At 36.8% G+C, this 72,089-nt stretch overlaps 1 protein-coding gene across 1 annotated transcript; it reads left to right on the forward strand.

The window, feature by feature from the left end:
• The first annotated feature begins 13,825 nt into the window (after positions 1 to 13,825).
• PTEN (phosphatase and tensin homolog) lies at positions 13,826 to 31,537 on the forward strand. The gene is made up of 5 exons (XM_061162116.1): positions 13,826 to 14,273; positions 17,786 to 17,927; positions 23,106 to 23,272; positions 25,619 to 25,843; positions 28,070 to 31,537. Exons 2-5 carry the CDS (start codon positions 17,885 to 17,887, stop codon positions 28,253 to 28,255), a joined length of 621 nt encoding a protein of 206 aa, XP_061018099.1. The 5' UTR covers positions 13,826 to 14,273; positions 17,786 to 17,884; the 3' UTR covers positions 28,256 to 31,537.
• The last annotated feature ends 40,552 nt before the right edge of the window (positions 31,538 to 72,089 follow it).

Raw genomic sequence — 72,089 nt, forward strand, 5'->3', positions numbered from 1 at the left:
GTTGAGTTTGCCATACCGTTAAGAGAAAATTTCAGATGTTTAAAAATTTGGGGATTTTGCAGTGGTGGTTTAAAAGGCTTTATTTGTTTTAAAGTGCTAACCTGGTTTGACTAGTGGTTGGAGTTACCAGGATGCTGCTGACTACAAACTTTAATGTATGGAATCCCTTTCTGAGCCTGTAAGTGTGGCCTGTTAATCATGAGTCAGCCAGTGCGAGATAGCAAATGTGTGACTACTGGTAAAAAGACAAATTTTAGCATGCTGTAAATATGCTAAGTCAATGTTTTTCTCTATTGATTTAACTTACTACCTTTTCATTACTCTCAGACTTTAATTAAAATTTACAACCTGAGAGATTATTGAAAAAGATGACCTTTGGCTTATCTACCAAGGGAAGGATCAGGTTTAAAATAACTGAGTAAATGTTGTGTTTGAGTAGATTAGCATCATTCACTTTCATTCTTTGCTTTAAATTTGCCCCTACTTTTTTTTTTAACTGTTTTAACATACATCTTTTATAATAGTTTGAGAAAACTATGTATGCTTAACTATAAGGCAAAGATAAAATTGAAACTAGTTAGTTATTTACACATACTTGTGAGATAAAAAAAAGTCCTTTAGCATGTATAATATTCATAAAGGAAATGGTGAAGGTGTGGATGCAGGTGAATTTGCCCTGTTTTATATTAGTGACATTACAAGTTTTGTAACCAAATGTATAAGCTCTGATTGTACACTTAGCATTTTAAACCTAGATTTCCTTAATTGTAAACTGTGGATTAAAGGATGGTACCTACTTCATAGGATTCTTAGGATTAAAAGAAGTAGTTAAGATATTTAACATAATGCCTGGTACATTATAAAGGTTCAGAAAATATTTTTTTACTGTTATGCTTTTTTTCCTCAAGTGCACAGGATAATTTTAAATCAAATTAAAATTTTTCTTTTAGATGTGCTGAAAGACATTATGATACCGCCAAATTTAATTGCAGAGGTAAGTATAGGTACCCTTACTATGTTAGGTAACTTGAAGCCAACAGTCTAAATTTTACTGTCATACCAATAATGAATAATCTCAAGTATTAAGTGATATATTTATCTTAAAGATGGTCTTAGAAAATTTGAAATTAATTTTGCTGTTGTGTTTTTGGAAACAAGTGTCATGTAAATGAGGGAGACTAAACTGAATTAACTGAAAACTGGGAGAAATTTATAGACTAACAGAATAAAGAAAGGGTTATATCTGTGATTTGAGGCATTTGACGTAATAGTAAGAGATTACAGGGAGAAAGGAGAATGACTTAATTCTGTAATGGAACACGACCTGCACAGTGGAAAAAGGGTATAATGAAATGTAGATAAAAGGAGCCTGATAGATGAGAGCAAGAACTGCTTTAAGTGAGTTTTTCTCCAGGTGTAGCATATTTTATCTCAGAGTCCACAAAAACTTTCATTTGTGTTTGTGGCACTCTTAGAACGACTAGAGACCGGGAACGTTGCGAAGCTAATGTATTTGCTATTGTTCCTTCCTAAATATTTAGGACAGACTTTCAAACAGTTGGTTTAAGAATTCAGAAGTGCTAATAACTGAGAGCTAGGGTAGATTTATTACTAAGAATGTTTCATTTTTAGTGGATTTTTGCTATTTACTGGTCAAAGAGTATTTTAATCGAGCCTTATCCACCTTTGGATAGACATTTAACAGGTTTTCCTGGATATTTTTGTATGCCACTGGGGAAATGAAGATAAATGGTGGCTCAGCTAGGCAGATGACTAAATCAAAGCTGTCCTGAGACTCCCTGTAGTAGTAGTCACTGTCTGAAGAGCTGTTCTGTCATACCAGAGGCTTAATTGAGTGTATCTGTGTCACATTATGAATGATTTGGTTGAAGATATAAAAGACATACTTTTCACATATATAAATGACACAGAGGATAATTAGTTGAATGTTGTCAGGATTTTTATAGAGTGGAACCTAGGCAGAGACCAATAAGATAAAATTTAAGTGTTGTATTTAAAGTCTTATTTCTAAGAAAAAATTTTTTTAAAACCTCAACCCCAACTATGGGGAACAGAGAAGTTTTGAGTTCTTATAACTTATGTGAAAAGTCCTAAAACTTTGCTTGATAAACTTTGCTACAGTTGTATACATTATAAAAAAAATTTTTTTTAGAGTCCTTTGTAAATGTCTTTAGAGTTGTGTGTATGCAACAGTTACATTTTCAAGACCATCTTTAAAACCACATGCTTGGCCTTTCTGTTAAATAAAGCATAAAATGCAGTCTTTTGCACTGTTGATTTATTAGTGTTATGTACTTTCTTTGGAATACATACTTTGTGATAATGCCGTGTTATAGATATTACAGTTCCTTCTGCTAGAAAATGTATTGCGAGTCCTGATAAGAGGCTATGTGACGTTTCATTGTGAGTTTACCTCTTCCTCTGTTATGCTGTGACCTCTGATATGTTGCTCCTCCATTACCTCCATCATGAAGTGAGGAAAACAATACTTGACTTACCTTTCTAATGGATAAATTTGAGTTAATGAGAGATTATTTTCTGTTCAAAAATTAGAAAATTACCAGACAATAAATTCTTTTTCTTTCCGGTTCGGATATTTTTAAACTATTTGTATGCAACATTTCTAAAGTTAACCTACTTGTAATAAGCAATTCAAGTGAAATTATTTTCTTATTCTGAGGTCATTTTTTTATCACAGTTGCACAGTATCCCTTTGAAGACCATAATCCACCACAGTTAGAACTTATCAAGCCCTTTTGTGAAGATCTTGACCAATGGCTAAGTGAGGATGACAATCATGTTGCAGCGATTCACTGTAAAGCTGGAAAGGGACGAACTGGTGTAATGATTTGTGCATATTTGTTACATCGGGGCAAATTTTTAAAGGCACAAGAGGCCCTAGATTTCTACGGGGAAGTAAGGACCAGAGACAAAAAGGTAAGTTATCTTTGATTTTTTTTTTTCTTCTGTCTTCTTAGATTTGAGAATTTATTGGAAAATAAATTTTTACAAAGATAGTTGGTAACCCTTATTTTCCTTCCTCTAAACATTTAAGTCAGTATGCTACCTTAACTTTCATACGAGCAAATGGCAGATTCATTCAGTTTTTCTGTTCATGCCTGCATTTTCATATCATGCTAGCAGATCTTACCTATTAACAGGATTGCAAAGTTTGGTCTCATGAAATCTTTACAAAGCATTTTAAAAAGTAGCACATTGATCAAAAGTAAGATTTATATTTCTGAAACCTGCTTGAAAATATAATGTTTTTGGATAATAACTTGGATGCCATTACTTAGTAAAGTGTGATCTTTACTTTTATAATACATAAAGATTGTTTTTTGATTTGAATATTTGTAAGTGAAATTATAATTAAGATTAGTCAAAGGTTCTTATTCAGAAAACTAAAGGCTGCTAAAAATCATTGACAAATTTGTGTAATACGTATGAAAGCAAAAAGCAAACTCTTGGGAGAATTTTTACAGTGATTTTCAAGGAATTTATTTCTTTAGATAGTAAGTATGACAAAACATGTTTACATTTCTTTCAAAGGGAGTTTGTACATTTCTGTCTCCAAGAAAGAAAAAAAACCAAACTACTTCAGATAGATAGGGAAAAGAGAGCTCTATTGAGGAAGACCTCTGAACTTTATATGAAAATTTATTATAGTTTTAATAATTGTTACAACGAGGAGGGCTTTCTTCAAGTTTAAACTAGTTCCTTTTTAATTTAACTTCAAAACAGAAACATAGGTGGTCGTAACCTATCATTTTCAGCTGGATAGTTGCATTGATTTTGTTCCTTTACTTCTTCCTCACTTGTTTTATTTGTTGTTACTTTTTTGAATTATATTTAAAGATACCAAAGCATGGTTTATTGATGATAGTTTGCAAAATTGAATCTTACTGTTAATGCATGATTTGGTGAATATTGATTATAATAACTTGCTGTACATTTCTGTATACTGCGTGTACCGTGGAATGATAGCACTAAAATGAATTCCAGAGCGGAGGACCCTGAGATGTTTATTTTGGTTCATTCTTTCTTCATGTAGAGGGAAACAGCTGCTTTTACTGATTGAAAGTATAGAAGGTAAATTTTTCTGTACTTAAGTGAGTAAATGTAGGACAGCACAAGGGAAAGAGACTGAATGAGAAGAAAAGCTAGAGAGATGGGTCAAATTAAAGTACAGTCACCGAAGCAGTGGTAGAAATTTAAAACAGGGTTGATGAGCACCACACATTTCGGTCTTTGAAAAGAAAGAAGGTAAAAAGAATTTAAAAATAGAAAACTTTTGTAATGTGAAGCCAGAACTAGCTTTCAGGTCAGTTCAGTCACTCAGTCGTGTCTGACTCTTTGCGAACCAGTGGATCGCAGCATGCGAGGCTTCCCTGTCTATATCCAACTCCTGGAGTTTACCCAAACTCATGTCCATTGAGTCGGTGATGCCATCCAGCCATCTCTCTGTCGTCCCCTTCTTCTCCTGCCCTCAATCTTTCCCAGCATTAGGGTCTTTTCCAGTGAGTCAGCTCTTCGCATCAGGTGGCTAAAGGATTGGAGTTTAGCTTCAACATCAGTCCTTCCAGTGAACACCCAGGACTGATCTCCTTGCTGTCCAAGGGACTCTCAAGAGTCTTCTCCAACACCACAGTTCAAAAGCATCAATTCTTCGGCGCTCAGCTTTCTTTATAGTCCAGCTCTCACATCCATACATGACTACTGGAAAAACCATGACCTTGACTAGATGGACTTTTGTTGGCAAAGTAATGTCTCTGCTTTTTAATATGCTATCTAGGTTGGGCATAGCTTTTCTTCCAAGGAGCAAGCGTCTTTTAATTTCATGGCTGCAGTCACCATCTGCAGTGATTTTGGAGCCCAAAAAATAAAGTCAGTCACTGTTTCCCCATCTATTTGCCATGAAGTGATGGGATCAGATGCCATGATCTTAGTTTTATGAATGTTGAGCTTTAAGCCAACTTCTTCACTCTCCTCTTTCACTTTCATCAAGAAGCTCTTCAGTTCTTCTTCACTTTCTGCCATAAGGGTGGTGTCATCTGCCTATCAGGTTATTGATATTTTTCCCGGCAATCTTTATTCCAGCTTGTGCTTCATAGAACTAGCTTTAAGTTAGGGACTTTTAAACTATTTACATTATATACCTTTTTAAAATTATGAAAAAAAAAAACCTAAATATTCCCGAATTATGTTTCACTTTTTTATGCCAGAATCAGTGGCCACTGCTTGAGAGTAATGAATAAATCCGAGTGGTACAGATTAAGCAAAATTAAACTTTGGTTTTTCTGCTCAGTAGTAAATTTCGTGAAAGAGTCCTACTATTTAGTCTTTAAATAACACATTGAAACTATGCCATTGTCTTTGACTTGGCAATTTTTATGTCATTTTTGATATCCAGTTAGCTTTGACTTTGTTCTTGGTGAAAACAAATGCTCAGAACCCTATCTCATGAAAGAGTAAACTGGAATCTTTTTTTTTTTTTTTTTTTTAGGTAGGCTTGTGTTAGCAAATAAGAATTCTCTAAAACTCTTCAGATAAATTCATGTTGCGTCATTTTCTTTGCCATCTAGTTATTGAGATCATTTTTGGCAAGATCCTGCATGTGTTAGGAAGGAAAGGATTATGACTCCACAGTTTTGTTTCAATATTGAAGAGTTAAATTGTGTTAATGAATTCGTATATTATGCAGGTAAAAGTCTAGCTATAGTATTTGTCTTCCTAAAGCCAGTGAACTTAATGTGTAGCAAAGAATTGCATAGATGCTACCACTTCTTGACAAAAACGTCTTAAGAATCCTTTATTTAAAGTCCTGACTTTCCTGAATTTGGCAACTCTCTCAACAGTAGATTTTTTTTGTGACAAATCCTCTTGCACAGTCTATGATTCAAAACTTGGCTTTTGTGAAGCAGTAGGATACTTTCACAACAGTAGATAAGCTTTCTCTTGGGATTAATGGTAGAGTCTTACACATCAATGCATTCTGGTGAACACAGGATGGAGTCACAGTGACAGGTAGAGCTTCTGATTTTGCCAGAGCCGTAAAACCATATGTTTTGCTAGGCATTAAGGTGTACTCTATGTCTACAGAATAATGAGATTGCTTCAGAAGCCTTTTTCTGCGCCAAGAAACTTCACCGTTTTGAAAATGTCAATGTCCTCTGAAGTTTCCAAAAAGGACTCCAAATCAGGAGTTATTGTTTGTGTCACCATGCATGTATTTGATGAAAACTAGTAGCTGGCTAAGCTGAGACATCATATGCTGAAGAGAAGTGGCATCTCCAGTCCTTTCATGACCTGCTTCATACTTTTCAGGTTTTTTTTTGGAATGGGAAAAATTGTTTGATAGAGGTACTACAACAGTCTTACTTTTTCTGTTGCAAACTACAAGTATGACCTCATCTAATGGTTAGAAATAATATATATATAATAATATATTTTTAACTTTTAAAAATGTGTCTTTCATCATAAGAAAACTTAGTGGAAAATAAAAATAAGAGAGCTTAGAAAAATAAACTTTCTCTTATCATAAGAAAACTTAGTGGAGCATATTAAAGCTGATGTTATATAACTGTGGAATTTTTTTCCAGAGAAATAAGTATCTTATAATAAATATAATTAATTATCCAAAGTAGTTTTATTCTTGAAACATCTGCTAAGAGATTTATCCTCTTAGCAGTATTTTAGGTTGAGTCTATGAATTTGAATTTTTGAAATTGTGAACCACAATTATAGACGATATATATATTTTATCAGTTTTGCAGTTTGTGTAGGATTAATTTTATTAGAACTGTCTTTAATGTTCTTTTGCTTGTATCCTTAACCGTCTTGAGCTGTCAGGGAAGCCCAATTTTAACTACAGAGAACGCTAAGATACTGAAGAAAGTTATGTCCTTGTGACATTTTTATAGGAGCAAAATATTTCTTCTCCTCCTCTTCCCCTTCCCCTCCATCTTCCCTACCCTCTCTTCCATGCTGCTCCTCCCAACTCCTCCCCGTTGATTTGAAGAAAGAGGAGCTAGTTGTCCTGTTTTTGTTTTAAGATTTATAGACTTTGCAGAGACTCTCCTCAGATTAATCTAGTGCAGTCTTGCCATTTTTCTTGGTATACTTGGTACAAATTAGATGGCAGAGTGGTGGGTGCCTCTTTACCATAAAGTGTGCAGTTAGTAATACCCAAATAATACTTGAGGGTTTGATTGTTGCAGAGAAGTCGAAGTACAACTGATCACCTCTTACTTAAAAAAAGTAAGATAAGAGAGAGTAGGATAACTACTTGAGGGAAGACTCTTTTATTCAGTAATTTATAAGAAAGCAACCATGTTATTACTTTTCTAGGAATCATTTCTTTGCATATTTGGTCTTTACCTTATGAGCACATGGCAAAAAGTCTAAAATGAGCTGTTGATGGTTCCCACTCAAATAAAGCTTCTAGGATTGCTTCCCATCTAGTCTATGCCTTACCCTATTTGCATTTGTACTTACATTTCAGAATTAAAATAGATAACCATATTTATTACCAACTATGAATTGAATTAAAATGCCCTACCAATACTGGTAAGTGTGTATTTTGGAAAGATGCCCCACATTTCTGAATTCAGAGAGATAAACTTCTGTTCCATGACAAACATACCAAAAACCTCTGCTGCTCCTCTCTTTCTTTTGTCTTCTCCCTTCTAGAGTGGTGGCATTAAGTATGCATTAATACTTACTTTCTTTAACTTTTAGGAAAAAATTTTGAGGTTTTGATTTTCTTTTTGAGAAGGTTTGTTTTCAAAGCAGTTTTATTAAAGTTCTTGTGTGTTATTATCTCTATACATGAATTCATTAGCTTATCTTTAATGAAGACTTCTATCTTCTAGAAGTAATAGATACTTTATTCTGAGTGACCCCAAGAAGAGGAAATTTTCTAGTTTCTCTGAGGAATGAATTTGTGTGCTAGTATAATCAGGTTATTTTTTTCTAGTCTTATTTATTAAGTTTCCCCATATGGTAACCTAATGAAAATTTCTCATCTTTCCATTTCAGGCAAAGTAAGCTATAATTATCCTCTTTTTTGGCTTAATAAAGCTCTGACTGTAAGGTTTTTATTTTTTCTAACACAGTAATTCTCCTGGGCTAAACTGTGTTTCGCTAATACATGGTATTTAAACCTGTTATCCAATCTATATATGCATAAAGTTGTAAAATTATTATACCTTGAAGAATCTTTTGTTGTTTAGTCACTAAGTCATGTCTGACTCTTTTGCAACCTCATGGACCAGAAACCCCCAGGCTTCTCTGTCTATGGGATTTCCCAGGCAAGAATACTGGAGTGGGTTGCCATTTCCTCCTCCAGAGGATCTTACTGACCAGGGATCAAACCCTTGTCTCATGCGTTGGCAGGTGGTTTCTTTACCACTGAGCCGTGAAGAATCTTAGCAATTATGTAATTCAGAACCCATTTAATATAAATGGTAAAACAGATTTGCAAAGATCATTTTCCCCTGGTCATTTAGTCTATGTAATAACTGAAAACCATATCTCTTAACCTCAAATCCAGTATTCTTTCTACTGTACTATGTTCTCCTATCCAAGTTAGTTTTATTATTTTAATCCCCAAAGCCAAAGTAAAAATAGAAATTTTTAAAAAGGAAAAAAGAAGTGTATTTTAATAGAACCTTTTCAGTTTCAAGTCACAGAAACCCAATTCAAAATAGCTTAAACATAAGGAGACATTTATTGGCTTTTATAAACCTAGAAACTCTGACCTGGATCTAGATGTTTAACATATGTCAGAAATCTGTCTCTCACCTCTCTTTTTTCATCTTTCTATACATTTATTTTAGGCAGACTCTTCACAAGTAATGGCAAGGTAGTAGCTCTGGGTTAACGTGCTGTCTAGTTTAGCAACTGCAGTGGGACGAGAGCTACAATTCAAGCAAAAATTTCTAGATTAGGTTCTAGTTTACCTGAATTAGGGTATGTATCGATCCTTAACCAGACATTCTGGCCAGAGGCTTGGGGCATATATCCAAAGCTGAAGACTAGGCCCCACGTCTTTCTCCCCCCATGTCACAGGGAGAGAGAGAGAGCATCCCAAAGGGGAGAGGATGCTACACAGAGAGCAATGTTGCTCTCTTCCCATTGCAGTTGCCAAAGTAGACAGCATATAAACCTGGAGCTACACAAAGAAAAAAATAGCAGTTTTCTATTTCATATTATTCTCAAGGATTCTGTGGTTAATGTACCACTGTTCAGCACACTGTTTATAATTAGTTTCATAGAACTGAAGCACAGTAATACTCTAAACTTTGGAAGTTTTTTTGTCAGTGGGAAAAACAAGAGCTCTGAGAGGTTGTGATGTCTTTCAGTTTGCATAGCTAGTATGCATACTGTTAGAAAACCCAGGACATAGGAGTGAAAAAAATTAGACTCTTACTTAGGTTCAGATCTTGTTTTTGAACAAAACAAAAACAAAAGTGATTATGTACATTAGGACTGTTTTCTTATCCTTAAAATAGAAGAGATCTATCTTGTAAAGTGGTTGTAGTTTTAGGGATATATGTAAAATGTCTGGCATGTAGCTTAATATACAATAACTTGTGTCCATGGGGTTGCACAGAGTCGGACACAACTGAGCATCTGAACATACACTATTATATGATGTCATTGTAATAATCACCATTCTTAAGAGCCATATTTCTCCCTTTTTTGAATTACTTTCCTGTAATAATCTTACTGTGATCACTCTGAAACATGGGTTTCCAAATTTTTAAGCAAACAGTGTCATGTTAAAACATTTACATTGTTTCTGAGTTTAGATGTGCTAGTGAGTAGTTTACTGAGGAAGAAAATTACCTTTTAAACTGAGGAATCTAGATTGTAAATTCATCTTGAAGAAGATGATATAAGAGGGTTGATGCACAGCAAAATGGGTAAAACTGGACCAAGAATACCATTTTATATTAACACAGAGCACACTCCACAATGCAGACTTAGCAATGATGGAGTGTTAAACATAACATCACAATATATTAAGTGAAAACTGTAAGAAATTAGAAGAATTGATAGCAGTGCTAGTAGAAATCTTTTTAACGTACTTTAAGATCGTACGTGTGTGCTCCTTTCCTCAGTCATGTCCGAGTCTTTGTAACCCCGGGTACTGCAGCCCACCAGGCTCCTCTATCCATGGGGTACTCCAGGTAAGAATACTGGAGTGCCATTGCTGTTTCCTCCTCTAGGGGATCTTCTGGACCCAGGGATCAAACCCGTGTCTCCTGCATTGGCAAGCAGCTTCTTTACCACTGAGCAACCTAGGAAGCCCTCACTTGAAGATCAGGAAGATACAAAATAAGAAGATATGTAGATTCCTTGAATAACATAATAAAATCCCATAAAATATATTTGTTTTCTCATTAAAAAAAGTTATCAGTACTAATAATTCATTAGGCCAGCCATAAAAATCTCACCTACAAGTAGAAATATATAAGCCCCATCCCTTTGTTATAATTCAGTAGAATGAGAAAATTTGTTAAAATGTTTAATCAGACTCAATCAACTATTTGGAAACTTAAAAACTCTTTTTTTTATTTTTTATTTTTTTCCATTTATTTTTATTCATTGGAGGCTAATTACTTTACAGTATTGTAGTGGTTTTTGCCATACATTGACATGAATCAGCCATGGATTTACGTGTGTTCCCCATCCCCATCCCACCTCCCGCCTCCCTCTCCACCCCATCCCTCTGGGTCTTCCCAGTGCACCAGCCCTGAGCACCCGTCTCATGCATCCAACCTGGGCTGGTGATCTGTTTCACCCTTGATAGTATACTTGTTTCAATGCTGTTCTTTCTGAACATCCCACCCTCGCCTTCTCCCACAGAGTCTAAAAGTCTGTTCTGTACACCTGTGTCTCTTTTTCTGTTTTGCGTATAGGGTTATCGTTACCATCTTTTTAAATTCCATATATATGCATTAGTATACTGTATTGGTCTTTATCTTTCTGGCTTACTTCACTCTGTATAATGGGCTCCAGTTTCATCCATCTCATTAGAACTGATTCAAATGAATTCTTTTTAATGGCTGAGTAATATTTCATGGTGTATATGTACCACAGCTTCCTTATCCATTCGTCTGCTGATGGGCATCTAGGTTGCTTCCATGTCCTGGCTATTATAGACAGTGCTGCGATGAACATTGGGGTGCACGTGTCTCTTTCAGATCTGGTTTCCTCGGTGTGTATGCCCAGCAGTGGGATTGCTGGGTCATATGGCAGTTCTATTTTGGAAACTTAAAAACACTTAAATAATTTTGGGTCATTGAGGAAATAGAAATTCATATTAGGTGTTATTAAGATAATAGCAAATTGGAGAGAGATAGATTAATAAAGATGAAAATATAAATTTATGAGTTAGCAAACAGTAAGCCATTTGAACTAATAAATCCAAACACTGATTGTTAAAAAATGCCATTAAAATCAATACATCTTTTTGGAAGCCAATCAAAGGAAAAAGAAAAGAGAAAACAGAAAAATCACAGGTTTGAGAAAGGAGATAGAACTACAGTGTGAAAGTGATATTAAAAATTATATTCAGATCTATGCTAATGAATTTGAAAATGTCAATGGAAAATGGACAGTTTTTTAAAATTTATTTTAATTGGAGGCTAATTACTTTACAGTATTGTGGTGGTTTTTGCCATACATTGACATGAGTCAGCCACAGGTGTACATGTGTCCCCCATCCCAAACCCCCCTCCCACCTCCCTTCCCATCCCATCCCTCTGGATTGTCGCAGTGCACTGGCTTTGAGTGCCCTGTTTCATGCTTTGAACTTGCACTGGTCATCTGTTTCACATATGGTAATATACATGTTTCAGTGCTATTCTCACAAATCATCCCACCCTTGCCTTTTCCCACAGAGTCCAAAAGTCTGTTCTTTATATCTGTGTCTCTTTCACTGTCTTGCCTATAGGGTCGTCATTACCATCTTTCTAAATTCCATATAGACGCGTTAATATACTGTATTCGTGTTTTTCTTTCTGACTTCCTCTGTATAATAGGCTCTGGTTTCATCCACATTATCAGAGCTGACTCAAATGTGTTCTTTTTAATAGCTGAGTAATATTCCATTGTGTATATGTACCGCAGCTTTATTAATAAGCATGTTATCATAAATGTTTCAAGGTGAAATGCGAAGTCTGAATAGACCATCTTAAGAGTGAAAATGTGTAGAAGTCTTTAAGAAGTAGGTACCAGATTTGTATTTCAGCCTGCTATTATAACTTGAAGCATCAAATAATTATGTTATTTAAATTGGTCCAGGTATTGGAAGGGATGTAACTTCCCAGAGGACTGCTCACATTGCCCTCCTACCTCAGTGTGATAAGGATAACATTGTTAAAACCAGAAAGCATAATACAGGGGAGGTTAAAAAGTTTGGCCAAAAGTAAGAGTATGTGGAAGGGAGTTGTGAGACATAAGAGTAGAAAATGAATTTGAACTGTATTTTTATGTTTGTTAAAAAATTATGGGCTTCCCTGGTGGCTCAGTGGTAAAGAATCTGCCTGCCAAGCAGGAGTCGCAGGTTTGATTCCTGGGTTAGGAAGATTCCCTGGACAAGGAAATGGCAACCCACTCCAGTATCCTTGCCTGGGAAATCCCATGGACAGAGGAGCCTGGGATTGTGGAAGAGTTGGACACAACGTAGTAACTAAACAACAAACATGAAGAATTATAGTGTTTGATAAATTTGTTCTTATTTGGGGAGACACTGGGAAGCCATTTAACATTTTGAATTAATTGTTTATGTGATTAATCTTATATTTTTGTCAAATTAAAAGTGTGTTTCCTTTGCTCTATGATAGTGATGGTATTAGAAGAGATTTGGCCCTCAGATGCTGGAGAAAATAGTAAGTTGAGTAATTAACAGAGGCTGGTCCATGCAAGAATATGAAAGCTTCACCTCTGATATATTGTTGTTTTTTACGCGCTTGTGAGATTTCCAGCTTGAAATGTCCAGCCATGTGAATTCTGGACTGGAAGTGAGGAGTGAAATCATATTGAGAGACACAGTTTTTGGAGTTAATGTGTAAGGTTTATAATTAAACTACTGAAGTAGATGGGGAAACAGTGGCTGACTTTATTTTTCTGGGCTCCAAAAGCACTGCAGATGGTGATTGCAGCCATGAAATTAAAAGACGCTTACTCCTTGGAAGGAAAGTTATGACCAACCTAAACAGCATATTAAAAAGCAGAGACATTACTTTGTCAACAAAAGTCCGTCTATGTCTAGTTAAGGCTATGGTTTTTTTCAGTAGTCATGTATGGATGTGAGAGTTGGACTATAAAGAAAACTGAACGCTGAAGAATTGATGCTTTTGAACTGTGATGTTGGAGAAGACTCTTGAGAGTCCTTTGGACTGCAAGGAGATCCAACCAGTCCATCCTAAAGGAGATCAGTCCTGGGTGTTCATTGGAAGGACTGATGTTGAAGCTGAAACTCCAGTCTTTTGGCCCCCTGATGTGAGAAGCAGACTCATTGGAAAAGACCCTGATGCTGGGAAAGATTGAGGGCAGGAGAAGGGGATGACAGAGGATGAGATGGTTGGATGGCATCACCGACTCAGTGGTTTGGGTGAACTCTGGGAGTTGGTGATGGACAGGGAGGCCTGGCGTGCTGTGGTTCATGGGGTCGCAAATAGACACGACTGAGCGACTGAACTGAGACTGAGACTGAAGTAGATAGGATTGATATAAAGAGGGGATAGCTGAGATCGATTTTGGGGGGACAAGAAGAGAAGAGATAGCCAATAAAGATCAGAGAAAACCTTTACAGAGTGTATCCTGTGAAAGAAGCAGGGAGTTTTCAAAATGGCAGCCAAAAAATGAGCCACAATGATAGGAAAACAGTAGAAAATGACCATTAATGACCATTAGAACTAAAAACCTTTAAGAAATCAGCCTTATGCTGACAGATTTCCAGGAGTTAAGGAGACTTCTCTTCAAGAGTTTGAAGAGAGACAAGATGCAAGTTTGAGAGGGATACAAGATTTTGGAAGAGTATATGTTTTTGGTGTTAGAGTTGTTTGCTTATTTTGGATAAAGGATGAGTTATCTGAGCTTTCTATTAGGATGGACAGGTGGAGAGAATAAAGGCCGATGCCAGAGAGGCGATAATTCATAGAACACTTGCAAAAATGGAACCAGTGTGAACATGAAGAGACACTTTTATAAAATATCAGCACTAAAAAGATTTTAAGGTGAGAGAAAATAATTCTGAGGGTGCTCACATTGGGTTACCTCAGGGTTCCCAGTAAAATGAGAACTTAGTTCTTTGATGGTGATGTTTGGGACTGGACAGAAAGAGAGGTGGATAAACAAAATGCTGAAAACATTGTAGTCAGGTGTTAATAAGTGTATACCAGGGGAAAGAGTTACTGAGTGATTCAGATTTGGATAGGTGAGGCTAAGTAAAGACTGTAGAAGTAAGCTAAGTAAAGACAGTAGAAGTAAGCCAGAAGGAATAGTGGGAGAAACACTAAACATCCTCCTGGCCTGTGAATAAAAGGGAATTGAAGCAGTGGCTGCCTTTTGAGATGATGGCCAGGAATGTGATCCTAAGTCAACCTGTAGAATGCTAAGTTTAGCTAAAATTAAAGTGGTTTTAATGTTTTACTTGAGGAAAAAAAGTTAAGAATATAAGTAATTTTCTAGGAGAATATTTTAGTGGTAGAGAGTAGAACTATATTTTGGGGATGTAGTTATAGACCAGTTTAGCTTAAAAAATAATTCAAGAATAGAATTGATTTTTATTAGTCTTAATGAAAAATGGAAAAATTTGAATATGTAATTTTTAATCTTCAAGAACTTTTAAAGGTCAGCCCTCTTTTCATATATGTAGAATTTTTGAAGATCAGTAAGTTCATTTCTTAGATTTTTTAAAAGATATATATATTTAAATTTAATCTTAATATTCAAGATGCTGTAGGTAAAACATGCACATGAATCATTGTTTTCAGTGTATGCATTCAGGATATATGATGTTTAAAGTGTTATAAATCACATTGTCAACTTAGTGTGGAAGTTTTGCTCGTTTTATTTCAAATCCTAGATTACATTGTGATTCATTGTATTGTTATTTACATTTTAGTTAGGTGCATCACACAGCCGTGAGAGACAAGAATAGAGTGAGGACATTTCAAGGGCTTATAGTACACATTTGGACCTTCCAACCTTTTTTTTTTTTTTTTTTTTTTTAAACAAAGCTAGAGTTTATTTATTATCAAATATAGAGATCTAACAAAACTAAAACTGATTTGGTGGTGCTGAACTCTTTTAGCATTTGCTTGTCTGTATCTGTAAAGCTTTTGATTTCTCCACAAGTTTTAAATATCTGTTAATTTGGGCACATTGAATTTGAGATGCTGGTGAGCTAACAGATAAGGATTGCAAAGTTAAGATACAGAAGACTAATTATACATAATTTGATAGTAAAATAATACATTTAAAATTACATTTTCCAGCATTTTTCTTTGAATTGTGTCAATAATTTTGATTCTTGTAATTACACATTAATTACTCATTCATTGCTAGCAGCTATTAGATTCATAGCATTTTTTCTCTATGCATTTGCCTTTTTGTTAAGGATTAACTGGCTTTCTAAAACCTGTATTACAGATAAACTACCAATCACTTGCTACTTGAATAAAATTAAAACTTTGAAAATCTTCTAGTTATTTCATGCACACTTATACCAAGAATGAAGATAAGGAGAAAAAAGAACATCTTTCATTCCACTAAACCCCAATAAATAACTTGACAACTTGGTTGTCTTAAAGGTTTCCATTGATTTAATTTTTTAATTTTAATTTGATTTTAATTTTTAGACTAGATTTTATAAATATACATGGTTCAAAAAAGATCCCCCCCCCATCCATCTTCTGTGTACTGTTTCCCCAAACCTGCTTTGCAATTCTATATTTTATCTTAGTGAACATGAAAAGGGTTTTTTTGGGGGTCAGGGTTAAGTGGCATTAAGTAATGTGATATAGAGAATAAGCTTAACAGTTTTTAAAATTTAATGATAGTTTTTACATTGGTATTTGTAGCAACTCTTAAAATAACACAGCTTTCATTCTGTTTGTTTAAGAAAATATGTAGAACTAAAAATACTGCAGTTCCAAAAATTATACCTCAAATATTTGGTAGAATTTCTAAAATCACTGATTTGTATTTCTATAACATTTTGTTGTTTTAGCATGGTTTTGTGTTAACTTCATTTCGTATTTAATCCCCATGAGAATCTTGTGAAGGTAGTATTATTGTCTTCATTTTCCTGAAGAAACAGAATTTGTGTTTTGACTATCAGCATTCACATCCAAGTCTCCTGATTGAATGATCTTTGTACTATAGCCATAATCTTAGATCTTTTTCCATTATTTGGTACTTTATGTATTTTTTTAATTGTAATAAAATAATACTAACCTTTATAAAAGTACTGAAATGAATACCTGTATACCTCCCATTCAACATACTTATCTTTAAACTTATATAAATGTACTTTCTACTATTCATTAGGGAAGGAAAGCATAAAAGTCCAGAGGTTTTAATACATTGGGCAATTTAGATGCCCAATCTATAAGAGAATCTATAAGAGAAATACTGCAGATTCTAGGCTGAATGTTTAAATTTTCCTGAAGTCATATTGTGTAACAGGAAAAGAAACCTTCAGTAAGTTCCCTAATACCTCATTTATTGAGCCCATTAGTGAATGCATTGCTGCACACATTAGATTTTTTTTTCTTGAGGTAAGTCAGGGTCTCCATTTAAACACCACATGAATTGTATATATTTTTAGCATTTGTATATTTGAGAGTTCCTTGGACAGCAAGGAGATCAAACCAGTCAATCCTAAAGGAAATCAACCCTGAATATTCATTAGAAGGACAGATGCTAAAGCTGAAGCTCCAGTACTTTGGCCACCTGATGTGAAGAGCTAACTCATTGGAAAAGACCCTGATGCTGGGAAAGATTGAGGGCAAGAGAAGGGGACGACAGAGGATGAGATGGTTAGATGGCCTCACCGACTCAGTGGACATGAGTTTGAACAAGCTCCAGGAGATAGTGAAAGATAGAGAAGCCTGGCATGCTTCAGTTCACGGGATCTCAAAGAGTCAGACATGACTTTGCAATTGAACAACAAGAACATACTTAACTTTTCTAAAATGTTATGTATTTCCAAGGTAACACAGTAGCTCAGGGACACCTTTAAGTACCTTTGTTATCAGATTATAGCATACATTTGTGTCAGCTACATACTCTTGTTTTTGTTGGTGTCTAAAGCCAACATCTTTTTTGCTGCTGCTATTTCTGTCTCATAAAGGCAGTATGCCTTTAGTTTGCTGATTCTGATAGGCTTTTGCCTAGAAAATAAGTATCCAGGTTTGTGAGGAATTTTGTTCTATAAATCCTTGTGGGGAACCCTATGTGTGAAGGCTTTTGACAGTTATTTTGGATATACACTGGCCTTTGCTTATTGGGTTCAAGGTTCAAAGATTGTTGTGATCATTGAATAGATGGGAGTGTTTTGATTGCATTTTAAGGGAGAAGAGTTATTATGATATTTCCTTGCTTTGATTTACTCTATTACCGAGCTAGATTTAAATGTTAGATCATTTAAGGTCAAATTTCTAATGTATATATGTTCTTCAGTGGATACAATGAAACTTTTCTTTTGACTTGGCCTTTTTGCCATTTTTTGTCTGTTCACCAGGGAGTAACTATTCCCAGTCAGAGGCGCTATGTGTATTATTATAGCTACCTGTTAAAGAATCATCTGGATTATAGACCAGTGGCACTGTTGTTTCACAAGATGATGTTTGAAACTATTCCAATGTTCAGTGGCGGAACTTGCAGTAAGTACTCTAAATTCTCATCCTTTCATTTACTGTAACACTTTTCTTAACATGTGTAGAAGTTTATAAAAAAATCTAGAAAGAAATTTACCACATTTAAACTTTGTGCAAGTTTGTATGTTTCTGAGGTGTCCAAACTGATCACTTAACTCCGCGGTTCGGCACACACTGGCACACACTGAGGAAGCTGAGACCACTGGGTGTGAAAGTCTTGGAAGCCACATTATATTTATGAAAGAAGTGTTCTGTGCCACAACACCCAAATGCAGCCTGTATTCTGAATTGGTGACTGAAAGCCTGTCCTGTCAGTGATTCAGTATGAGTAGCATTGAGATTCACCACTTCAGTGATGTTAGGGTAGGAACCAATTACTCAGTATCCTAGGAAGACCAGATATTAATAGAAATGGTGATGAGGATGTTGAAAACAATTATTAAGACATGGCAACATGCTGAGGTATATTGACTGAGTGTGGAGTACTAGAGAAAACCTAGATTTAGATCTGAGTTCCAGTGCTAAAGAGACTTCTCAAACGGCTCACCTACCAGAACTGGAGACATGGGTTTGATCCCTGGGTGCCGTCCAGATTGACTCCTTTGGAGGAGGAAATGGCACCCCTTTCCAGTATTCTTGCCCAGTGAACCCCATAGACAGAGGAGCCTGGTGGGCTACAGTCTGTGGGGTCACAAAGAGTTGGACCTAAGTGACTGAGACCCCCCCGTCTCCCCCGAGTGCTAGAGTTGTCATTAATGAGCTATGTAACCAAGGGCACATCAGCTACCTCACCTCTCTTTGTCTTTATCAATAGTATGAGGATATTTTGAAATCTGAAACTTCCTAGAAAAGTGCTAAATGAAGATCATGTCATTGATGTCTGCCTTTAATTTATCTCTCCCATCCTAACCTCTGTAAGCCTACCTCAGTCCTCCTGGTCCTTTTCTGCTTCTCTCCTATTCTTTGCCGGAGTTTTTAAGTTAGACTGATAGTAACCTTAAACCTTGACCCTGAGCAGGTGGTCATGAGAGAACACGTGGAAGTATTAATGCAGCCCTGTAGGAGAGCAGACTTGTGTGCTGCTTTTTTCTGTTACCGTTTTTTGTATTAGTTTCTGTCTTGGAAGTGATTAGTTGTATTTTCATGTTTGTGTATGTGTGTGCTCAGTTGTGTCTGACTCTCTGTGACCCCATGGACTGTAGCCCGCCATGTCTATGGGATTTTCCTGGCAAGAATACTGGAGTGAGTTGCCATTTCCTGTTCCATTTCATGTTTAAGAACTATGTTTTATTTATTTAGAATACAATTTTATAGTTTCTAGATAAGATGTAACTGTATTATTTTTCTAATACCTCTAACAGTATTTCAGTAATACTTTGCAATTTGTTGATGGTTTTATTTTTTAGCTTAAAGTTTTCTTCTTGACAGTATTTATGTAACTTAAAAGCTTTCTGACCCTGAATTAATTTATACCTAGGGAATTAATTTCTTTATGTTGTTTATTTTTGTCAGGTGTGATCACCTTCATTAGATCTTTCCTGTATTCTTAGGGCAAGTTAACTTTACTTATCAAAGACCACAAGGTCTATTAACATAGCACGTGGAAGACTTCAAAGAGACCTCATTGATGTTTTTGTCATCTCAGTACAATTTTAAAAACTGCTTAGTACAAGGTACTAGGCTGTCAAGAGGTGATTGGCATAGGAACTTAGATTTATAGCAGAGAAGGGAAAGGAAAAAAAAACAAAACTCATGCTCTTCCTATAGTGTTAGATTTCAGTGTAAGATTCAGATGGCAAGATATAAAATATTACAGAAATAAACATTTAGTTCAGTAATTTTATCTACTCTAATTTTTTTTTTCATATTGATCTCCCTAGCAAACATCTATCATTTCTTCTCTGCAGCTGTGTTCCACCTTTAAACCATGTGTGTGTATGTCTGTGTATATTGGATCTGTCAGTATTATATTTAAACTTTGCAAGTTACTACTCAGATCTGTTTAATCTTTACTAATTTTCTAGTTCTTTGTTTACACACTATGATTCAGTACTGTCTAGTAAAGCTGTAGTATAAGTAATATATTACTAAATGTGTGGTTGTACGTGTAAATTACAAATAGTATATTCAGAAAAATCAAGTTTAGCGGGGGTTGTCAAATAGTTTCATGAAGGAAGTCCAGCTCTTTATTGAACATTAGAGAAAGCATGCAATTTAGATTGGCCTTTAAAACCAAAGAAAATTACAGGCAGTAGGAAATAGCCTGAATTGAAGCACAGCAGAAGGAAATGAGCTGGACAAGAAATACAGAGACAGAGAATAGAATAGGAATGAAATGTGTGGCTCACTGTTAGAAGACTCTGAATGGGGATATCAGACTTGATTTGATAAATACTGTGATGTTAGTGATCATGCTAGAGGCTTAAGCTGTAGTTAGATACAGTTTTGTAGAAAGTAGTGATTGCATGAGGGAAGAAAAAACAGTGGAAAATTAAACAGTTGCATTACATGACTTTCTTTAAGCCAGGTATGCTTTGCTAGGGCAGTCAGATGATTAGTTTTTCTTCTGCCATTTATATCTAAATATTTTACTCTGATCAGGTGACTAAGTCACAGAAAAGGGAATCTGAGACTTGGAGACATGAATGTTGATATTTTGGTTTTAAACATATGTTTTAAATCAGGTAAAGGTGAGCTGCTTACATGAACATATTCAGTTGGTACTTGAAAGTATGGATTTGAATTTACGTGAAAGATATGTCTGATATTTTGAGAAGCATCAGGAACGAGACATGGTAGTTAAGTCTTTCATATAAATTTGGTATGGGGCTAGCTAGAATATGGGAAGGCTCAGATGGAAACAGTGTGAGGGCTGAGACAAACAGGATTCGTAATAGTTTGGGTTCAGGATGAGGAAGAGGAATCGGTGAAGACAACAAAACTTGAAAATAAAGTATCTTCTGCAAAGTTGTTGTGGGTTAACAACCTTTTTCTTATTTGATTATTGTCAATATTTCTAAATAAAGAAAAAGTTACTATCTTCTGTGTATCTAAAAGGGTTAAAAAGGTTAATAAAAGATAATCACTGTGATTTTTCTCTCATAATATATCAATATATGTACATCCAAAAAAAAAATTCTAAGTTTTGTTTCATTTCTGTTTTTTTAGAGCACAGTTGATCCTATCAAAGATATATATATGTGTGTGTGTGTATATATATATCTACATATATATACACATATATATATATCTCAGTTGTGTCATAGTCAAAAGAGCCATACTAATGTTGGACTTCTGTTAAGTTTGGTCTTATCTATCTAAAATGTGAAATTCATACTGTAAAGAAAATTGTCTTCTTTAGGGATTTGAGGGAATGTTTTTCACTTATTAAAACTTTTTAGCTTAGTTTTTTGAGGAAATATCTAAGTAACACTAATTTCGAATCATTATTTATATAATTCTAAAATTCTTGAAGGTGCACATTTTAGATGTAGTTTAATTAAAATCTGTTAATTCAGATTTCACAGTTAATTTGCTTTTTAAAGTCCTGAGATTAAGATGATCAGATTCTGAATTAGTAGAGTTTGAATTAATATGATTACAAGGCATTTTCATCCTGATTGGTTTTTATCACGGTTTTAAAATCATACTTTCTTTGTTCACTTCTTCAAGCTGGACTTCTCAGTGAAATTTTCAGTATCAAATTAAGTCTTGTAAAATTGCTTTTTGTACTTTGAATCTTCAGTCAAGGAAGTGAAAATTATTGATGGGTTGTTAATGTAAAGTTTCTCTTTTTAGAGTTCCTTTTTCTCATCAGTGTCTCACAAATCTATATTGCAGTAAACACTCATGCTTTTTATCAAGCTTACTATTTATTATGTGATTGATGATACTGCATTAAGTATTGTATAGATGAGCCAGTAGGTGTTTATTATACTGGCAAATTTATTTAGCTTGAATAAGCTTTTTGCCTTGTCCAGAGTTGTGGTCACATTGATAAAGAATGTGATACATTTTTTTCCCCCATATTTAAGGATGATGTCTTTTGGTCCTGAAAACTTTTATGTCTATATATTTATATATTTCTCATTCACTTTATGCAAGCTTATGTTTTTATTTCTTAATTATCTTGGTATGTTTTGAAACTTCAGAAACCTACTTCTTCCCTCCTCAGTTTAATTACTTTCTTTCTTAACTGCTAGGATCTTAATGTTCATAACTTGAAGCTACGTTCTGTCATCAGTGTCATTAGTATAAATGTATTTATGAGTAGATTTAAAAAAATAAAACACATAAGCCTTTCTTTTCACACTTAGCTGCCTTTTAGTTGCATTGCTAATATAAACACAATATATTTTGAGATTATTTTATTTTTATTATTTTTTTTTTTTACCACTTATTTTAAAACAGACATGGACCAAAGTCAAAATACTTGTTAATGAAAATGGAGTGTGTTTTGAAGGTTGTGCTATAATTTGTACTTGTCTGTTGCATTTCTTTGCAGACACTTCAAATCTCTTTCCTCCTGTTTCTTGTGGTGGTGGCTTTATATACCTTTAAAAATAAAATATGAATTATAGGTAAATGAAATATGGTTAATATTTTTATAATTATTGAAACTTGTGTTTATGGAATGTATTATAACTTTGTTATAGGTTATATTTTCTTCTTGTGAATGTGTAAGGATTGGTATTTTGTGGTTTTTATTCTGTGTTACAGACTTTAAAATACTGCAGCAAATACCTGTTTTAAAAGTTCCTGCTTATGCAGTTCTTAAAATTAATTTTTATGCAGTTCTTAAAATCATTTATATTAGATTTTAACATTGTAATGTTAAAGATTTGATGTTACTGTATACTGCTACAAGTTCAGTCTTGGTACTTAACTATTTATGGAATAGAAGTGACTTTATTTATTTATTTTTTTTTTAGAAGTGACTTTAGTATCAGTAATATTACCTCATATTGATGGTATTGATTATATTTTGCTGTAGTTTATTTCCACTGATTTATTTCTATCTATGTATCTAGCTGTTATTTTGTATCCATTGATTTGTTTTAGATGGGGCATTAAAGATGCAAAATTACTACTTTGTGTCTGTTGCTAATACTAATCATCAAAATAGCTTTTGACAGTTAAAGACATTTCCTGTGAAGTGATACTAGTGTGTATTTGACCATGCAGATCCTCAGTTTGTGGTCTGCCAGCTAAAGGTGAAGATATATTCCTCCAATTCAGGACCCACACGACGGGAAGACAAGTTCATGTACTTTGAGTTCCCTCAGCCGTTGCCTGTGTGTGGTGACATCAAAGTAGAGTTCTTCCACAAACAGAACAAGATGCTAAAAAAGGTTTGCTCTTTACTTTTGTTGGGAAAAATATCCAAAATAGCCATACCTTGAATAGTAACCTCAGATCTTTTGCTTAAAGCATTTAGTTGGGCAGAAATCATTCTGAAAGGAGAGACTAAAAGATGTGTTTTGTGTCCGACATCTAATAAATGATGAATAGTTTTCTACTAAATCTGTACATGCTTTGCTTACTATGGCATCATTGAGCCATTATAGTGGTAAATAGTCCTAGGAGAAGGAAAAGGCCATGTGACATTGTAATTTGAGATGAATTTTTCTTAACTTGGGTTATGCAAATAAATTCTATAAAAGTATTAAAGATTGCATATGTACCCCATTCAATCGGTTACAGTCCTTTTAGAAGAGATGATTGATTAAACCGAGAAGTAAGCATGGGTCATGAGGTTGAAAAAAAAATTTTGGTCTGTTTGTATAAATAAAATCTGTTTCCCCCATTTTGGTTAATGTTTCTTGAGACTGGGTCATTTTATATTTAGCTTCCTCAGATTTACCGAGTATTTCAATTTTTAGCTAGGCGAGGAATAAATATGAAGAGGAAGTAATAAAGAATGAAAAAATGTGGTATTTAAATATACACGTTTAAGGTTTGCATCTCACTGAGCTATGTTTAGAGAACATAGGAGCTCATTTTAAAACAAACTGTCTTGGTTTAAAATACTATGTGTGAACATTTAAGGTGAGCCTAAGGTGCAAAATATTTAGGTAGTAATGAGCAGAAACATTAGCTGTGTGCATTGTTACTGCCTCCTAAACATACCAGGTAGTAGTGGATCACTAATCTTTAGACAGTCTCCATAGTCAGATTGATTTCGTTTTCCTGAATTTTGGCTTTTTATTGTTTGTTGAGAGAAAATAAGGAAGCTTCATTTACTACAAAAATTTTGACTTCTGTTTTGCTTATCAGAAGAAATATATTTTCCTTTATCCAGAATCCAAGTAGCTGGAAAATCACAAGATGTAAAACTGATTTTTTTCACCAGAAACCCGTTTCCTATGTGTACTATATAAATAAAAGTTAAGTATATCTCCATAGCTTTGAAAATGTATTTTTCAATAATCCAAGTGGTATTAATAAATGTTTTGCAGTTAAGGTAAATTTTTTCTTTTATTCATTGTAAGACTAGCATGCATAAAAATTTTATATTTTGCTTTTAAAAATAAGCACCTGTATCACTTTTTCGATACTTTTAGGAGTGTACTAATTCTTCCAATTTACATTAACACATGTAAAATTGAAGGTTAAGTTAAATATTTATAATAATTTGTGTATCTTGAGTTACCTTACATTTATTTCCATTTTATGTGATTTTCCTTGCATGTTGTAAGAGTTTGGCCTGTTTTAAACAAAGCAGTTTTGTATAATCAGTGCATTAGCACAATCCACAGTTTTTGAAGTTTTAAGTTTTGCTAGTTTATTTTCTTTTGACTCTTAAGTGAAGTATGTGTATAGTTACTAACTTAGTAACTTTGCTAAAATAATTGAAATTAATAAAACATTTTTAAAAGACTTCTACCACATAAAACTGCTGGGCTAGGTACTGTTAAAAGATACAAAAACATTTAAGACATAAGTTCCTTAAGTTTCTTACCATCTTCCCAGGAAAATAAGCTTGAAGATAAATTAGAGTAAAAGATTTAAATTGCAGTTTAAGGTACCAGATAAGATGTCACAGGATTGTACATCATTAATTGTCAAATGATGTGTACAGGCCAGTTCCACTATTTAAGAGAGAGAACAGTTTCTATGTTGATCAAGAAAGGTTTGAAGTAGTGAATTTCTGATGTGATTTTTTTTTTTTTTTATTTACAAGACCTCGTATTAGTAAGAAGTGATTTGTTTTTTTTTAAGTGGGCATTTTGTAAGAACGAAAAGTTGAAGTTCGTAACACCCTTTGGTGCTTCATTGGAAAGTTGTACTGACATTTCAAGAGCTTTTGTTAAAGTAAATTTCGTAATAGCTTGTTGAAACACAGAGGAAGTTAAATCCATTTCTGAATTTTTTAGTATATAATATAAACTCAACACTTTAAAAGACTAACATTAGACTAGAAAAGATATTTTACTTAAGGTATTAAAGTAAGTTTATTTTAGCACTTGTGGAATTACATTTTTGGTCTAGATTTGAATTAAAGGAAACTTCCTATGGGAATTAGATGCTATAGATAGATAATCCATGGATTGCCCAGTATTAGTTTTTGTGTTTACCTTTATTCAGAATATTAAATAGCACATGGCATGATTTGTTCACTTCCTAGGACAATGTTGAATAAATTAACATTGTCTTTAAAAAGAAAATTCAAATATGTCTTTTTTTTTTTTTTAAAGGACAAAATGTTTCACTTTTGGGTAAACACATTCTTCATACCAGGACCAGAGGAAACCTCAGAAAAAGTAGAAAATGGAAGTCTATGTGATCAAGAAATTGATAGTATTTGCAGTATAGAGCGTGCAGATAATGACAAAGAATATCTAGTACTCACTTTAACAAAAAATGATCTCGACAAAGCAAATAAAGACAAGGCCAACCGATACTTTTCTCCAAATTTTAAGGTCAGTTAAAAACATATTGAGAAGTTGGTGAGTGGCTCTGTGTGTTTGTTTTATTCTAGGTATATAGCTGGTGAAAGACTTGCATGGTTAATTTTTAAATTAAGTATATTCATAGGCATTGTTTATGTAGCAGTAACCTAAAACTTTCTAATGAAATCCAGGAATGACTTGTTTGTATCAGTCTTGTTTATACTTTTTAAAGATCTGTGGTTTTTTGATGTGACCTGCAGGGAACTGTATAATTTAGCATGGGACTACTTTCTACATCTAGTCTAGCCACATTCTCTTCCTGCAGTTCACTCAGACTGGTCTCTTGTCAGTTCTTCAGTTGCCTCAGGTCTTTCCCATTCGTTTCCTTCTCCCCATAGCTCTCCACCCCTCAGCCTTTCCCTGCCCTTCACATGGCTGTCCTTCTTACATCCTAACCTTTGCTTCAATCTCATGTGCTCTGAAAGGCCTTTTCTGATCATCCTCTCCTCCTCTTCCTTTTTTTAAACTCTGCCTACCTCCTCTTGTTATGGAATTGTTTGGTTCATTTTACTTTCATCTGTATGCCACATGTGTTTGTGTACTTTTATTTATATTTCTAGATGAGAATTAAAATCAGGTTAAAAATCTGACTTGTGAATATTCCCTAATGGTGGTTTGCCATTTTTTTCTTCTCATTTCTTATTGTTCCTGATTTTTCTCTCTCCCTTTCACCACACCCTCGTCCTGTCTTTTTTAAAATTCTCTCTTCATTCCATTTTTATAACATGTAGTAAACTTAATCATATCTTATAAGTTTAAGGATATTGCTAGCAGTAATAAAAATAAAGAGGGGCTGCCTGTTTCCAGTGAAAATGGAGCTAATAAGTGCCTTTAGATCTTACATTTAAAGTGTTTTGAAGTATCTTTTAGAATTTGCAAGTTTGTTTACTTTCTTTTCTCTGTCTACATTTTCCTCAGTTACTAGCTTTTAAAGTGTGACTTCCTCTAATTTTATTTTTTTGTTTTAATGTTACAAGAGGTTTCATATTTGTTATTACAAATAAAAGCTATTGCAGTTATCAGTAAACACGTATAATACCATATAATGGTAAGTGCTTTGGAAAAATAAAGCAGAGATAGGAGTGAGAGTGGCCTTGGTGTATTTTCTAGTGGGATGGTTAGAGAAGGCCTCTCCAAGAAGTTGACTTTAATTAGAGGCCTAAGTGAAATGAATGAGTGAGCTATAAAATATCTGGGAAAAGAGGAAAGAGCAGGTGTATAAGCCCTGAGACAAGAGTGAGCTTAGTGTATTTTAGGAGTAATAGATAAGAAATCATTTTGACTAACACACATCAGTCCAAGTGTGAATACATTGACTGTGTTCTCCATAGGAAAGATGTAATGTGATTTTTGCCTTTAAAAGTTTACCCTGTCCTCTCCTTTAAAATAAAAGCTAGAGGGGGTCAAAAGTAAAAGCTAGGATACTAGTTGAAGGTAGAACTAAAAGGCTTTACTGATGGAGTGGATATTGAATGTAAGAAAAAGAAGAATCGATAATGACTCTTGGATCATGTGGGCAGGGCTGTAGATATAATAGACAGATCAAAGAATTTGATGTCATATCTAATTTAAATCCCACATCCACTGCCTACTAGATATGTAGCCTTTAGCAAGTGTCTTAGCCTTTCTGAACTATAGCTTTCTCTCTTTTAAAACAGACCTATCTTGTAGAGTTGTTTTGACAGTTATTTCAGCTCTGCTTGTAAAGGTCATTGGTTCACTATTTAGAGCACTGGATGATATTAACTTTTTTATTACTTCCTTTCAGTGAAGTTTTTAGGGTGAATGGAATCCTAGACATCATTGTTAATATTATCTGTATTAGAAAATATGTTGAATTTCAGACAGGCTGTAAGTGAAACATTCTTTAGAAATGCATCTCTTTGTGAGTTGCTGTGATTGAAAATATACTATGTGGACTATTGAAATCAGTACATTTCTTTTGTAGAATTATTTCATTAATGCCTATAGTTTATGCTTATTTAAAAAAACACATAGTATGTTAACATCCCAGTTTCTTTTCAGTGTACACCAAGAAAAAAAATGTAGGAAATCTTAAGAAGATAAGGTCATTTAAAAGGCTTTTTAAGGATTATATATGTCATAATACTTGAAAATGAATCTGATAAAGATATGTGTCTTTAAGAGTGGTCAGATTTATGGGTTTTTCATTTACACTTTCTCTTCTTTCCCTAGGTGAAGCTGTACTTCACAAAAACAGTAGAGGAGTCATCAAATCCAGAGGCTAGCAGTTCAACTTCTGTAACACCAGATGTTAGTGACAATGAACCTGATCATTATAGATATTCTGACACCACTGACTCTGATCCAGAGAATGAACCTTTTGATGAAGATCAGCATACACAAATTACAAAAGTCTGATTTTTTTTTTTTATCAAGAGGGATAAAACACCATGAAAACAAACTTGAATAAACTGAAAATGGACCTTTTTTTTTTTTTTTAATGGCAATAGGACATTGTGTCAGATTACCAGTTATAGGAACAATTCTCTTTTCCTGACCAATCTTGTTTTACCCTATACATCCACAGGGTTTTGACACTTGTTGTCCAGTTGAAAAAAGATTGTGTAGTGTCATGTATATACCTTTTTGTGTCAAAAGGACATTTAAAATTAGGATGAATAAAGATGGCACTTTCCCATTTTATTCCAGTTTTATAAAAAGTGGAGACAGACTGATGTGTATACGTAGGAATTTCTCATTTTGTGTTCTGTCACCAACTGAAGTGGCTAAAGAGCTCTGTGATACACAGGTTCACATCCTACCCCTTTGCACTTGTGGCAACAGATAAGTTTGCAGTTGGCTAAGAGGAGTTTCTAAAAGGTTTTGCTACATTCTAATGCATGTATTCAGGTTAGGGGAATGGAGGGAATGCTCAGAAAGGCATTTGTTGTGTGCTGGATTCTGGACCATATACCATCTCCAGCTATTTACACGCACCTTTCTTTAGCATGCTGCAGTTATTAATCTGGACATTTGAGGAATTGGCCGCTGTCACTGCTTGTTATTTGTGCATTTTATTTTTTTTAAGCATATTGGTGCTAGAAAAGGCAGCTAGAGGGAGTGAATCTGTATTGGGGTACAGGAATGAACCTTCCACAACATCTTAAGAGTCCACAAATGAAGGGATATAAAAGTAACGTGGTCAGAGATAAGAAACACAGCAACAATGACTTAACCATACAAATGTGGAGGCTATCAACAAAGAATGGGCTTGAAACATTATAAAAATTGACAATGATTTATTAAATATGTTTTCTCAGTTGTAATGACTGCTCCATCTCCTGTGTAATCAAGGCCAGTGCTAAAAGTCAGATGCTATTAGTACCTACATCAGTCAACAACTTATGTTATTAGTTTTCAATCATATACCTGCTGTGGATGCTTCATGTGCTGCCTACAAGCTTCTTTTTTCTCATTAAATATACAATATTTTGTAATGCTGCACAGGAAATTTCAATTTGAGATTCTACAGTAAGCGGTTTTTTTTCTTTAAAGATTTATGATGCACTTATTCAATCCAATAGATGTCAGCCGTTCCACCCTTTTGACCTTACACATTCTATTACAATGAGTTTTGCAGTTTTGCACATTTTTTAAATGTCATTAACTGTTAGGGAATTTTACTTGAATATTGAATACATATAATGTTTATATTTAAAAGGATGTTATTTGTGTTAAAAAGGAAATTAGAGTTGCAGTAAATTTTCAACACTGCACAAATAATAAGTCATTTACTTTTTCAGTAGAAATTGTCCCACATAATGCTTTTATCAATTTGCTATTGAAAGAATAGATTTTTTTAAATGTGCAGTGTTGAATCATTTCTTCATAGTGCTAGAGTTAGGATTAGGGCTTCAGTTTCACTTCTTAAATATCATATATTTGATATGCCCAGACTGCATATGATTTTAAGCAGAGTACAACTACTATTGTAAAGTTAATGTGAAGATATGAGTAAAAATAATTTTTTTCCCAGAAATTTGATATCTTTCAAATTACATCTTGACCTTGAAACGTTTGACTATCCAGCCAATTTCTTAATGGTGTAAAATCTCATTTTCAATAACTTACTGGTGCTGAAATTGTTCACTAGCTGTGGTCTGACCTAGTTAATTTACAAATACAGATTGCATGGGACCTACTAGAGCAGCATTTATAGAGTTTGATGGTAAATAGATTAGGCAGAACTTCATCTAAAATATTCTTTAGTAAATAATCTTGACATGTTTTCCATACCTCGTCAGTTTCATTCAAAAAATAAGGTTTTAAAATTTTTTAACAAAGTGGTTAGTATTTACACATTTATATTTCAACATTGATATGTAGAGAATTGATTGACTGCTCATAAGTTAAATTGGTAAAGTTAGAGACACCTATTCCTCAGCTCTCATCATTGAAATTTATCTCACCTTGTCTTTCATAAAAGCTGAAAACTGTTGACTAAAATGAAAATCAACTATTTGTGTTTTGAAGATAGTTATTAATACTGCTATTTGTTACAGTTTTGGGCACAGTATATTAAAGCATAACTTGTATTGTTCCAATATGTAACATGGAGGGCCAGGTCATAAATAATGACATTATAATGGGCTTTTGCACTGTTATTATTTTTCCTTTGGAATGTGAAGGTCTGAATGAGGGTTTTGATTTTGAATGTTTCAATGTTTTTGAGAAGCCTTGCTTACATTTTATGGTGTAGTCATTGGAAATGGAAAAATGGCATTATATATATTATATATATATATATAAATATATATTATACATACTACTCTCCTTTATTTCAGTTACCATGCCCATAGAATTTGACAAGAATTGCTATGACTGAAAGGTTTTCGAGTCCTAATTAAAACTTTATTTATGACAGTATTCATGATTAGCCTGAAATGCATTCTGTAGGTAAATCTCTCTGAGTTTCTGGAATGTTTTCTTAGACTTTTTGGATGTGCAGCCGCTTACTTGTTTGAAGTTACTTGAAGGCATCACTTTTAAGAAAGCTTACAATTGGGCCCTGTACCATCCCAAGTCCTCTGTAGCTCTTGAACATTTTTCTGCCATAATTATTAAAGGGTAGTTGAGTAAATAGCATCACCATTCTTCACTGTGGCACAGGTTATAAACTTGAGTGGAGTTTACCGGCAGCATCAAATGTTTCAGCTTTAAAAAATAAAAGTAGGGTACAAGTTACTATTTAGTTCTAGAAAATTTGTGCAATATGTTCATAACGATGGCTGTGGTTGCCACAAAGTGCCTCGTTTACCTTTAAATACTGTTAACGTGTCATGCATGCAGATGGAAGGGGTGGAACTGTGCGCTAAAGCGGGGGCTTTAACTGCAGCGTTGGGCAGAGTTGCCTTCTACCCTGCCAGTTGAGAAGTTCAATCTGTTTCCATGTAGACTATATATACCAAGAAACTTGAGTCTGTTCAGCAGCCTTACTCCGGCTCAGTCTCTTCAGATACTCTCGTGCCGTGCAGCAGTGGCTCTGTGTAAACGCTATGCACTGAGGATACACAAAATGCCGTGTGTGCAAGACATGCCTCCTCCAACCAGATGTCCACTTGTTATTGTGTTTGTTAACAGCCCTTTATCTCCTAGTGTTATAAACTCCACTTAAAGCTGATTAAAGTCTCATTCTTGTCACTGTGTGGGTGTTTTATTAAATGAGAATATTTGTCATTTAAATGGCTTAGGTTCATTGACATTTTAATGATGGGCAGCCAAATGTGATTAATACGTTTTTTTGTAAGGTTTTTTTTAACCCCCTGCTGTCCTTCAAAGCCTACAGGGGACCTTATCAGTCTGGGAGTAGAGTACCAATCTACTCATGTTTGAGAGGCATTTAGCTTTTTTAGGATCTTAGTCTAATAGTAAATTGTTTCAAGCACAATTTAAATTGCACATGTTAAATAAGATGCTAATCCCAAAATGTTCACGATTTTTGAAAAATCATGCATATATCTATATATATATTTTACTAAGTGGGGTGTCTGAAGATAATTGCCCAGAATGGATTTGATATCTCATATTTCAACTTTGTGGCTTTTCCATTCTTTGATTCTGTGATACTCCATCAACATGGAAGCTTCATCTGTTCATTGTGACTTATGCTGTTTAAAAATTGATATTCCACAATAGTCTAAAGACTTTATGTTCCTGAACTTAATCTTATTATTTCTCATATTTTTAAGAGCTCAAAGACTAAGTAAGGCATATCCTTTCGACAAAGCATAGTAAGGTAATAAGTAAAAGTGTAGCTTATACAAATGTTTTAAAAAGAAAGCAGATCATTTATGTAACAGAATTTAATGTTATTTCAAGTTTACATTTTCTCTTTTAAAAAAAGTGAATATGAAGTATGAAAAGTGTGTGTGTATACACACACATTTTCTTTTTAGATATCTTAAATATGGATGAAAACCATACTGGGGGTCTAAAATCATTCTGATTTATAAGATGATCTTGGTGATGTCTGAAAAATAGGAATTTACTGTTTGTTTTTTTTTTTTAATTGCATGTTCTCACTACCCTTAATTTGAGCTAGCTTGGTTAAGTGAATGCCATCACCATTTCCATTGAAAATTTAAAACTCACCAGTGTTTAATATGCAGGCTTCCAAAGGCTCACAACAAATCAAGACCCTTAAATTAATTTGCTGCTAATGTGAAACTTCTTATTCTTTTATTCTTGCCAGATAATTAGCCACAGATCTAAAACTTAGTCTTAAATGGCTTGAGTGTAAGTTTTGATTAGCAGTGCTGTTACTAGTTCAGAGAGGAATGTTTGTGAATGGAAATAGTGTAAATATTCAGTCCAAACTGGTATAAATACGTAAAAAACTAGCGAAAAAAGTAATAGAGAAAAACACTTAAAAACTTCTAAAGATGAGATGAAAGAGACTGATTTTCCTATGGAATGATGTATCTGTAGGAAACCTAATGATTATCAATGGTTTTTAATTTTAGAGTAAATATATTCTTTTATGATCTTGCTATTTTTCCATCTTTTAAGAGATCTTCCAAGTGTCTCAGAATATATGTAGCCACTCTGACAAATACATATGTTGGTAGCTTTAAAAGTTTGTAATGTGAAGTCAGTAAAGGACAGTAGTTTCATTGGTTGGTAATACCCCTTGGTTTTTAAGTTAGCTGTGTTGAGAACAGTTTCCCATAAAAAAATCTCCGCTTATAATCCCACCACCTGGAAACAGCCATTATTAATACTTTAGTGACTATACAATCATGTTTTTTTTCTTGTATATTCATGTATATATTTTCTTTAAATAGTGAAATTTGTACTGTGCATACTCTCAAAGCCTTTAAGCTTAGTATTTCTCTTATGGATTTGTAGAATGTTAAATTACATCAGAAAATGGACATTGATTGGATTCTTTCTAGTGCTGCAGATGCAGATGATGTGTGTACTGGAGAGCCCTTTCCAATTCAGTGGGTCAGTCATAGATGTTTAAATATTGTTGGCATCAGAATAATACATGTCTAGGTAAATAAGACAGTTACATTTATTTAGAATAGACAGGCTTAAGATTGTAGATATTTCTCTTCAAAAACTATTTCAAACATTTGCATTTTGGAATTATGTGTTAAACAGAATGTATGAAACACTATTAGTAGTTAATTTCATCATCACCTTTCTATTTCCCTTACAAGTTGGAAAAGAAGGATGAGCTTTTCACTTTTTATAATTCCCAAACAGTTGCTCAATTTAGAGTGAATTAAACACCTGCGAAAAAGAAAGTTACTGCTGGTTTATCACTTAGCTGTCTCCATATCTGTGCCCGTGAGACTTCTATCACATGAAAACCTATTTCTTGAATGGTTTGCATTTAGCTCTGGAACTTAACCATGTTTAATAATGGTGGGCTTAGGACATAAAACTTTTCTTGACAGTTAAGAATTTTGGTGAAAAAAATTTAGCTGGAGGGCAATACATAACTTATAAACCAATGTATTGATATTTTACCAACATTTTTACATATATGAAGTCAACTGCCATTTTTTAGCATTACCACATTTTAAAATAAAGCTGCATATTTTTAAATGAAATGTTTAACAAGGATTTATATTTTTCATTTTTTTAATTAAAAATAATATTTATATCTCCTTTGTTGCATGTGGATTCTCATCTGTTCTTAAAATGGTTAGAGATTTTGTTTGTGCTGAAGTGGAGCGAAGCTCATAGTCATGGCTCTAGTGTTTGAGTTTGTCAAATCTGTTTACTGTTGTGAAATTCTTAAAATGGTTAAATGTGGCTTTCTGTAGCTTATCATTTATTGGCTTTCATGTACACTTTTAGGATTTTTCTGCCTACTCTGTTGTCTAAGTGATATCCCATGTTTACAAATGCTTTTTCAGTTTCTATTTTCTTTTTCCATTATAATGCCCTAATGGGCAGTTTTTAGAAGAGAGTGTGAGAGTGTGTGTATGTGTGTAGTGAGGTCTGGGTGGCTGGGTGAACTACATGTTTGAGAGTGCTAGATTCCAGTTGTAGAGATTAAATAGTTTGATTCAGGCAACCAGTTCTCACTGGAATTTTACAGTTCATCACAATGAAAATAATCTTGACCTTGGTTGACTTTGACATTCAGTAATGAATCTTGGATATTAATGAATTTGTTGGTAGTATCTTGATACGTGCATTATTGAATTATTTTCTAAGTTGTGCATTTATCCAAAGTTGGTATGTTGGCAATGTTTATATCAAAATTCCATTTGGCTACTGATGGACATAAAAACAGAAATGCTTTCTTATGGACAGTATTTGTTTTCTTTAAAAAATTAAAAAGGTTAATTATTTTTAATACTTGGTTTTAAACTTTTTATTCAACAAATGTTTGTCAAGTCCGTAGATATTTGGATTATATTAGAGATCCAACCAACATCCTCTGGCCCTTGAGGAGTTTCTATTCTAATAGAGAAAATAGGTTTTATTAAAAGAATTATAATATTGATATGTCACTCCGTGATGATTACCACACCTTCCATATGCTCCTCTAAATTTCCACCCCCGTTAAGTTAGAAGGGGCCGTTCTGACTAATTTATTCCAGTGAGTTAGCAGTGAAAAGTGGTACGACACTTCCAAGGAAAAGCAGTGAAAATACAATCCCTTGTACAATCCTTAGGCTTCTCTATTACAGTGACCGAGGACATGATGTGTTCCAGATGGTGCAACTCTGTCAGCCTGGCTGTTGAGTGACTGTATGGAGCAAAACTTCTTCAAATTCTCCCCCTGTATTGAATGTGTTAGGTATTAGCATGAGCAAGAAGTAAACATCAGCTTACCCTGAGATTTGGGGACAATTTGTTACATTGCATCATTAATTGCAGTCTAACTTAACGCTTTGGAAGGACAAGACCCTGATGCTGGGAAAGATTGAAGTCAAAAGGAGAAGCAGGCAGCAGAGGATGAGATGGTTAGATAGCATCACCAACTTCACGGACGTGAATTTGAGCAAACTGGGAGACGGTGAAGGACGTGAGGTCCGTGCGTGCTGCAGTCCACAGGGTTGCAAAGAGTCGGGTGCGACTCAGCGACTGAAAAACAACAAAATGGGGAAGGCTTTCTTGAGCAAAGAGGGAGTTAAGAATAAAGCAAACTGGAAAAAAAAAAAAAAAAAGCAAAGCAGAAAGCTACAAAACAACATGATGCAATAAAGAAACTAAATTGTAAGTCACTCAGTTGTTATTGAGCGAGTACTCGATATGTATCAGGTACTGAAATAGATATGTGGGATACAAATGAGTGAACAATAGATCCCTGTCCATAGATCTTACATTTTAGTGAGGGATACTATCAATAGATAATGAATGATCACCACACCATTTATAAGTTAATAAATGCTGTGGGGGGAGTGGAGTGGGGAATGTGAACAGGGTAAGGAAGAGCCAAGTACACAGAAGCAGAGACTGCACTGTTGAATAGGGTAAATCCAGACAGGCCTCCCCTGAAACAGTAATTACTAATTTTCATCCTTTTAATTAGCGAGATGCACTCATTATCCTGTATAAAATTTTGTGCTCGCCTTTTACAACTATTTTGACTCTTGAGTTTTTAGGATTACTGTTGGTACATCTGAGCCTTGGCCCAAGCAGTAAAAAATTCACCTGCAATGCAGGAGACATAAGAGACACGGGTTCGATCCCTGGGTCGGGAAGATCCCCTGGAGAAGCAAATGGCAACCTACTCCAGTATTCTTGCCTGGAAAATCCCATGGACAGAGGGACGTGAATGGGCTACAGTCCATGGGGTCATGAAGAGTGGGACATTACTGAGGATGCAGGTGCTCATATTGGTATATCTAGGGAGAATTTTTAAGACTTCCACTCAAAATAGTTACAATGTTCTAAGCTATATTATTTTCTAAATTGGTTTGGCAGAATCTGTATAAATAATCTGTTTCTTTTCGTTCTCAGAGTTGCGTTCATTTTTAAATTTCTTCGAGTCTTACTAAATGTGTGTGTTTGTATTTTGGCAATATTTGATACCATTTTTCAGCAGACGTTAAAGTTCTGTTATGGCCTTAAACACTTCTGTAAAGCTGAAAGGAAATGTCACTTACGATTTATTGATAGGAAACAAGTTGTAAATTTTGAGTTACTCAAGACAAAAAAGTGAAATTTATGGCCTAGTGCTTTATATTCTTAACTCATGAGCAAAAGCCTGTGGACTGTATAATAGTGAAAGAAATGTCTTTTCACAAAGAGGGACCCCCCCTCCTACACACACACACACACACTCTTCTCTTACTCCATTCCAGAAACAAGAAGTTTAACTTTGTGATCGAAGGGAAATAGTATAATTAAACTGAGTTTATACAATAGAAATTTGCAACTATTTATTAGGACATTGTTTAACTGGTATTTGCTAGTGACCAGTTTCTTTTTCCTAGCAAGGCAGTTGCTAGGAACATAAAATTTTTAAAGAAAATGTTATCTATTAGCTTTTTTTAAAATAGGATTTTAAGTGGTTTAAAAGATTTCCTTGACAGTCTTGCTTTTTGTCTTTATTCTGAGTCCACAGCTTTTTTTTTCCTACTGCATTTTACTTTAGAAAGAATTTAAGGTAGCTGAATGGGCTTCCCTAACATGCGAACTGCCAAGTCAGTTTAGAAAATCATATTGCGTGTATCCATTGGTCTTGGCTGAAGGGTTAAACTTACTGGGAATATCTCCTGAACCTCTCATTGGAATATTTTTGTGAATTGTTCCTTTAAGCTTTGATAAATAAGTCTCCAACCTACTTTTCAAGGAAATAAGCTATGCTTTTACCATAGTGTTTATTCTTGAAATAACTGAGACTTGGGGAAAATTGAGCTAGTCATATTTTGCTATTTAATATTTCCCAGGTAAATATGATCTATCAGTTCAGTTCAGTCGCTCTGTCGTGTCCAACTCTTTGAGACCCCATGGACTGTAGCACACCAGGCTTCCCAGTCCATCACCAACTCCCGGAGCTTGCTCTAACTCGTGTCCACTGCATCAGTGATGCCGTCCAACCATATCCTCTGTTGTCCCCTTCTCCTCCTGCCCCCAATCCCTCCCAGCATCAGGGTCTTTTCCAATGAGTCAGTTCTTCGCATCAGGTCGCCAAAGTATTGGAGCTTCAGCATCAGTCCTTCCAATGAATATTCAGGACTGATTTCCTACAGGATTGACTGGTTTGATTTCCTTGCAGTCCAAGGGACTCTCAAGAGTCTTCTCCAACACCACAATTCAAAAGCATCAATTCTTCGGTCCAACTCTCATATCCATATATGACTACGGGAAAAACCATAGTTTCGACTAGGCGAACCTTTGTCGGCATGTCCCTGCTTTTTAATATACTATCTAGGTTTGTCATGACTTTTCTTCCAAGGAGCAAGTGTCTTTTAATTTCATGGCTGCAGTCACCATCTGCAGTGATTTTGGAGCCCAAGAAAATAAAGTGTGTCGCTGTTTCCACTGTTTTCCCATCTATCTGCCATGAAGTGATGGGACCAGATGCCATGATCTTAGGTTTTTGAATGTTGAGTTTTAAGCTAAGCCTTTTCACTCTCTTTCACTTTCATCAAGAGGCTCTTTAGTTCTCTTCGCTTTCAGCCTTAAGGGTGGTGTCATCTGCATATCTGAGGTTATTGATATTCCTCCCAGCAATCTTGATTCCAGCTTGTGCTTCATCCAGCCTGGCATTTCACAAGATGTGCTCTGCATATAAGTTAGATAAGGAAGGTGACAGCATATAGCCTTGATGTACTCCTGTCCCAATTTGGAATCAGTCTGTTGTTCCATGTCTGATTCTAACTGTTGCTCAATGACCTGCATACAGATTTCTCAGAAGGCCGGTCAGGTGATCTGGTATTTTCATCTCTTGAAGAATTTTCCATTTTGTTGTGATCCACACAGTCAAAGTCTTTAGCGTAGTCAGTGAACAGTATGCAAAGGCAAAAATATGACCTATAGGTACTGTGAAACTCATGCTTTCCTTTTCCATTATCATATTTTTGAAATTGAATATTTCCTAGTTTTCTAATTCTTATTATCTGTAAGGAAGAGAAATATATTTAAATTTTATGGATATAAAAATTATCAAATTTCTCAGTTTTATTCAATATTTCCATGAAGGTACATTTGGTGGGAAAACATTTTGCATGGTTATATTCAACAAGGGAACCACAAGTGTTCTTTAAGTAATTAATTGGCTATTTGTTTACTGTGTACAGCTATCACAATTGATATGAATAATGCATGGGCTTGTTATTATTAGTACTGTATATTAATGAATACTTGAAGGAGAAAATAAATCTTAGTCTTTTTATAAAATAGTAGGTGCATATAAGGTAAAATTTCCCTTTTGCCAGACCCAGCAGATATTTAATGTGTTTTAGCTGTCCTTGGAGAAGACTGAAGCCATTGTTTCTATAAAAAATCCAATAAGATTAAAACAAAAATATCACTATGAACATGATTTATTGAGGTAAATTCTTGACTAGGAGGTCCTTGAAAACCTCAAGACCTGAATGTTTTTCAGGAAAATCAAACACAGTTCTACATCAGAAAACCTGAAGACACATACTTAAAATTCATGGGAATTCTGTGATGATAGATCTGGTACCTAGAGACCAAAATAAAGGAAACACAGAGGAAGCTGAAGTAAGAAAAGAAGGGAAAGTAAGAAGTCACGCAGGGGAGAGCTCTAACTGACTGTTAGTACTGGGGGCTGGTGGAGGGATGGGAATATAAAAAATGTTCTTTTGAGTCTGCAGTATTTGCCAGACGCTGTAGTAGATATTTCACGTACTTTACCTACCCTTAAAGGTAGGTAGTTGTATTTCATTTTCTGCACTAAAACTGAAGTTCAGAGTACTTAAGTTTCCCATCTGACAACTAGTAAGTAGAACTAGATTTTAACAGGGCTGTCTCCTACCTGTTAAACAGAATCAAATTTACAAAGTGAACAAAACAAAGCCTCAACAAATAGTGGGTAATGAAGTCATGCCTATATTGTTTATTACTGACAGGAGAAAAGCAAGCTTCAGCTCAGGGTATGCCATGCAAAATAAATTGCAAAGAGAAATACTTAATTGTTCGAGCTATAAAAGAGGAAAATATATCTTGCAAACTTTTTGACAGGTATGATAGTAAGCTGTTGGCACACTTTTTCATATCAAGACACAGAATGAGAGCACTATTTGCTAGTTTATTATTAAATTGATCAACTAAACTCACATTTTATTTTTGCTTGGACCAGAATGGGGCTTCCCTGGTGGCTTAGAGGATAAAGCGTCTGCCTGCAATGTGGGAGACCTGGGTTCGATCCCTGGGTTGGGAAGATCCCCTGGAGAAGGAAATGGCAACCCACTCCAGTATTCTTGCCTGGAGAATCCCATGGACAGAGGAGCCTGATGGGCTACAGTCCATGGGGTCGCAAAGAGCTGGACACGACTGAGCGACTTCACACACACACTGGACCAGAATACCTGGACTGTTCAAAGTAACTGGTTATCAGTTAAGCAGGCCAACTAGCCATCCAACAAGGACATGTTGCATGCTTTCCATGTCCAGTTGTCATTATGGTAGTGTAGAAGTCAGAAAGCTTCCCTGGTGGCTCAGACAGTAAAGAAGCCGCATGCAACGCGAGAGACCTGGGTTTGATCCCTGGCTTGGGAAGATCCCCAGGAGGAGGGCATGGCAACCCACTCCAGTATTCTTGCCTAGAGAATCCCCATGGACAGAGGAGCCTGGCGGGCTACAGTCCGTGGGTCGCTAAGAGTTGGGCACGACTGAGCAACTGAGCACACACAGAAGTCAGAAAGGGTCATAGAGTGTTTATTTAAGAGCGGGGGAACAGATTTTAGGTAGGGGGAAGAGCAAGCTCCATGGCTTTTTGTAGGTGCAAACTTGCTTACTTAAGTGACAGTGGAGAGTGGTAGAAGAAAGCATTTGGGGAAGTAGGCAGGGAGCTTACAGATCCAGTCAAAGTGTACCAAAACCACTCAGTTCTCGCTAATGACAACCTCTGAAGCAAATGTAAAAATCAAGTACAGTACCTAAGAACCCTGAAAAGTAAACAAAAGCAAGCAGACTGTGAAGGAGTGTCAAGACTTGGAAAAGCAACTTGTATGAGGATTTCCCGTGATTTCTCTTTTCTCTTACAGCTCAGCCTTAAGGGCAGGCCTCCTGGTGGAGCTGTACATGGTTGGAGACATCCAGCTTTCTAGCCAGGGGAACCAGAAAAAAAGAGTTTCATCTGAGTCAGAGAGCATGGGGTTGGGGAGAGTGGGAAAATCTTGAAGATATCCTGAGGAAAATCCAGAGTTGGAAAACCTTCTAATTCTTTGTGTGCAGTTCCAGTGTCCTGGGCTCACTACTGAGCTGGCATGCATAGGACAGACCTAAGGCACCGTAGCAGCCTTCACAAATGAAACTAAGGTCGGAGCCCCCACTCACAAAAGGTGAGACAGAATTTGCAGTCTGAGCCTTATTGGGTTGATTGCTTAACTAAACAATCAAATAAAATGTTTCCCCATCCCCCCAAGTGCCAACAAGATCAGAGGTGGTATAAGCCAATATCCAAACTTACATAACCAGGAAGAACCAGGAATACTTTTTCTAAAGAAAAAAATGTCAAGAGAAGCTAGCCTCCAGATAACCCAGATGTTAGAATTATCAGATGTAAATGCAACTATTATAATTATACTTTAAGAGATAAACACACTTGAACTGAATGGAAAAAGTTCTCAGCAGAGAAACAAATTATGAAAAGAATCACATAGAAATCTTACAGCAAAAAGGATACCATCTGATATTAAAAATAAAAACCACTACATGGACAACAGAAAAATGGAAGTGACAGGAGTCAGCAAACTTGAAGATAATAAATGTCTGATTTTCATGCTGACTGTAAAGCCTTAAAGGTGGATGAGTGCTTGAAAAGCAAAATATATCTGATTGCAATTAGCTACAGGTGCCTTAATAAGATTAATCCAAGAACATTCATGGGACTCCCTCAGCTATATATATAAAGTTCCTGCTATTTGTCAACAACACTCAGTGAAAAATTAGCATTATCATAGGTCCAAACATGATTATGTCAATTTTATACTATAGTGTTTTATGCATGTTTAATATGTAAATGGTTCCTCTTGTGGCTCAGACTTTAAAGAATTCACCTGCAATGCAAGAGACCTGGGTTCAATCCCTGGGTCAGAAAGATCCCCTGGAGAAGAGAATGGCTATCCATTCCAGTATTCTTGCCTGGAGAACTCCATGGACAGAGGAACCTGGTGGGCTACAGTCCAGGGGGTCTCAAAGAGTTGGATGTGGCTGAGTGACTAAGCATGCATGCAATATGTAAAAACTCATTTCAAATGCTCTGTGACTTACAATGTCCAAAGTGGCATTGACAAAAATTAGTATTCTGATTAGGTCTATTGTCTTGTATACCCACAGTAAAAGTAGCTTTGAAACATGGGAGAGTCATCACCAGATACATAATGGCTAAGCTCATCCTCAGAGTCGGTACTGGGTAATCACTTTGCTCACCTGCTCATGTTAACTCTTTGGTTTCACCTTTGTAATTGGGCCTTTTCCTAGGTATGGATGTTATTACAGAGAGATCCTCAGAAAACTGACCAATCATGTAGGCATAACACATGCTTTTCAGTTTTACAACAGAAAAGATATGATGTTTAAATTTTCTAGCACCCAGAAATCTTGACAAGTTTGTAGGTTGGTTTGGAGAAAAACTGAACTGATATTGCAGTCATCTGGAAAAATGACTTCCTGATGGAGGAAGAGAATTTCAAGGCTGTAGAATACCTCCCATTATTACAGTAGCACCATATTACTTTCAACTGTTAGTATAAAACTTTGTGGTGACAATGATTATTCTGGATTAAAAAGTGTAACAAGTTTTGCCATTTAATTCTCATAAGGTAAGAAGTATGATTATATCCATCTGATACATGACAAATTGAGGTACAGAGAGGTTCAACAACTTGTTGAACATAGAAAAATTAGTAAGTAGTAGAACCAGGACTTGAATCCAGGTCAGTTTGATTGCTGACCCGAGGCCATTAATTATCATGTTATACATGCTACTTCCTATAACAACTTAAGGAAACATTTAATTTCTTTAAGAGAGCATGGTCTTCAAACTGGAATGGGTAGAACAGTAGTGTAAGGAGCACATTTCAAGTGTTTGGTTTCAGAATTCCTTTACCCTCTTAGCATTTATCGAGGATCTCAAAGAGCTTTTGTTTGTGTGCATTACCTACTGATGTTTACCGTATTAGAAACTAAAATTCAGTACTAGTTTTGGCACTACATATATTAAAAGTGGAATGATACAGAAATTAGCATGGCTTCTGCAAATTTGTGAAGCATTCCAGGATCTGGAATTAACATAGTGTTGTAGGTCAATATTGTTGTTTAGTCACTAAGCATGTCTAACTCTTTTGTGACCCCATGGACTCTCTGGCCTACCAAGCTTTTCTGTCCATGGGATTCTCCAGGCAAGAATACTGGAGTGGGTTGCCATTTCCTTCTCCAGGGGATCTTCCCAACCCAGGGATTGAACCCATCTCCTAAATTGTCAGGTAGACTTTACGACTGAGCCACATAGGAAGCCCCAATTGAGGTCCTATTCCTATGCCCACCACTGGCAGTGCATGTGTGTCCTCTGTTGATGGAGAAAGCCAGTGGATGGTAAAGAAGTAAATAAGTAAATGAGGTAGTTACAGAACCAAGTCAAATATTCTGATTGAAACAGATAGGAGATAAGACTGAGTATAACCAGGGGAGGCCTCTTTGGATGAGGTATCAGGTAAGGTCTACATGTGTAGTTCATTGTTGTTTAGTCAGTAAGTGGTGTCTGACACTTCTGCGATCCCATGGACTATAGCTTGCCAGGCTCCTTTGTCCAGGGGATTTCCCAGGGAAGAATACTCGAGTGGGTTGCCATTTCCTTCTCCAGAGGATCTTCCTGACCCAGGGATCAAACTTGCATTTCCTGCAATGGCAGGCAGTGGATTCTTTACCACTGACCCACCATGGAAGCCCAAAAAGAAAGATACTTTATAGCTAAAAAAAAAAAATGGGAATTAAAACTCAAGCCTTATTACCTGACATGTGTTTCCTAATTTAAAAAGTAACAATAAATAGACTCATTACATATTAAGATAACATTTTTGATGAAGATGATATGCTTTCCAAAACAGAAATTTAGTGATAAGGGTAGCTTTTTAAAAAACATTTTTTCATATCTTTTTTTACTTGTCTTAATAGAATGAGTTGGACTTTCATACATACTTTTGCATTTAATCTATTATGGTGTGGATTTGGTTGTAGTATGTGAGAAAAATATGGCCTCACATAGGTATATAGTTAGGAAAAGAAGTATGTTAACAGCCTTTTCAGATAATTATTAAATGGAGATAAGTGAAGTGAAAGTTGCTTAGTCGTGTCTGACTCCTTGTGACCCCACAGATTGCAGCCTGCCAAGCTCCTCTGTTCATGGAATTCTCCAGGCAAGAATACTGGAGTGGGTTGCCATGCTCTTTCCAGGGGATCTTCCCAACCCAAGGATTGAACCTGGGTCTCCTGCATTGCAGGTAGATTCTTTACTGTCTGAGCTACCAGGGTAGATATTTTTATTTGGTACTACTAACCCACCAAGTTGTAATTTCCTTAAAGTTAGGCACAATGTGGAGTTGGAAACCTTCAGTGAAATTTTTGTATTCTATATTAATGCAAACACATTGATTCATCCTATTCTTTGAATGGATCTTTTACCCATGCATGATTTTGTAACATCATACATGGATTATTTGGAAAATATTGGTTCATTGAGTTGTGTCAATCTTCCAAATGTTGACACATTTCCTTACACAATGTTAAAAAAAATCATGTTTGCTAATATCACACTGGGCTCATCAGAAAAGTCTTTAAATATTGGAAAGCTGTCAAGTTAATGGTGGCAGATACAAGTTTTAAAAAATATTAATTTTTATTCAAAAGCTTTAAATTTATTACTGACAAGAAATGTATTCATTTGTTTTGCTGAAAGGATCTCAATATTCTGCAGGGGCTGGAGGCCATGCTTTGAGGATCATTGACGTAAGAGTTTTGATTGGGAAGAGGCAAGTAAGAGGACACTTACCTAAAACAAAGCTCCAAACAAATAAATTTTCAGAGTGATGAAGGAACTTGAAAATGAGGTCTCAGAATCATTAGCAGTAATCTGTGACAAATTAGGAGAAATGGGGGAAAGTTCTGTCACATAGAAATGAGAAAAGATTGCCTTAACTCTCCAGAGGGATACATTCTGGGTAATGAAAATCAGTGTATTTAACATCGATTCCCAGAAAAAGACTATACCATACTCTGTAGCATGGAATTCAAGAATATTAGAAAATAATCCAGTGATTATCAGATGTCACGAGGGCAAATTAGATCAACTTATGATCATCTGACCCAGTGCTTTTACATGGTCTGCATCTGACAATGTTTGAATAACTACATAATGGCAGCTGAATAATAATTTCTATATGTACTGCTTGTACAATGCACAAGTCTCATTTGATTAAAAATGATTTTTACAGCACTTGCAGTATGCAAAATACCCTATTAGGCAAGGTGCAGGTCTGAAAGGCACATATGGAGGTCAACTAAGAGAGTTTTCCTTGAGAACAGAAGCCCAAGGGTATTTTCAAACATTGTAAAATGCTTGAAGTCTGCCATGTGAGAGAAAGTATTAACGGCATGGTGTTTTCCAAAGAGCACAGCCCTGGGAGTTAGAACATCTGAGTGCTCATCCTGGGTTACCCATCTCTCAGTGGATGACCTTGGGCAAGTTGCTTCAATTCTAGATCTATACTGTGTACCTCTAATACTAAAGAGGCTAAATCTCCTGAAAGAGGTGAGTTGTACTCTCTCACTCCATGGAGTATAACCAGAATTTATGAATGGAATATTCGAAGGCCAAGTTTGCCTCCCAATAAGTAAATTTCAGCTCTTTGTTGTTCAATACCATCGCCACCAGCCACATGTGGCTGTTGAGCACTTGAAATTCATTACTCATCCAAATCGAGATTTGCTCAAAGTATAAATTACATACCAGATTTTGGAGACTTAGTGTGAGAAATGGAATGTAAAATATCTCTTCAGTGATTTTTATATTGATCAAATGTTAAAATAACTTTCAGGTATACTGGGCTAAATTAATATATTATTATAAATATTTCACCTATTTAAAAAATACGTGGCTACTGGAGAACTTAAAATTACTTGGAGGTTTGCATTTTATTTCTATTGGACAGTGCCGGCCTAGCTAACAGAATTTCCAACAGCAGAATTATAGCTTGAAGAAGAGCTTGATTTTGCTTTTAACTGTACATTTGGAGATACATAAGCAGAGGCAGGGTCACGGTTTTTACAAGGGAGCCTCAAGGAAGACCCCATCTACCAGCTCTTTGTCTGTGCTGGACTTGAGAGACTTTCTCTTCTCCCATCCTCTTTGTCACCTCCCTTCCTCTCTCCAAGTGTACAACTCTTCAGTATGTAATAACTGAGTGGATGCTTAAGTGTACAAAATGTGTGTTATACTTCAGGTAAAATGGTAATAGCGTTCATGATGTGGACCAAGTCACAACACCACATTGATTCCCAGTGCCGCTGCTTCCTAGTTCTCTGAACTTACTCACCCATGCTGTGCCTCAGTTTCTTCATCTGAAAAAAAAAATGCACGTTTTTGCATTTACAGCTTTGAATACAGTATAGTAGATTTCCCTGGAAACAGGGCATGCTGCTAAACATATTTGGAAATGCTTTGCATAAATCATATCTTGTGAGAGAAAATGACACGTAACAACAAAAAGCCCTGTAAACAAGTGATTGAACATGTTCTCACTTCCTTGGCTCTCTCACCACCTGTGCAGCATGTTTTTGAAGCAATCCCACAGCACTTGTGATTCAGGCAGCTCTGTACATTGCCTGGGCACCCTTAGCAACTTGTTCTTAGGGTGGGAGTGTCATTTGTGGGGAAGTGGGAACTTCATATTCAGTAAAGACCTGTTAGGCACAAGGAGATCCAACATGTTTCTCTAATGCTGCCTTTCTCATTCAAAGCTGACCCTGATCATCCTGGCAGCATGGGAAGGGAACTTAAACAGAGTTTGGTGCAGACACCTCCTATCTGACTCTTGTTGTTCAGTCACTAAATCATGTCTCTTTTGACCTCATGAACTATAGCACACCAGGCTCCTCTGTCCTCTCAGAGTTTGCTCAATTCATGTCCATTGAATCAGTGATGCTGTCTAACCATCTCACCCTCCACTGCCCTCTTCTCATTTTGCCTTCAATTCTTCCTAGCATCAGGCTCTTTTCCAATGAGTCTGACTCTTACAATTCTAAAATACAGAGCAAGATGGTGAGTAGCAATTATTTTTGTAACTCAGCTACTTGGCAATCCTATTATACTTTGCCATCCAGCTTTATTATACTCTGCTATCCTTCCTTAGTGATCAGCGCAAAGAAATAGAGGAAAACAATAGAATGGGAAAGACTGCTGCTGCTGCTAAGTCACTTAGGTTGTGTCTGACTCTGTGCGACCCCACAGATGGCAGCCCACCAGGCTCCCCCGTCTCTGGGATTCTCCAGGCAAGAACACTGGAGTGGATTGCCATTTCCTTCTCTAATGCATGAAAGTGAAAAGTCAAAGAGAAGTCGCTCAGTCATGTCCAACTGTTCGCGACCCCATGGACTGCAGCCTACCAGGCTCCTCCGTCCATGGATTTTCTAGGCAAGAGTATTTGAGTGGGTTGCCATTGCCTTCTCCATGGGAAAGACTAGCGATCTCTTAAAATTAGAGATACCAAGGGAATATTTTATGCAAAGATGGGCACAACAAAGGACAGAAATGGTATGGACCTAACAGAAGCAGAAGATATTAAGAAGAGGTGACAAGAATACTTAGAAGAACTATACAAAAAGATCTTAATGACCCAGATAATCACGAGGGTGTGATCACTCACCCAGAGCCAGACATCCTGGAATGTGAAGTCAAGTGGGCCTTAGGAAACATCACTACAAACAAACCTAGTGGAGGTGATGGAATTCCAGTGGAGCTATTTCAAATCCTAAAAGATGATGCTGTGAAAGTGCTGCACTCAATATGCCAACAAATTTGGAAAACTCAACAATGGCCACAGGACTGGAAAAAGTCAGTTTTCATTCCAATCCCAAAGGAAGGCAATGCCAAAGAATGTTCAAACTACCGCACAATTGCACTCATCTCACATGTTAGCAAAGTAATGGTCAAAATTCTCCAAGCCAGGCTTCAACAGTACATGAACCGTGAAATTCTCCATGTTCAAGCTGGATTTAGAAAAGGCAGAGGAACCAGAGATCAAATTGCCAACATCCTTTGGATCATTGAAAAAGTGAGAGAGTTCCAGAAAAAACATCTATTTCTGCTTTATTGATTATGCCAAATCATAATTATGGGATCTTTGTGTGGATCACAACAAACTGGAAAATTCTGAAAGAGATGGGAATACCAGACCATCTTACCTCCTGAGAAATCTGTATGCAGGTCAAGAAGCAAGTTAGAACTGGACATGGAACAACAGACTGGTTCCAAATCGAGAAAGGAGTATGTCAGGGCTGTATATTGTCACCCTGCTTATTTAACTTATATGCAGAGTACATCATGAGAAACGCTGGACTGGATGAAGCACAAGCTGGAATCAAATTGCTGGGAGAAATATCAATAACCTCAAATATGCAGATGATACCACCCTTATGGCAGAAAGTGAAGAAGAACTAAAGAGCTTCTTGATGAAAGTGAAAGAGAAAAGTGAAAAAGTTGGCTTAAAACTCAAACATTCAGAAAACTAAGGTCATGGCATCTGGTCCCATCCCTTCATGGCAAATAGATGGGGAAACAATGGAAACAGTGTCAGACTTTATTTTTTTGGGCTCCCAAATCACTGCAGATGGTGACTACTGCTATGAAATTAAAAAATGCTCCTTGGAAGAAAAGCTATGACCAACCTAGATAGCATATTAAAAACTAGAGGCATTACTTTGCCAACAAAGGTCCATCTAGTCAAAGCTGTGGTTTTTTCAGTAGTCATGTATGGATGTGAAAGTTGGACTGTAAAGGAAGCTGAGCACCAAAGAATTGATGCTTTTGAATTGTGGTGTTGGAGAAGACTCTTGAGAGTTCCTTGGACAGCAAGGAGATCCAACCAGTCCATCCTAAAGGAAATCAGTCCTGAATATTCATTGGAAGGACTGATGTTGAAGCTGAAACTCCCAATTGGCCACTTGATGGGAAGAACTGACTCAGTGGAAAAGACCCTGATACTGGGAAAGATTGAGGGCAGGAGGAGAAGGGGAAAACAGAGGATGAGAGGGTTGGATGGCATCACCGACTCAATGGACATGAGTTTGAGTAAACTCCAGGGAAGCCTGGCATGCTGCAGTCCATGGGGTTGCAAAGAGTTGGACACAACTGAGTGACTGAACTGAACTGAACTGATCCAGCTTTCTCCCATCCCGAGACTTCTGCTTCCCTACTCAGTCTATTGGCTCCCATCTTCTCTATACTCTCTCTCAGAACCCATGCATACCTTCTACTGAAGAGAGAAAATTAAGGTCATTGTGCTGTGTGGACTGCCTCAACATCCTGACCTTATGGCCATCATCAACTAACCCTCTACCTCCCTCAATCTGCCTTCCTCTAATTTTAGAGGAAAAAATATTTTCCTTCTTGTTTAGGGCTAACTTTTCAACTGTGCCTTTATTCCTCTCTTTCCTAGGGCAAAGATCATGTTTTATTGGATTCTCTCTCTTCTTATTTAGTCTCTTTTGAAATCTATGTTGCTGTTCTTTAGTCACTAAGTCATGCCTAACTCTTCTTAGACCTCTCAGACTATGTAGCCTGCCAGGCTCCTCTGTCCCTGGGATTTCCTAGGCAAGAATACTGGAGTGACTTGCCATTTCCTTCTGCAGGAGATATTTCTGATCCAGGAATTGAACCCATGTCTCCTGCATTGACAGGTGGATTCTTTACCTCTGAGCCACCTGGGAAGACCTTTTGAAATCCATAAATATTATTAAATTCCTTCATATTTTATGTTGTGAAGGAATTAAAAAGCCCTCTCTTGCATCCTGTTTAGTTATCTCTCTCCTCTTGCTTTTTAAAGCAAGCTCAAAAAGGACATCTGCCCTTGTCTCTACTTCCTCACATCTCATTTTTCTATTTATAATATCTAATGTATTAATTCAGTTATAAATCCACATTCAAAAATCATATATATAAAATAATATATCAAATTCTATACCTCATCAACTTATCAATCAAGTATAAAGGTAGAAGATACAAATTTTCAGGAGTTTAGGGTTTCAGAAACTATATCTTCCATGTAACTTCTCTTAGGAAGGTATGTAAGAATATGTTCAACAAAAATGCAGAAGTAAACCAAGAAAGAGGAAGACATGGGATCTGGAAAAGGGGAGGGAAAGCAGCAAAGAGAAGTCCTAAAAATAAGAGCTGTGCAGCACGCCTAGAGAAACACCAGCCAAGAAGCAGAAACATGGAGTCTTCAGGGAAAAAGATCTCCAGGGGAAATAAATGGGACTGATGTGTTTGAGTGTATGCAGTAAGTTATTGATAGGTAGATGACAGAGATGTTGGAACATTTGGGCAAAAATATGTTAGAAGTGCATTGAAAATCAAACAAATGAAATGATGGAGTATTTATCAATTCTGTGAAAAATGAAGGGTTGAATAAGACAGGATGGACATATGATAGCAAAGGTTCCTCAGAAGCATTAACATGCATTATTATAATATAAACACTGATCAATGATTTTATCAAAAATTACTAAGATGTTGGCTGAGGTGTGGTGGTAGTGTGGCGAGAAAGATGATGTTATGGAAGAACTAAGCCCTCGTCCACCATAATGGAAAGGCAATGGTTAATACCTAAAGCCTAACATTGATGAATCAAGAGATAGAAGCATAATGTTTAGTTAAATATATAGAAGCAAATACCAAGCAAAACAAGAATAGTTGACAATGGATTTGAGACATTTCCTCTGAAGAGTAGGGTCAGGGCATGAAGAAAGGTAGAGGTAGGAATCTGTCCCTTTTCACTATAAGCCTTTTAGCATTATTTGAACTTTAACATTATGTACACATGGGACTTCCCTGGAGGTCCAGTGGTTAGGACTCTGCATTCCAGTGCAGGGGGCACAGATTCAGTCCTTGGTGGGAGAACTAAGGTCCTGCAAGCTTCATAGCATGGCCAAAAAAATTATATACGTGTGTTATTTTAATTCAAAATAATTAAAAATTCAGTGTGAGACTTTGATGCCCATGTTTCCCAGGGTTCTGACCTTTTCTGTCTTCCCTTCTTCTACACCAACAGCTTGCTTGAGTGATTTTTTCTATTTCATGATATTAACTGTCATTAGTAATGTATAACTCATATCTGACCTTCCTCCAAGGCACTGCTTTCCCCGTGACCTCCTCTAGGGGAAGTGGACTTTACTTTTACATTTCAGATAACTCAAGGTTTGGTAGGGATGGAGTGATGGGATAGGCATGGTCCTTGCTCCTCACTGTTACTTCTCTTGTCCTGAAAAACTAAAACTGAAAAACACATCCCCTCTGAAGTCTATGGCATTAGACTTTACAATTCAGTACTCCTCCATCTTGCAATTTCCCAGTTATCTGTTCTTCTTCACTGATGACTAGCACCTTGCTTCCTGATTTCCTGTGTGTTCAGTCACTCAGTTGTGTCTAATTCTTTGCAACCCCATGGACTGTAGCCTGCCAGGCTCATCTGTCCATGGAATTTTTCAGGCCTACCCCTTAATCTTAGGATTCCTGGCAGGTTATCATCTGATAGACCCACAGTTCCTTGACATGATCACTTTCATGGATCTTTACTTTCCCTCCACTTCAGCTAGCAGCTGTCATTCTCTTAGACTTGATCCTTCCATTTCCAATTTTCAAATGTCTCCCAAATCTCTGGTTTTGAGCATCCCACTCTCTATTGCTTCATTATTTTTCCTCATTTAGTCTTATACCTTTCCTCTGTGTGCTTAGTCACTCAGTTGTGTCCCATTCTTTGCAACCCCATGGACTGTAGCCCACCAGGGGGATTCTCCAGGTAAGAATACTATACTGGGTTACCATGCCCTCCTCCAGGACAATCTCTCCAACCCAGGGATGGAACCCAGGTCTCCCACATTGTAGGTGGATTCTTTACCATCTGAGCCACCAGGGAAGCCCCAATATCTTTCCTATTCTGGCATATTTTCAACCTCATAAGATTTCTAGGCTTACCTCTACACGAAAACCTGTATGCAGATGTTTACAGCAGCTTTATTCACTATTGCCAAACCTCGGAAGCAACCAAGATGTCCTTCAGTAGGTGAACAGGTAAATAAACTGTGAAATGTCCAGACAACAGAATTATTCAGCACTAAAAAGAATGAGCTATCAAGTCTTGAAAAGACATGGAAGAAACTTAAATGTGTATTACTAAGTGAAAGAAGCCAATCTGAAAAGGTTATATATATTGTGATTCTAATTATATGACATTCTGGAAAAGGTAAAATTATGGAGACAGTTAAAAAAAAATCAGTGGTTGCCAAAAGTTAGAGGGAGAAAGTGATGAATGGGTGGAACAAAGAATTTTAGGGAATGAAACCATTTTGTATGAACTTATAATAGCAAATACATATTATTAAACATTTGTTAAAATCCATAGAATATACAACACAAAGAGTGAACCCTGATTTAAACTATGGACTTTGGGTGATGATGTGTCAAGGTTTATTAAATATAACAGATTTTCCACTCTGGTGTGGAATGTTAATCATCGGAAAACTATGCATTTGTTAGGGCAGGATGTATATGGGAACTTTCCCTTCAATTTTGCTGTGAACCTAAAATTGCTTTTTAAAAAAATCTATTACCAAAATATTTGACCAATAAAACAAACCCGGAAATAACAGTGATGAAATTAGTAGAAAATAATCTTAAAATAGCTACTGAAAATACTATAATCTATTAAAAGATAGAGAAGAAAGCATGATTGTCAAATTAGATAACTCATTTTTAGCATAAAGACAGGTTTAAAGTGAAAGAATAGGGAAAAATACACTATGCAAATACTAATCAAAAGAAACCTGGCTATACTAATATCAGACAATATAAACTTATAAACAAGAAATATTACAAAAGTTAGAGCGGGACATTTCTTTTTTTTTTTAAATTTTATTTATTTATTTAATTGAAGGATAATTGCTTTACAGAATTTTGTTTTCTGTCAAACCTCAACATGAATCAGCCATAGGTATACATATGTCCTCTCCCTCTTAAACCTCCCTACCACCTCCCTTGCCATCCCACCCCTCTGAGTTGTCACAGAGTACCGGTTTGAGCTCCCACATCATATAGCAACTTCCCACTGGCAGTCTGTTTTACATATGGTAATGTATATGTTTCCATGCTGCTCTCTCAATTTGTCTCACCCTCTCCTGCCCTGGTGGCTCAGACAGTAAAGAATTCGCCTGCAATGTAGGAGACTAAGCTTCGATCCCTGAGTTGGGAGGATCCCCTGGAGAAGGAAATGGCAACCCACTCTAGTATTCTTGCCTGGATAATTCCATGAGCAGAGGAGCCTGATGGGTACAGTCCATGAGGTCGCAAAGAGTTGGACACCATGGAACAACTAACACTTTCACTTCTACTCCTTCCCCCACTGTGTCCACGAGCTTGTTCTCTATGTCTGCGAGAGAGGGACATTTCTTAGTATAAAATAGGTCAACTCATTAGGAAGCCGTAATTGTTTTAAATGTGTGTACATCTGATATTAGAGTTTCAACTATATGAAAGCAAAGCTAATACAACTGAAAGGAGAAATAGACAAATCCACAATTCTAGTTGGAGACTGCATTTGTAGTATGAAGTATAATTAGGCAAAAATAATTTTAATATTTTGAATGATTATTCCATTCATATAGTTTAAAAAGTTTGTAGTGTATACAGTTGTTGTTGTTAGTTCTCCCAGTCATGACCGATGCTTTGTGACCCCATGGACTGCATCAGCCTAGGCCTCCCTGTCCCTCACCATCTCCTGAAGTTTGATCCAGTACATGTAGTATAAAGTATATAGCAAAAAGTCTCACTGCCTTGTTATACTCTCCTTAGCCAGTTCTTTTCGGAGGTAACCACTGTAACCAACTTTTATGTATTGCCTAAAGATATTTTATGTATATATAAAATCATTTATATAGCCTCTATTTTCTTTTCTTCATACAAATGGTAGCATGCAATATGCATTTCAGAAATTCCATTTTGTTTTAACACTTAATAATATTTTTGATTCTATTATTGGTACATAAAAATCTACCTTAGGTAATTTAGGGCTTGGGATTTTCTCCATAGTACTGTATGTGTGTGTGTGGTTTTTTTTTTTTTTGATTCAATTGTGTATGCTATGGCTTGAAATTTTTCAACAGGTCTCAAGCCCCCAGGGAGATTGCAAGAGATATTTTTTATTGAGTTGTAATTCACATACCATAAAATTCACACTTTTAAAGTATACACTTCAGTAGTTTTAGTATATTCAGAAAGTTGTGCAAACATCACCACTTTTTAATTCCAAAACATTTTCATCACTGTATCTGTTAGCAGTCACTCCCCATTTTCCTTCCCCACATCTCCTGGGAAACACTGAAGTACTTTATGTCTCTACAGATTTGTCTAGTTTGGACATTTCATATAAATGAAATCATACAGCATATGGCTGCTTGTAACTGGCTTCTTTCACATTTTATTCATGGTGTACTTCATTCGTTTTTGTGGTCAAATAATATTCCATTGTGTGGGTATACCACCTTTTGTTTGCATTAGAATTTTAAACATCCTTGCTAACAATGTATAATTGAATCAATACAGGACTAAGTGGTGTGAAGTAGTATACGTTGAAGCATAAGTCCTTTTTAGGTTATGAATTTGAAAAGGTCTATTTTTAATACATTTTGTAAAAATATTTAGATATGTGTTAAACACATTTAGGAGAATCAGGAAACCTTGCCAGTTGCCACAGATTTCTGGGAAAGATGGTAGCTTAAGAACAAAATTCTGCTTTCTCAGAATTAGAAATGGATAAGACGTTGAAGAAACAAAACCAAAATATCCCCAACTAATTTGTTTTGAAACCAGGGAATAGTGCCAACCACGTTCCACAAAATTCAAAGAATTTATATTAGCTATAGTGCAATGGGTGGAGGAGGAAATGGCAACCCACTCCAGTGTTCTTGCCTGGAGAATCCCAGGGACAGGGGAGCCTGGTGGGCTGCCGTCTATGGGGTCGCACGGAGTCGGACACGACTGAAGCGACTTGCCATAGTGCAATGGGACCAGATTGAAGTGACAGAGAAGAAGGTAAATCCTGGAAACTCTGTTGACACACCTTAATTTAAAATGATTAAGGTTATGAGTGAGGATGGGAGGTGTGGCTATAATAATAATATGAAAGTGAAAGTGTTAGACATTCAGTCATGTCTGACTCTTTGCTACACCATGGACTATAGCCCATCAGGCTCCTCTGTCCATGGCATTCTCCAGGCAATAATACTGGAGTGGGTAGCCATTCCCTTCTCGAGGGGATCTCTCAAGGGCAAATTGGGAATTTTCTTTGATCCATCTTCTCAGTAGTCTTCCCTGTTGGCTCAGGTGGTAAAGAATCTGCCTGCAATGGAGGAGACCTGGATTCGATTCCTGGGTTGGGAAGATCCCCCTGGAGGAGGGCATGGCAACCCAGTCCAGTATTCTTGCCTGGAGAACCCCCATGGACAGAGGGGCCTGGTGGGCTACAGTCCGTGGGGTCCCAAGGAGTAGGACATGACTGAGTGACTAAGCACAAGACGTGGAAAATTGCTTTCCTGTGACAAGAGAATGAAATACGGAAGTCAAACAACAGAAAAATTCCCCCACCCCAGTCTGACCCTGGGGCGGGCTCTGCTCTCTGCTCTCTCCAGCCTTCTGTAAACTTCTTTTGGAATGATTATGAGAACACACATCATCAGCCTTCCAGTTGGATCTAAAAGGTGGTTTTGGGGGTGCTCAAAATCAGCAAGGAGAATCTATACACATTATTTGGAGGTGAATACCCAATCTGATAATTACCTCCGTGTGTCTAAATGATGTGTCAATATGCACTCTCTTTATTTTTTAATTTTGAAGTTTATATTGATTTACTATTTGGAAGATGCCATTTAGCACACATATTCCTGTGTTTTTACCCCTTTTCAATCCTCTTGGTATCAATATGTCACATTTTTCAGTTAAATCACTATTAAATATTTGTATCACTGAACTAAATAAATACTGCTCTCTTTGTCAACCGCTGTCCTGATTGTTTTCTAAATAACTTTTGGTTTCTCTGTAGTTAGTAATTGCCTGAGTTGCTTCCATTTGTCCATTCCCTTGTGCCTTGTACCCTTTGCTATTTGTCCTCCTTTCTTTCAAGTAGGGTTCCACATGGGCAAATCCAACTGCAACATATCCATTCCATTTATTTTCCTGGAGCCATCTCTTGGATTGTCAGTGGTTGCCCTCTTGGCCTGCTATACTGATATGACCCTAGGACTTTCCTTTTCTCTTGTGTTACATTCCTCCCTCCCCATCCCTGCCCCCTTTATCTTCCAATCCTTTCCTGGCTGCTGTATCTTTCTCTTTCTTGGTTTAATTCTTGTTTTAATGATGCTTATAATTCTGGAACTTCCTAAGGAAAGCTACCGAGGAAGTAAATTCTTTTTCTTTGATATTTGGCACATCTGTAAAGATGTTTTTTCTATTTTCATATTTGTTTAAGAGTTTTAGTTATGACTTTTAGGTAGCAACTCATCCTTACAATTAAAAAAATTTTTACTTATTTATTTGACTGTGTCTGGTCTTGGTTGTGGCACGCTGGCTTAGCTGCCCCATGGCATGTGAGATCTTAGTTCCCTGACCAGGGATTGAACCCCCATCCCATGCATTATAGGGTGAATTCTTAACCACTAGACCACCAAGGAAGTCCCTAGCCATAGAATTATGAAGCCCTGTTCAATTTTTCTTCTTTAAATTTAAGTAGGAGATCCTTAAATTGGGAATACGGAATTCCAGACAATATTCTGAGCACTTTACAAATATTAACTCATCTAATCCTCATAACGGGCTTCCCCAGTGGCCCAGAACCCACCTGCCAATGCAGGAGACGCAGGAGATGCTGGTATGAAAATCTCGTGGAGAAGGAAATGGCAAACCCTTCCAGTATTCTTGCCTGGGAAATCCCATGGACAGAGGAGACTGGTGGGCTGTAGTCCACCAGGTTGCGGAAGAGTCGGATATGACTTATCAACTAAACAACAACAAAGTCCTTATGACAACCCTATGCTGCTGCTGCTGAGTCGCTTCAGTTGTGTCCGACTCTGTGTGACCCCATAGACAGCAGCCCACCAGGCTCCGCCATCCCTAGGATTCTCCAGGCAAGAACACTGGAGTGGGTTGCCATTTCCTTCTCCAATGCATGAAAGTGAAAAGTGAAAGTGAAGTCGCTCAGTTGTGTCCGACTCTATGAGGTAATGCTATTATTAGTCCCATTTCTCAGATGAGGAAACTGAGACATAAACAGTAATTAGCTATGCAGTGTTACATCATTCAGTTCAGTTCAGTTGCTCAGTCGTGTCCGACTCTTTGCGACCCCATGTATCGCAGCACGCCAGGCCTCCCTGTCCATCACCAACTCCCAGAGTTTACTCATACTCATGTCCATTGAGTCAGTGATGCCATCCAACCATCTCAGGGAGTAAAGTCAGGATTCCTATATGCAGGTCAGGAAGAAACAGTTAGAACTAGACATGGAACAACAGACTGGTTCCAAATAGGAAAAGGAGTACGTCAAGGCTGTATATTGTCACCCTGCTTATTTAACTTCTATGCAGAGTACATCACGAGAAACACTGGGCTGGAAGAAGCACAAGCTGGAACCAAGATTGCCGGGAGAAATATCAATAAACCTCACATATGCAGATGACACCACCCTTATGGCAGAAAGTGAAGAAGAACTAAAGAGCCTCTTGATGAAAGTGAAAGAGGAGAGTGAAAAAGTTGGCTTAAAGCTCAACATTCAGAAAACTAAGATCATGGCATCTGGTCCCATCACCTCATGGGAAATAGATGGGGAAACAATAGAAACAGTGTCAGACTTTTTTGGGGGGCTCCAAAATCACTGTAGATGATGATTGCAGCCATGAAATTAAAAGATGCTTACTCCTTGGAAGAAAAGTTATGACCAACCTAGATGGCATATTAAAAAGCAGAGACATTACTTTGCCAACAAAGGTCTGTCTAGTCAAGGCTATGGTTTTTCCAGTGGTCATGTATGGATGTGAGAGTTGGACTGTGAAGAAAGCTGAGCACCGAAGAATTGATGCTTTTGAACTGTGGTGTTGGAGGAGACCAACACCAACATTTCTTTTATGAAATCCACCCCTCCCACCCTTTTTGTTTTTCTATCTCTCTTTGGAAGCTTTCAGAATCTTCTTTTTATTTTTGGTGCTCTAAAATTTTGTAATCATGTGCCCTAGGGATTTTTTAAAAAATTCATTTTCTGTGATAGTAGATCTTTTAAATTTATAGTTTCATGTCCTTTAATTTCTGGAAATTGTTGTGTGTGTGTGTGTTTGATAATTTTCCTCCCACTGTTTTCTCTGTTCTCTCTTTCTGGAACTCCTCTTAGTCATATGTGAATTTTGGATTTTTAAACATCTTTTCCCTCCTAGTTCTACTTTCTGATGAATTTTCTTGACTTTATCTTCCAGTCCTATTGATTTTTAAAAAATAATTTAAGTTACATTTTCATTTCCAGTTACATTTTCATTTCTAGTTACATTTTCATCTCTTTCTTGTTCTCTGAATTTCTCTTCTGTGTGGCTTCCTGTTGTTGATTTACAGACATACATATTCTCATTATACTGAGGGAAGGACTTATAGTATTTAAAATTTCAAGTTTTCATCTGCTCTTTACATTGTCTTTTTCTTCTTCAACTTCTTTTTTAAAGTCTGTTTGATTATTTTTGTTCACATTAATGGAAATATCTTTCCAGATATTGCTTGGAAATATTGCTTGGCTGTCCATTCATAATGAGAAGCAAGAGATCCAAATCTCAAAGCTCTGTTCTCAATTTTACCCCTCTGTCTACAGCACTGCTTTCTGCACCCCTTTTTTGGGTTTGGCAGAATAAATTGACTTTCTTCTCATCAGTATCTTTCATGGCAGGCATTTAAGTTTTACTTTCTACTGTTTTCTGATAGGTTGTTACTATTCATCCATATCTTTTCCATTCTTCATATTTTTATGGTTTGCAGATGTCTCCAGGATTCACTAAAGTTGAATTTGTGTTTCTGTTCTCATTGTCCTTGTGGTTTGGAGGAAAGTCCTGAGAGAAGAAGTGTGAAGAATTATCTTTACTTTGCAATTTTAAATGAAAGTCAACCACTTTTTCTTCTTAAAATATTTTCTTTTCCTTGCTTCTGTGGCTCTGCAGTCCTCGGATTCTGTTCTTACTTTTTTCTTCTTCACCAGGTGTTGGAGAAGACTCTTGAGAATCCCTTGGACTGCAAGTAGATCCAACCAGTCCATCCTAAAGGAGATCAGTCCTGGGTGTTCATTGGAAGGACTGATGCTGAAGCTGAAACTCCATTACTTTGGCCACCTGATGCGAAGAGCTGAATCATTGGAAAAAACCCTGATACTGGGAAAGATTGAGGGCAGGAGGAGAAGGGGACGACAGAGAATGAGATGGTTGGATGGCATCACCGACTCAATGGACATGGGGTTGGGTGGACTCCAGGAGTTGGTGATGAACAGGGAGGCCTGGCGTGCTGTGGTTCATGGGGTCACAAAGAGTCAGACATGACTGAGCAACTGAACTGAACTGATACATCTAAACTGTGGAGGCCCCCACACTGTGGTACATGACCACCTACTCATCTCTCTCTGTACTTTACCTGAGATGCTCTAATACATTTATGAGATATTAAATCCCTCTGTATCCCAACTCCCAAATTTATATTTCTCTCCCAGATCTCTACTTAGAATCTCAATTTAATCTATTTTTCAAGTGAATCACAAACGCAACATGTCCCAAACTCTTGACTTTTGGCCTTTAACCTGTTCCTCCACTAGCCTTTCACATCTCAGTCAATGGCAGCACTGCCAAGCCAGTTGATCCAGCCTCAAGCCATGTTATTTCTCCCTCTTGTTGAGTAAGCCCTTCCTTGCCACATTTAATCCAGTCCATTTACTCCAAGGTTCTAATTCCCAAATATAGTTTGAATCCCTCTGCCATGATCCAAACAACTATAATTTCTCATCGGGATTCCCAACCCAGCCTCCTAACTGGTCCCCAGCTTCTACTTTTGTCTTTCTACTCCATGCTTCAGACAGCAGCCTTAGTGCATTTCTAGTGTCAATCGGATCATACACTCCTTTTCCTTACAGATCCTAGTAATTTATTTTAACATTTCCAAGAAAAGCCAAGCTTGTATGAGACTGGGCATGACCTGGTTTTTACTGACCTCTTGAACTTTGTCTCCTACAGAGTGCTGAGACAGAGGAGTGGCAATCACTCTGGGCTCAGGGCGTTCACATGTGCTGGGTTTTTTTTTTTTTTACCTTGTTCACTCTTTCACTCTTTCTTCATATAGATTGCTTATTTCCATCCTCCAAATCTCATCTTAAATGTCACTTCTCAGCGTGTGTATCAGTAAAACTGTATATTATGCAGTGTTTCACGAAGGAACATTTTAGTAAAATCTGTATTGTTTACTAAAACAGAGGTCTCTTGGATCACCCAATCTAAGGTAGGTTCTCCCAGGTTTTCTCTCATAAGACTCCTTTCTTTTTCTTTGATAATTCGTCCTGATTTGCTTTGGATATTTCTTTTCTTTTTTCAAAAACAACAAGTTTATTTGCAGTTGAAAGCTTACACATGAAATCTTGGGTTCTGAATTTGGGAGGCTTCCAAGGTCTTTTGATTAAATGGGGCAGCAGCCAGCAGTGCAGCCAACAAGCGGCCAGTCCAGTTTATCTTCCTGAAGAGCATCACCCCGAGCAAGGGAAGCCTATAGTGGCTGATGTGGAGGGTCTGGCTCAGTCTCCCTCTGATCTGTCTCTCCCTTCACTGTGAGACCATCGCAGGCAGCTGGGGTTTATTGTTGGGGCCTGTGAGAACATTCTCAATCTTTCTCATCACCAGCAGTCTCTCAGTGATTTTTCCAAGTACCATGTGCTTCCCATCTAGCTAATCACACTTAGAGCTGGTGATGAAAAACTGGCAGCCATTTGTACTGGGACCACTGTTTGCCATGAAAAGCAGGCCTGGAGCTATGTCTAAGCTTAAAATTTTCATCTTCAAATTGCCCTTGGAAAATATAGGCAACTCCAGTACCATCTCCATTAGCAAAATCTCCATCCTGAAATCTTTTATGACTTTGTGGAAGGTGCTCCCTTTGTATCTTATTGGAACCCCATCTTTTCTGAATTCTCCATTTCAGAAATGCCTAAAATTCTTGGTATTAGGTACAACATCTCCAAAGAGATCAATCTTCATGTGGCCAACTTCCTATAACTAGCGGGAGATGGTCAGAAGGCCCAGTCCAAGCCCGTGAAGGCTTCTGCAGTGGCTCAGATGATAAAGAATCTGCCTGCAGTGCAGGAGACCTGGGTTTGATCCCTGGGTTGGGAAGATCACCTGGAGAAGGGAATGGCAACCCACTCCAGTATTCTTGCCTGGGAAATCCCATGGACAGAGAAGCCTGGAGGACTACAGTCAGTAGGGTTGCAAAGAGCCAGACAGGACTGAGCGACTGAGCATGCTTGCAAGCCAATGAAAGCCTCACCCCAAACAGAGAACCCTCCCTCCCCTATGTTGCTTGGTCCCTCCCACCTCCGCCTCCCATTTTGGATATTTACTTTCTTAGCTACTTAAAGTCTGTTTTTCACTCTAGAGGATAAAACTGTAAGCTAGTGCTAGTAAGTTAGGTTTTTTTTTCTTTTCACCATTTTTCTTCCAGGGCCAAACCTGTGGAGATCTTCCACTAATATATATATATATATAATATATTATATATATTCCACTAATATCAGTTCAGTTCAGTCATTCAGTCATGTCTGACTCTTTGCGACCCCATAAACAGCAGCACGCCAGGCCTTCCTGTCCATCACCAACTCCTGGAGTCCACCAAAACCCATGTCCATGGAATCGGTGATGCTATCCAACCATCTCATTCTCTGTCGTCCCCTTCTTCTCCTGCCCTCAATCTTTCCCAGCATCAGGGTCTTTTCAAATGAGTCAGCTCTTCGCATCAGGTGGCCAAAGGATTGGAGTTTTAGCTTCAACATCAGTCTTTCCAATGAACACCCAGGACTGATCTTTAGAATGGACTGGTTGGATCTCCTCGCAGTCCAAGGGACTCTCAAGAGTCTTTTCCATTTATTTCTATTAGTTGGAGGCTAATTACTTTACAATATTGTAGTGGTTTTTGCCATACATTGACATGAATCAGATGATTACAGACACTCAAATAGAAACTTCATGTTAAATAACATTATGTCTATTTCTCTGATATTAAATTTCTTGGATGTTATAGTACTATTATGATTATGTGCAAAAATGTCTTTATTCCTATTAAAGATTTGGGGATGAAAAAAAAAAAGAGTCTTCTCCAACACCACAGTTCAAAAGCATCAATTCTTCTGCGCTCAGCTTTCGTTATAGTCCAACTCTCACATCCATACGTGACCACTGGAAAAACAATAGCCTTGACTCGATGGAACTTTGTTGGCAGAGTAATGTCTCTGCTTTTTAATATGCTGTCTAGGTTAGTCATAACTTTCCTTCCAAGGAGTAAGCGTCTTTTAATTTCATGGCTGCAGTCAGTCAAAAAACAAAATCAAATAAGATTCTGTTTACAACAGACATCTAAGATGAGGTAACAAAGGTTAATCAGCATTTGTGACTCAGTCAATCCTTGGACCAAATTACTGAATGCCTACCACATGCCGGGAGCTGTTATAAATGCTGGATTAAAAATGCAAAAACTGGCAAAAATATGCCATTCAATAGCTTCCCAGGTGACACTAGTGTTAAAGAACCTGCCTGCCACTTCAGAAGGTTCAGGTTTGATCTGTGGGTGGGGAAGATCCCCTGGAGGAGGGCATGGGAGCCCACTCCAATATTCTTGCCTGGAGAATCCCATGGACAAGGGAGCCTGGCTGGCTACAGTCCACAGTGTCTCAAAGAGTCGGACATGACTGAAGCAACTTTTCATGCATGCCATACAAATATAAACAAAACTAAAGTAGGACTCCCAATTTACATAGAAAGTTTTTGTATTCCTATAAAAATCAAAATAGGACAAAGAGATTGTTTTATTGTTGACACTGTCAAACCTTAATAAATACTTAACTTCAATCAAATGATATGCATTGAAGAACACAATGACAAAATACATAATGCTAAATCTATTTGTTATGTGTGAAAAAAAGGTTCAACACAATAGTGCAGGGAAACATTAGCATATTCTTCTGAGTCTTTACCTAACCAAAGAAACAGAAGTATATATGATTATTAATAAATTGAATAATAAAATTGACAATATATATTTAAATATGTAACAAATCTTAATTCTTACAAAACAAAATTCTTATATTTTTAATGTCCATAGAACACTAGAAGAAACTTTTTAAATTAAAACTGACTCAGGTGTATAATAGGGCTTCCCTGGTGGCTCAGAGGTTAAAGCATCTGTCTGCAATGCGGGAGACCTGGGTTCGCTCCCTGGGTCAGGAAGATCCCCTGGAGAAGGAAATGGCAACCCACTCCAGTATTCTTGGCTGGAGAATCCCATGGACGGAGGAGCCTGGTAGGCTACAGTTCACGGGGTCGCAAAGAGTCGGACACGACTGAGTGACATCACTTTCACTTTCAGGTGTATAATACAATTTTATTTTAAAAAATCTGTATATGAACATTTATGTAAATATATTTAAATAGATAAAGCTAAAGCAAGATGAAGACTGCTGCAGTAATAGTGTTTTTCCCTAGGTAGTGGAATTTCTACTTATTAACATTTTCCTTTTATTTGTATGTATTTTGTAGCATTTCTACAATGAGGATGTATCGCTTGTATAATTAAGCAGAGAGTGAGCCAATTAATGATAAAATGAAATACATATTATTAGAAAAGAGATGGGCCATAATGAGAAAGAGGTCATCAATGGGAAGGAAGAAGTGTGACCAGAGAGGGGAAATCTTTAGTGTGTTTTGGGAAGCTTTATTAAACTACAAGAATTGACAGAAGTCCAAGAAAAAGACATTATTACTTCACTTCATACACAGAAGGGAGCCAAGACAGCACAGCACTAGAATGAAAGCTCTTATCATTGGAGAACACTTTCCCAAGCAGAATGTACCACAAAGTAAGGAACACAGAGAGAAATAGATCCCGAAAGAATATAGATATTAAAATGAATGCCAATCCTGGAAGGATTGTATTACTATGCTACTGATTTTGGAAAATGAGGAAAATTGTAAGTCTCAGGAAACGATAAGAGACACTGTGGTGCAGTGAAAAGAACCATATGGAATTAGGCCTATTCAGATTGGAATTCAAGGTCTGCCACTCAACCAGTTTGTTACCTGATTATTTAAAGATCTATGACTCTGAGTTTTCTCATTAATAAAAAGGGAATAACAATGTTTTCTTTGGATGATTGTTATATTGGATTGCTTAAAGAAAGGATATATACATGTATACATGTATGTATGTATACATATATACATGTGTCTGTACATATGAATATATCTACATATGCATGCTACCACACTAATGGCAGAAAGTGAAAAGGAATCAAATAGCCTCTTAATGAAGATGAAAGAGGGGAGTGAAAAAAAACTAAGATCATGGCTTCCAGTTCCATCACTTCATGGCAAATAGAAGGGGAAAAAGTGGAAGCAGTGACAGATTTTATTTTCTTGGGCTCCAAAATCACTGCAGACGGTGACTGCAGCCATGAAATTAAAAGATGCTTGCTCCTTAGAGGGAAAACTATGATAAACATAGACAGTGTATTAAAAAGCAGAGGCATCACTTGGCCAACAAATTTCTGTATAGTCAAAGTTATGGTTTTTCCAGTAGTCATGTACAGATGTAAGAGCTGTACCATAAAGGACACAGGAAGAGGGGAGGAGAGGGTGAGGTGTATGGAGAGAGTAACATGGAAACTTACATTACTATATGTAGAATAGATAGCCAGTGGGAATTTTCTGTGTGTCTCAGGGAATGCAAACAGGGGCTCTGTATTCACCTAGACCAGTGGGATGGGGAAGGAGATGGGAGGGAGATTCAAGAGCGAGGGGACATATGTACTCCTATGGCTGATTCACGTTGATGTTTGACAACAAACAACAAAATTCTGTAAAGCAATTATCCTTCAATTTAAAAATAAATAAATAAAAGGGCTGAGCACCGAAGAACTGATGCTTTCAAACTCTGGTGTTGGAGAAGACTCTTGAGAGTCCCTCAGAGAGCACGGAGATCAAGCCAGTCAATCCTAAAGGAAATCAACCCTGAATGTTCATTGAAGGACTGATGCTGAAACTGAAGCTCCAGTACTCTGGCCACCTGATGGGAAGAACTGATTCATGGAAAAGACCCTGATGCTGGGAAAGATTGAGGGCAGGAGGAGAAGGGGTGACAGAGGATAAGATGATTAGATAGCATCACCGGCTCAGTGGACATGAATTTGCGCAAACTCCAGGAGATAATGAAGGACAGAGAAGCCTGGTGTGCTGATGTCTATGGGATTGTGAAGAGTTGGACATGATTTAGCAACTGAACAACAACAGCAACATATACACATATATGTGTAGCATCAGGCATAAGTGAAACCAGAGTTGGTTAGAAAAGCTTTTAAAAGAAATCGGGCTGAATCTAGAAGGATTAATTTGGTATTTTTGTATTGAGTACTGACTACATACCAGGCACACAGAGGGAAACAATAGCAATGTCCTTTCTGTCCTCAAGAAGCTTATATACCAGCCACGACTAAGAGTCGTCTAAGCAAAGGCAGTGAATCCTTGAGCTAAAGAATAGTGGAACTTGGGTTACATTGTATGTATTAAATACTGTACAAATAATTATAAAAACCTTCTTCCAAATCTGTCTGAATTATTCACTAAAACTTCTACAGTGACAGTTTAACTAGGATAACCATTTATATCCAGGGAAAATGTATTCCTTCAACAAATGCTTAATGAAAATCTATAAACCCAATACTCTTGATAGACACTGTAAAGATAACGTAGTAAGAGCAAGTGTATTCTTTTCTTAAGGACCTTGCAGTGAAGTAGGGTGTTAAGACTATAAATAATATCTATAAATGCAGTACTAGATATTAGAAGAGGGCCTGCATTGGGGACAGAAGGATTATGCTGCACAGGATAGCATCATGGAAATTTCATAGAGGAGATGTTGGCATTTTGGAATGTTACATCAAAGCTAAAATCTGGATACACTAACCTATGGATAGGAGGACGTATGATAAAGCACACTCCTGGGTACAAAAAAAGGATGAAAAAAGGCCAGAGAGAAAAGATAACAACAGTGAGTATTTTGATGTGATTAGATCAACAATGATTGCAGCATGATATTTTTTTTTATCTGGACAGTTTCAAAGACTATTGTTTGGGACAACAATGCAGACATATAGAACTGAATAGGTGATGATGGGAAGTTGCTAAAAATCAAATCTCAAGTATTTACTTCTACCTGCCTGCCTCTGATGAGTATTTCTCAAAATGAGTAAAACATTAGTACCCACATGCTGAGTAAGATGTTCAAGGGAATGTCAGAGAGCTTGTTTGTCAACCTTAATTGGCAACTGATGTTTAAGAGACGGTAATATAATTTTCATGATTTACTGGGAATATGTTGCTATTTAATGCCACAGGAGGAGGAATTAATACATGCAAAAGCCCATAGAAATGAGAAATATGGACAAAATAATCCCCTTTTTGTTTCAGGAAAGTGTAAAGCAGTGTGCCCCAGGGACTGTTGGCAAATATTATCAGCTCTGACAGCCACTACTTAACATAAATTCTGGGAAACCAGAGGCTTCTGGGTAATATGAATCAGAAGGAAAGAATGCCCCATGGTGTGACTGAAACTTTTTAATGGAATACTGGTTGATCTTAGTGAAGAAGGCCAGGGGTCAGGGTCAGTTTGGAAGAACTTTCTGTCTGTTCCTGTGTAGTGTGTGGTTGTGTGGTTTAGTTGCTAAGTCATGCCCTACTCTTTGTGACCCCACAGACTGTAGTCCTCCTGACTTCTCTGTCCATGGGATTTCCCAGGCAAGAATACTGGAGTGGGTTGCCACTTCCTCCTTCAGGGGTTCTTCCCAACCCAGGGATTGAACCTGCATCTCCTGCATCATCTTCATTGGCTGGTGGATTCTTTAAAGCTGAGCTACCTGGGAAGTCCAGGGACTGGTGAGAGTGTCATGGAAGGTTCTAGATCTGCACTAGCATGAAAACATGGCATAGAATGAAGGGGAGTTCCTTTAGGAGAAGGGAAGAGTAGGGAGAAGGGCTGAACTTGCCAAGGTGGAACTCACAGAGAAGAAGGGAACTTGGTGGTATTAAAAATGTAGAATGTATAAGATTTGATGATTTAAATGTAAATGATGAGGGGAGATAAGGCAATCCCCATCAGATTGTATATACAAACATACATACATGGTTTGGGTAATTGTGGGTGATGGTGATGGTGCCATTTACCCAACAGAAGGAGGAAATTTTGTATTTACCTGTCTAATGTATTTGTCTATATGCTGTTTTTTTTTTTTTTTTAGCTGTACTTCTACAAGCTGGTGGAATTTGAAAAGGGGAAAGTTAAAACTGCCTAAGTGGTTGCCACCTTATCACTGATAGGGAAGAGAATGGGTAGCATACCCACTGCTTTCCCATTGGCTAGCTCACTACCTAGAGGAGAGACAGGTACCGTAAGCACAGAAGAGGGGTCGCTACAAGGCGCTAAAGTGCTGAAGGCGAAGCCAGCCTCTTATTTTGCCTGGCGTGAAATGGAGGCCGGGTGCTGTTGAAGGTTTCCAAGAGGAAATGACTCTTGAATTGAGGCTTGAGTGATGAGTGGGAGTTTCGTGGATGGAAAAGGGAGAAGAAACGTGTATATAACATATGTGAAAACGTGGCTAATTTGGGCAATGGCAAATGGTCCTATTTGGCTGAATACAAGCATGAGAAGGGGTGAGTGATGTGAAATGAGGCTGGAAGGATATCAGAAGCTGAGAAGTATGGGCCTTGATGCAGTGGTGAGTGACAGTTTTTACCCTGTGATGGATGGAGGGCTGTTGGAGAATTTTGAGGAGAATCTTTACAGCTTCTTAATAGCTTCTTGCTTACTCCCAGCCTCAGTCACCCACTCAACAAATATTACCTAGCTTTCGTGTTGGAACATTCTGGTGGCAATGTGAAGGATGAATAAATAACAGGTATTTGGCAAAGAAGATCAGCGGTTTTCCAAAATGGGCATCTTCGGCCTAGATACATTTCTCAGTCTCTGTGTGGCTGTGTGTCCTTATTCTGTAAAATGTGTGTGGGAGTGAATTGTGCTTGGTCAGGTCCACTAAAGGCTCACTTATCCTGGGTTTTATGCTTTTCTTCTTCCTAACTGACTAGGTTGAGACTTTGGAAACCAAGTCATGAAGATTTTGGTGCTGCCATTGTTACAGGCCTCCCTATTATCTTAAAATACACTCTTGGGCTGTCCTGTGAGCCAGAAATAAGCTTTTGTGATGCTGAGTCATTGTGTCTTTGGATCTATTACCATAACTTGGTCTATGCTAATAATACAAAGTGAGATAAAAAACGTGGTGTGAGAAGATGAAAGTCTCAACTAAGAACAGGGCATAGAAAAGGGGAAGGGGTGATAATATATAGAGATTTAGGACATGGAGCAAACAGGACTTGGCAAGTGATTGACGTAGTGGATGAGAGTAGAGACAAGGTCCAGCACAATTCCTGGGTTTGTGACAATGGTGACATTCATGAAGATAAAACATACTTTAAGAGGAGCAAAAGTTCGGTAGAAGATATATTTGGTTTTTAAAAAAGAGATGTTTGAATTTAATCTAAAAAAAAAATGGTACTGATGAACCTATTTACAGGGAAAGAATAGAGGTGCAGACGCAGAAAACAGACTTGTGAACACGGCAGGGCAAGGAGAGGAAGGGGCAGATCGAGAAAGTAGCATTGACATATGTACACTACCATGTATAAAAGAGATAACTGGTGGGAAGCTGCTATATAGCACAGTGAGCTCAGCTGGGTGCTCTGTGGTGCCCTAGAGGGACGGAATAGGGGAATGAGAGGGAGGGGATATATATACACATATATCCTGATATATGTGATTCATGCTATTCACAGCAGTAACGAACACAACATTGTAAAGCAATTATATTCCAATAAGAAAAAGATATTTGACTTGTCATGAGGGTTAGGAATATGAAACTGGCTTATTGTAGAAGTATGAGATTTAGATAAATATTTGGGAGACTAAGGTTATAATGCTGTGAAGTGATTCATTTACACGTAAAAATACAGTGTAGAGAAGATAATTGATTTCTATGAAACACTTGCAAGTCCTGTTTGCTCCATTTCCTAAATCCCTATTATCACCCCTTTCTCCTTCTCACTAGGTCACTCAGCAAACTTGTCTGTTTATAAACCCTCTTTCTCTTATGATTCCTTAAATGTTGACGTCTCTATGGGAAATTCAGAGAGGAAAAAGACACGTAAATAACATTGCAGTGATCAAAAAGCAGCCTGTGGAACAAAGCAATAACCTATTTTCCTCAACAATTAAATGCAATCCTTAATTAAAAAAACCTGAAACAGAAGAGTGAACCCACACATTGAGACTTAATTGTTATATCAACTAATTGTAATATATAGATCTTAGTAGGATCATAAACAAATTATAAAATAAATAAACATATATGTATACTGACATTTGAGTATACAAAACAGGCAAGAGAATCTGTGTGCTGATTAGATCCTGGGCTCTATTAAGAAGATATTGTTAACATTTTAGGTGTGAAAATACTGAGTCCTTATTATTATTATTTTTTTAGAGATATCTATTGAAATATTTCTTAAAATGATAAAATGTTGAAGATTTGTTTCAAAACACTCCAGGCAGAGTGAAATGGGATTAGGGTATCAGAGAAAGAGGGTTTATAAATAGACAATTTTGCTGAGTCATCTAGTGTTAAGATCGGTATTTGACCAAAACTAACGCACTATCACCAGAGAAGGCAATGGCACCCCACTCCAGTACTCTTGCCTGGAATATCCCATGGACGGAGGAGCCCGGTAGGCTGCAGTCCATGGGGTCGCTAAGAGTCAGATAAGACTGAGCGTCTTCACTTTCACTTTTCACTTTCACGCATTGGAGAAGGAAATGGCAACCCACTCCAGTGTTCTTGCCTGGAGAATCCCAGGGACGGGGGAGCCTGGTGGGCTGCCGTCTATGGGGTCGCACAGAGTCAGACACGACTGAAGTGACTTAGCAGCAGCAACGCACTATCGCAGAATAGAATTATGGCATGTAAGAATAAATTTGGATTCATATTTTTAAGGGTAACTGTTATTACTATTTTGTTATTTAAAAATCGAGTAGTCAAATTTGAAAACTTTGTTATCCCAGCATAGAAACCATCATTGCTTAGTGCTGTCTCTACCCGGACTTCTTTGGTCAAATATCTGTACATTCCCAACAGTGAACCATTGTTTTCTTTCAGTTGAGCTCAGTGGAGGAGCAAGATATTTGGGGTACCCCATTGTTCTGTAACATGTTTTTCTTTTCTTTATATCCTTTACATCCTTTCTTATGTTTGCTCCAAATATAATTACTATTGTATCCAGATTTGGGAGACCGTCCTACTCATGAAACTTGGAGGTGACAAAGGTGATATTTTTCTTTTTATTTATCCTCTCAAGGTATGAAAGAATTTCCAAATACAACTTTTCCTTGAAAGACTCATGGCCTAATTCAATTAAATATTTGAATGTTAAATATAGTTCTTGAAAGTGATTTTATTTTATTAATTTTCATGAATATTACAAACCACAAAATTCAACAAAGACTAAAAATTATGATATCTTATCTTTACTAGTTTAATAGTATTATTATAGTTGTTTATTATTGTGTTGTATTATTACTAGTTTACTTGTATTTAAAATTTTGTAAGCATTTTTTGATTCAAAGTATGTCATATTCTTGTTTAAAGTTAGGTAGCATTCTGTCTACAAATGTTTATATTAACTGATATATTTCCTTATTGAACTATTTGAAAGGTTTTAATAATTGTTTTTGTACATGAAATAGTTTTCACAGTTATCACAAATTATTTTTGCATTTTACTCTTAGTGATATTTATTTTTCAAGGGACTGATACTGTTTCTAGATACACAACACTTCAGGTTTTCACTGCAAGTTGCATCTAGAATATTTACTCATATTCTTTAAATTTATTTTTTATTGAAGGAGAATTGCTTTACAGAATTTTTTTGTTTTCTGTCAAACTTCAACATGAATCAACCATAGGTCTACATATGTCCTTTTCCTTTTGAACCAACCTCTCATCTCCCACCCCATCCCACCCCTCTAGATTGATACAGAGCTCTTGTTTGAGTTTCCTGAGCCACACAGCAAATTCCCATTGGCTAGCTATTTTACATATGGTAATGTAAGTTTCCATGTTACTCTTTCCATACATCTCACCTTGTCCTCCCCTCTCCCCATGTCCATAAGCCTGTTCTCTATTTCTGTTTCTCCATTGCTGCCCTGTAAATAAATTCTTCAGTACCACTTTTCTAGATTCCGTATATATATGTGTTAGAATATCATATTTATTTTTCTCTTTCTGACTCACTTCACTCTGTATAATGGGTTTTAGGTTCATCCACCTCATCAGAACTGACTCAAATGCATTTCTTTTCATGGCTGAGTAATATTCCATTGTGTATATGTACCACAACTTCTTCATCCATTCATCTGTCGATGCACACCTAGGTTGCTTCCTTGTTCTAGCTATTGTAAATAGTGCTGCAATGAACAATGGGATACATGTATCCTTTTCAATTTTGGTTTCCTCAGGGTTTATTTCTAGGAGTGGGATTGCTGGGTCATATGGTAGTTTTATTCCTAACTTTTTAAGGAATCTCCATACTGTCTTCCATAGTGGCTGTATCAATTTACATTCCCACCAACAGTGCAAGAGTGTTCCCTTTTCTCCATACCCTCTCCAGCATTTATTGTTTGTAGACTTTTTGATGATGGCCATTCTGACTGGTGTGAGGTGATATCTCATTATAGTTTTGATTTGCATTTCTCTAATAATGAGTGATGTTGAGCATATTTTCCTGTGTTCATTAGCCATTGTGTGTCTTCTTTGAAGAAATGCCTGTTTAAGTCTTTTCCCCATCTTTTGACTGGGCTGTTTGTTTTTCTGGTATTGACTTGTATGAGTTGCTTGTATATTTT

Source organism: Dama dama, chromosome 15, assembly GCF_033118175.1.
Source record: "Dama dama isolate Ldn47 chromosome 15, ASM3311817v1, whole genome shotgun sequence".
NCBI lineage: Eukaryota > Metazoa > Chordata > Mammalia > Artiodactyla > Cervidae > Dama > Dama dama.

Coding starts and splice junctions, on each gene's coding strand:
- PTEN (XM_061162116.1), top strand. CDS start 17,885: ATGATGTTTGAAACTATTCCAATGTTCAGTGGCGGAACTTGCA. Junction 17,928..23,105: donor GTTCAGTGGCGGAACTTGCA/GTAAGTACTCTA, acceptor TTGACCATGCAG/ATCCTCAGTTTGTGGTCTGC. Junction 25,844..28,069: donor ACTTTTCTCCAAATTTTAAG/GTCAGTTAAAAA, acceptor TTCTTTCCCTAG/GTGAAGCTGTACTTCACAAA.